Below are 71,203 nucleotides of genomic sequence, written 5' to 3'. Positions count from 1 at the left end.
TAATGTATGTCAGAGAGTGAAGGCAGAGCATCAGAAGCCAGCAGGATTGCTACAGCCATTGCCGATACCCGAATGGAAGTGGGATAAACTAGGCATGGATTTTATCACGGGATTGCCCAGGACTCGTTCAGGCTATGACTCGATATGGGTTGTAGTCGATCATTTGACGAAGGTAGCTCATTTCATCCCAGTGAAGATCACTTACACCAGTGGTAAGTTGGCAAAGATATACATGACTAGGATCGTATGTCTGCATGGAGTTCCGAGGAGCATTGTATCAGATAGAGGAACCCAGTTTACTTCAAAGTTTTGGAATCAGTTGCACGAAACTTTGGGTACCAGGCTAGAGTTCAGTACAGCCTTTCATCCACAGACAGATGGACAAATCGAGAGAGTCAATCAGATTTTGGAAGACATGCTGAGAGCTTGTGCGCTACATTATGGATCCAGTTGGGACGACAATTTGCCGTATGCAGAGTTTTCTTACAACAACAGTTATCAATCCAGTTTGAAGATGGCCCCTTTCGAAGCTTTGTACGGAAGGAGGTGTAGAACACCATTGTTATGGGACGAAGTTGGAGACCGCCAGTTGTTTGGACCAGACTTGATTAAAGAATCTGAACGGAAGGTGAAGTTGATTCGCGATAGACTCAAAGTAGCCCAGACCAGGCAGAAGAGCTATGCGGATTCAAAACGTAAGGAAACAGTTTATGAAGCCGGAGACCGAGTTTATCTTCGAGTATCACCACTTCGAGGAGTGAAGCGTTTTGGAGTTAAGGGAAAGTTAGCGCCACGTTTTGTAGGACCATACAAAGTTTTGGAGCGTATGGGAGAAGTTGCTTACAAGTTGGAATTGCCTGAAGGATTGTCAGGAGTTCATGACATTTTCCACATTTCCCAGTTGAAGAAGTGTCACGCAGAGATGGCTGATATACCGCTGAGAGATACAGTGCCACTAGAGGCGATTCAGTTGGATAGTGATTTAACTTATGAGGACAAACCAGTCAAAATTCTTGAGTATGCCAGCCGAGTCACCCGCAGCAAGGTTATCAAGTTTTGCAAAGTTCAGTGGAGCCACCACACCAAAGATGAAGCCACCTGGGAGCGAGAAGAAGATCTACGGAAGGACCACTCTATCATATTTTCTAGCCAACCCGAATCTCGAGGGCGAGATTCCTCTTAAGGGGGTAGGTTTGTAACATCCCAAATTTTCAATTTGGAATGTTATACACTAGATCATCATTGCATAGCATATTTCATTGCATTTTGGCAAATCCTCGAAATCCTAAGCAGCTCAAGGTCCCTCGGAGAGAGTTGGGGATTTCCCGGTTTTCATATTTGATTTTCATCAAATTATGAAACAAGGATTTTGGTTTTAATTATTTTTCACCCCAAAAAATATTTCATATAAAAGTATATGAGAGGAGAAAATATGACTTCTCCAAAATAATTGAAATATTGGAGGAAAAATATTAAAATCAAATATTCGATTTTATTTGGATTTTATTGCATTTTATTTGCATTAGAAAAATTTGCACGTTTTCAAACATTGCATTTTAGGGCCAAGAAAATGTTCATCGCGTTCTAATTATTTTAATTAGACGGTGAAAATTTGTTTTGGCATTTTTAGATTTTTATTTATTTTTCTAGGATTATTTTACTTCGGCGTAATTTAAAAAAAAAATCGCCCGCGGACCGAACTGGGCCGAAGGCCCAGCCGGCCCACCTGCCGCGCCGCCTCGCCCGAATCGTGGCCGAGCCGGACTCCCACCAGAGTCCGGGATGACGCCGCCGCCGCCGCCCGGGGTCGCCCCCTTCTCCAAGTCGGACGCCCCCCCCCCCCCCGGAACCTATAAGTACCCCGCCCCGCCACCTCGTTCCCCACCCCGAACCCCGCCGCCCGCTCCACCAACCGCCGCCGCCGTCGCCGAACGCTGCCGCCGCGGGAAGCCGCCGCCCACCGCCCGACGCCTCCCGTCGACCCCGCCGCCCGGACCCGCAGCTCCGCCACCCAACGCCGCCTCCCGAACCCCGCCGGAGCCGCCCGACCCCGCCGGATCCCGCCGGACACGGGGTAGCCGTCGCGCAGGTTTTCGCCAGAAAACCGTGCAGTTTTTTTTACAAACCCCGGTTTATTTTTTATAGATCGGTTTGGTTTTTTTTCGGTTTAGTCTTTTTAGCGAGCATTCGCTCGTTTGTTCGTTTTAACGAACGCCTTCATCGTTTAGATACAGTTAACGAACGTTCGTTCGATAAACTGTTCGTCAGTTTTTCTTTTTCTCGGATTTTTCCGCGATTATTCCAGATCGCGATTTCTGATCCGATTTTCGTTCTAGTATAACTTTTCGCTCGTTTATGGGAATCAGGCGATTCAAGCGCCTAGAGTTTCGTCTCGAAATTATGTTTCCGTTTAACCAACTCAAACAAGTTTTTGCTACTGTAAAATTTGACTTAGATCTAGATTAGTAAACGAAGCTTGTTTCTTTCGCCGTTTGACTTTCGTTGCTTCGTTTGATTTGATTCTTTTTGCAAACCGGAGTTCTTAAGTTGAACTTTCTGGTTAGATCTTTTATTTGAGTTTTACATGTGCATTATATGAGTGCTTATTGTATGCTTGTTTGTTTGCGATAGAGTACCCGGAGTGCGCTGCTTGCTACTTCGAATCTCTAGGTTTCACGGATCATCAGCAAGGCAAGTAACACTTTGATCATTCCTCTTTACTACCCAGTTTTATTGCATTAGACCAATCCTCAAACATTGCATGATTAGGATCTGATTAAATTGTGGGTATCGGGAAGTAGATGAGGTAGTACCTATTACCTGTTTTGTTATCAAACCTTTGGGAGTTACTTCTACGTTTGCTCATATTGCTATGCTATGCTAGTAGACGTGGATTGGGTTTGAGAGATCTTTCCATGACAGTTGTGAGATTGTTAATTAATGGTTAAACTTAAGGTGGTAACTTAAACTCACATCTGGGTGGATTGAGGCACCTGGAGAATCCAGTGTTGCCTGTATTTTTGGAAATCCCGTGGTTCCATGTGATTATCCTATGGACCGCCACCCAGGCTCAAAGGGATCATAAGATTATTCATGCTAGAAACTTCCGTGTGCAGCCACAACCTATTATGGGCTCTAGCATAGTTGAGTAGGTTGCATGACCTCTTCCAGTGGTAGGCTAGCAGATGTAGGGGATGTAGGTTGGTACTGTCTACCCGGGGTTAGAGTTAATGTTTCTGAAAGACTGTGTCTCGGTCATCCGTTTCTCAAACACCATGTAGTGCAAGAATCCCAACGGAGGAGATCGAGTCTTGTGGGGAAAAGTGCACAAACCTCTGCAGAGTGTACAAACTAATCATGGTTAGCCATGTCCCCGGTTATGGACATCTTGAGTATCTAGTTCTTGGATTATCATGTGAATCTCATCATCATGTTACTTAATTTAATTTGATTGGGTTAATCACGTTCTTAATTGGGATTGAGATGCTGTCAACCATCTCAATGTTCAACAACCACCATGATAGTTAAATAAAATTTTATTCCTTTGCAGTAGGGAAAATTTGGCTTTTCGCAAAAACTGTAACCATAGAGCTTTACACCAGCCAAATATGCATGTAGTATAGCCTTATTCTGTTCATTACTCTCTATGTGTTATATTGCTAGCATATTCCATGTGCTGGCCCGTTTTCGGGCTGCTACATTTCATGTTGCAGACTTTTCAGACGACGAGTAAGGTGCCTTAGGTCGTGGTCTTATACTCAGTGATGCCGTTGGAGTTGATGGACTCACTTATCTTCCAAGTCTTCCGCTGTTATCGTTTTTAGATGGCCTTAAGCCATATTTATCATACTTAGTTCTCTTTTGAGACACTCGATGTAATAAGTGTGTGATTGCTACTCAGTTATAAATCCTTCGAGTACTGTGCGTGTCAGCATTACTGATCCAGGGATGACACTGGTGCACAGTAGATCAGACTATTTGAGGTCTGGTCGCTACACGTAGGGTCTACACACTTAAGGTTTGATGACGCTAGGGTTATAAGGAAGGTTTGTATGTTATTACCGAATGTTGTTCGGAGTCCCGGATGAGATCCCAGACGTCATGGGGAGTTCCAAAATGGTCCGGAGGTGAAGATTTATATATGGGAAGTCATCATACGGTCGCCGGAAATATTCGGGGGTATACCGGTATTGTACCGGGACCACCGGAGGGGTTCCGGGGGTCCACCGAGAGGGTCCACCTGCCCCGGAGGGCCTTATGGGCTGTAGGTGAAGGGGAACCAGCCCCTAAGTGGGCTGGGCGCCATCCCCCCCAGCCCCTAAGTGGGCAAGCCACCTTTGATCTGCCTGACCGTTTCTTTTGTGTTGCCTAATCACAAACAGTTCATCCGAGTGAACCGTATGATGTACATTGCACACACCTTCATCTGGCTGCCCGTTTCTTTTGTTCCTCCTCATCGCAAACAGTTAATTCAGTTGAACCGTATGTGTTGAGGATATGACCATTAGAGTCACCCGCCAAGGAGGGGTCGGGTTACGTCATAATGATCATCACCTCAAGCCCAGTACCAAGCTTGAGGATGGCGGATCAATAATGGGCTTAAGACCCGGAGGCGGCTTAAGGCCCGTAGTGATAAACCGTCGTTATGGCAATGACTTGTAATGTAAGGCAAGAGTAGTTAAGAGCCCGAGCCGGATGCTGTTATACGCCGGCTCGGGACTCTGAGAGCCGCGGGGCGTCAACCTCTCTATATAAAGGGATGACCCGGCGGCGGTTCAGGGGGAGAGAGAACAGATCGAGAGCCAGGCATAGTGATTAAGCTCCCTGGTCATCGAAACCCTAAGTAATACCACCTCAACTGGACGTAGGCTTTTACCTTCACCGTAAGGGGCCGAACCAGTATAATCCTCGTGTTCCTTGTCCCGCTTAACCCCTTTAAGCTTCGTAGCTGTGATGGCTCCACGACTAAGTCCTTGCACGAGGACATCTGCCGTGACAATTCCACGACAGTTGGCGCCCACCGTGGGGCCAGCGCATGGTGGATTTGAGTTCTTGAAGGGCAGCTTCGAAGGGCTCAAGGGATACGCTGTGGGCCGGATGACCAAGAGTCGTCGCGGCAAGCTCTACATCGATGATGCAAACTAGGGCCCCGACGCCGGCTCAATCGAGTACGGGTACCGGGTCCCCTTCGGCGGAATTCATGTCTTTATTGGCAAGATTGGTGAGCCGGGCCTTGAGTCGGACCTCTCCGCCGATCTCCTCGAGACGGCTCAGCGTGCACGACCCGCCCGGACTCTGCCTGCCTTGAAGCATGCTTTCGTGGGATGCGTTCATGCAGGGCTCTCTGAAAGATCTGGATCTGGCGAGGAGACGGCCGCTTGCTCTGACGGCAAGTCATCCACAGAGGAGACCGACTCGTTATACCAACTTCAAGATGGCAGGCTCAGGGTTGTTCCGATGGCGACAGTATTCCGGACCCCTTTGAGCCGCCGAGCCGGGTTGGAATCTTCATGGCTGGCGCACAACCTGTTCAAAACCCCGCCGCCGGGGCAGGAAGCCCTGTGCCCTCGCCGGCTCAGGTGCTGATGGATCTCACGGACAAGATGACGGCCCTGTTAACCGCTACGGTCGCCCCAGCAGATCAAGCTCAGCATGACGCGGAGGTGGCGTAGTTAAAGTTGGATCTAGCAAAAGCCAAGGAGGATCTGGCGGCGGAAGGAATCAGGATGGCTGCAGAGAGGGCGGCTCTCGATGCCCAGACTCAGCTGATTCAGGCGCAGTCTTTCCGGCTCACGATGGATCAGAACGCGTCCAATGAGGTCATGAGAAGGAGGCATCAAAAGGCCCAATCTCGACTCCCTCCGGTTTACGATCCTCGAAACCTCTTCAACACGCCTGGTGCAGGGCCCAGTAACCCGCCAGAGATCACGGCGCCCGGGGCCAGAGCGTCAATTCAACCCCAAGTAATGGGGCCTCCCCGGGTGAACGCTGCCCCGCCTCAGTACGTGCCAATACCACCGGGTCATTATGCCAACCCGTTGGAAAACGTTGGTCGCCGCGGCGGCGCGACTGGCGGCTCTCCCAATCGATGGCGACTCTCCGATGGCGGTTGAAACCCGCCGGGTCAGAGAACTCCTTCAGACGGCTCTGGCGCAATAGGAGGCATATTCATATAGCCGGGACAGGATTCATTCAACCCCTCGTCCAGGCCGGAGCCCGAGTTATAGCAGACACATGGTCTCAGCGACCGGCTCTAACAATGTCCGACACCGTGACTTGCCTCCAGGCCACGGCCCGGTTCATAATGGGGCCTTTAACGCGGTAGACCAAGACAGAGCACGACAAGAGGCGGAGCAGGCGGCTCAGTTGACGGCTTACCAGCCACTCCCGGCTCATCCGACGGCTTCCATCGACGCGGGTATACCTACGAGGACTGGAGGTGTTCCTTGTCTGGTGCCGGCTCTCCGTAATGAACGTCTGCCCAAGGATTTCAAAGGGCCTAGGAAGGTGCCTAATTACACGGCTGATTTACAACCCAGAGCATGGATCGAGAATTACGAGATGGCTATGGAGTTGCTGGAGGTCAGTGAAGCGGCAATGGCCAAGTACTTCACCATGATGTTAGATGGGACTGCCCGCACTTGGTTGAAAGGACTGCCACCGAACTCTATCGGGTCTTGGGCTGAGCTAAAAGCCCGGTTCATCCAAAACTTCAAAGATACATGTAGGCAATCTATGTCAATTGTGGATTTGACTAACTGTAAGCAGCAGGAGGGTGAGTCTACAACCCATTGGGTTCGCCGGGTCAAAGAGATAATACATTCATCTGATAAGATGGATGCCGGCTCTGCAGTCTTAATGTTAGAGCAGAATTGTCGTTTTGCGCCCCTGAAGATGAAGCTCGGGCGGCTCAAGTGCGATTGCAATGATATGGGTACGCTGATGGCGGCTCTGGTCAAGTACGCCGACTCCGATAGTACCAAGGATCCCGCGTCGGATGATGAAAGGACAGGGAAGGGAAAACGGAACGGCAATGGCAAGGGCCCCCAGCACAACTCGGCGGTCCAAGGAGGTAACAAGCGTAAGGCTGACGGCAGTATGGAATTTGTGGCCAACGCCAATTCACAGGGTAACAACCACCGGCGCAAGGGGAGACCACCTCCCCGAGCCGGCGGGTCAGGCCCGACGCTTGAACAATTGTTGAATGAGCCTTGCCCAAGGCATGGCTCTAGGGAAAAGCCGGCCACTCATCTATGGAAGGACTGCGCAATCATGAAGGCCTTTAAAAATTCCAATGCTTTCAATGGCAACAGTGGCCCGGGCGGCGGCTCAGGCACTGGCGGCTTTCATGGCCCGGGCGGCGGTTCAAATTCCAATTCTCAGAATGTTCAAGGGGGCTTTAATCAGCAGTCCGGCCAGGGTCATCAGCAGCAGCAGAGGGGGGATACCAGACTAATCCAAAGCAGCTCAATGGCGGGCAGTATCATGTGTTTACTACCAGTCTGTGCAAGCGAGAGCAGAAGCTCCATGAAAGGGTTGTGAATGCTGTTGAGCCGGCGGTTCCACGCTATTTAAGATGGTCTGAGCAGCCTATTGTGTGGAGTAGGGAAGATCATCCTCCCCGGGTTGATAATCCGGGTCACCTGGCCTTGGTGGTGGATCCTCAGGTTGGGGGGTATAAATTCACTAAAGTGCTCATGGACGGAGGCATCAGCATCAACATCCTCTATTATGAGACCTTCCGTCGTATGGGCTTAACTGATAAAAACCTCAGCCAGTCCAATACTGTTTTCCATGGCGTGGTGCCCGGCAAGTCGGCATATCCGGTCGGTAAGATCGAGCTGGAAGTGGCCTTTGGAGATGAGTACAACTACAGGGCGGAAAAACTAACCTTTGAGGTGGTTAAGATAAGAAGTCTGTATCATGCTTTATTTGGGCGGCCGGCTTACGCCAAGTTCATGGCACGGCCGTGTTACGTGTATTTGCAGCTCAAGATGCCGGGTCACAATGGGACCATTACGGTTCATGGCAGCCGAAGGATAGCCTTGGAGTGTGAGGAAGGTGACGCGGCTTACGCTGAATCTGTTTGTGCAACAGAGGAGTTGAAGTTTTACAAGGACAAGGTTGACCCGGCAGATATGACGTCTTTGAAAAAGCCAACCACGGAGCATGAGCCGGTAATGAAATTTAAGTCCGCTGATGAGACTAAACTTGTTGATTTTGTTCCAGGTGACTCATCTCAACAGTTCAGCATCAGTGCCAATCTGGATCCGAAATAGGAAGGCGCGCTCATCGAGTTCATCCGTGAGAACAGGGACATTTTTGCATGGAAGCCTTCTGACATGCCGGGTGTACCTAGAGAACTCGCTAAGCACACTCTCAATATTGATCCGAAATTTAAGCCGGTCAGGCAATTCCTCCGGCGGTTTAATGAGGAGAGGTGGAAAGCCATTGGTGAGGAGGTAGCCCGGCTCTTGGCGGCCGGGTTTATTGTTGAAGTTTTTCATCCAGAATGGTTAGCTAACCCGGTGCTCGTGCTCAAGAAGAACGGCACCTGGCGGATGTGTGTGGACTACACGGATTTAAACAAGGCTTGTCCGGCTGATCCTTTTGCTCTCCCCCGTATTGATCAAATTATTGATGCTACGGCGGGTTGTGAGCGCTTAAGTTTTTTGGATGCTTATTCTGGATACCATCAGATTAAAATGGCAGTTAAGGACCAGGAGAAGACGGCGTTCATCACTCCATTTGGAGCCTTCTGTTATGTGTCTATGCCTTTTGGGCTCAAGAGTGCACAGGCGACTTACCAGCGTTGTGTGCAGAATTGTCTTCATAACCAGATTGGGCGCAACGTTCATGCCTATGTGGATGATATCGTGGTTAAATCCAGGGAGAAGGAGACCTTGGTAGATGATCTTAGAGAAACCTTTGATAATCTCCGGGTTTACAAGATGATGCTTAATCCGGCCAAGTGTGTTTTTGGTGTTCCTGCAGGCAAGCTCTTGGGTTTTCTGGTTTCTCACAGAGGCATTCAAGCTAACCCGGAAAAGATCAAAGCAATCACCTCTCTGGCTAAGCCGGCGTGCATAAACGACGTCCAGCGTCTGGCGGGCCGCATCGCTGCTTTGAGCCGGTTTATAAGCCATTTGGGTGAAAAGGCTATGCCACTGTACCAGCTGATGAAGAAAACAGATGACTTTATCTGGAATAATGCTGCTAATGTTGCTTTTGAGGATTTGAAGAGACAGCTGGCTGAGCCCCCAGTCCTTGCTGCTCCTGTTGACAAGGAGCCCTTATTGCTATATGTAGCCGCTAACACACGAGCCGTCAGTGTGGCTATGGTGGTGGAGCGTAAGGAAGCGGGTAAGGAGTATCCGGTTTAGCAGTCGGCTTACTACGTCAGCGAAGTACTCATTGAGTCCAAACAACGGTATCCACATTGGCAGAAGCTTGTTTATGGGGTATTCATGGCAAGCCAGAAGCTTAAGCATTATTTCCAGGGTCACCCTATCACTGTGGTTAGTTCTGCTCCCCTAGGAGATATCATCCAAAACAGAGAAGCCACAGGAAGAGTGGCTAAGTGGGCTATAGAACTTGAGCCTCATGGTCTGAAATACGTGCCACGCACTGCTATCAAATCTCAAGCATTGGTGGATTTCATCAACGATTGGACAGAGCTGCAGGTGCCTGAAGAGAAACCGGATAATACATACTGGACTATTCACTTCGATGGGTCTAGGCAATTGGAGGGCTCGGGGGCTGGAGTTGTATTAACTTCCCCTCGAGGTGACAAGTTTTGCTATGTGCTACGGTTGATGTTTCCCTGTACTAACAATGCTGCTGAGTACGAGGCCTTACTCCATGGTCTTCGGATGGCTAAGGAGATGAGCTTGAGCCGGGTAAGGTGCTTTGGCGACTCAGATTTAGTGGCCCAACAAGTGTCAGGCAAGTGGGATTCCAAAGACCCTCTCATGGCGACTTATCGCCGCGAAGTTGATGCCATTGTTGGACATTTTCAGGGTTACCAAGTAAGAGCACATCGATCGCAGGAAGAACGAAGCGGCTGATGCATTAAGCCGGCTGGGCTCTTAGCAAAAGCCGGTGCCGCCTAATACTTTCTTGGACATCTTGCATAACCCTTCGGTTAAGTTGCCTACAGAGGAAGGCTTGGTTGTTCCTGACCCGGAGGCACAGTTGGTGGCGGCTCTCCACATTACCCCAGATTGGACAGTACCATACTTGGCTTACATGACCCGGGGAGAATTGCCTGAGGATGAAACTTTGGCCAGACAAATAACCCGGCGGTCTAAGTCAATGATAATCATCAATGGCGAGCTGCATCGTCGCAGTGTCACTGGAACTTTCCAGCGTTGTGTTTCCCCTGAGGAAGGTCAAGAAATTTTACGTGAAATTCACGAGGGGGATTGTGGCCATCATGCCGGCTCAAAATCCCTTGTGGCCAAGGCTTTTCGTCATGGTTTTTATTGGCTAACGGCTCATGCTGATGCAGAGGATTTGGTCAGTAAATGTGACGGTTGCCAGAGGTTCTCGCGACGGGCTCATGTGCCGGCTCAATAATTGAGGATGATTCCAATTACTTGGCCATTTGCGGTCTGGGGGCTTGATATGGTTGGGCCTTTTAAAAGATCTAAGGATAAGAAGACCCACCTCCTGGTGGCGGTCGACAAGTTCACAAAGTGGGTTGAAGCAGAGCCAGTTAGTAAGTGTGATGCAGCCACAGCGGTTCAGTTTATGAAAAGGGTGATATTTCGCTTTGGTTTTCCACACAGCATTATAACTGACAATGGTACCAATCTGTCTAAAGGCGTCGTGGAGGAGTTTTGTCAATGAGAGCATATTCGGCTTGATGTTTCATCAGTGGCTCACCCTCAGTCCAATGGTCAAGCTGAGAGAGCCAATCAGGAAATCTTGAAGGGCATCAAGCCCCGGCTTTTGGTCCCTTTGCAATGGACGCCGAGTTGTTGGGTGGAGGAGTTACCCTCCGTGTTATGGAGCATCAATACTACTCCTAACAGGTCTACGGGTTACACGCCTTTCTTCATGGTTTATGGAGCGGAGGCGGTCCTCCCTACCGACATCCGTCATGACTCGCCTCGAGTGGCGGCTTATGTTGAGGCGGATAATGAGCGGACGCGCCAAGATGCTCTTGACTTGTTGGACGAACAGCGTGATGTGGCAGCGGCTCGCTCGGCGATTTACCAACAAGACCTGCGCCGCTATCACAGCCGCCGGGTTAAGTCCAGAGTCTTCCAGGAAGGTGATCTGGTGCTCCAGCTCATCCAAGATCAAACAGATGCACACAAGTTATCCCCGCCTTGGGAAGGGCCCTTTGTGGTCAGCAAGAACTTGCACAACGGGTCATACTACCTTATCGATGTTCGGGAGCACAAAGATTCATGTAAGTCGGAGGAAGAGACCCGTCGGTCGTGGAACATAGCTCAGCTTCGGCCTTATTACACTTGAGCCACCGGCTCTCATAATGTACATATTTCTATAGCCATGTATATATTATGATAAATAATAAAGCGGGACCTCTGTCCTTTTCTCCTCCAAAGGTAAATGTGTTATTTCCATTACAACATTACATGGTCACTTGGAGGTGGATCCGGCTTATGATCATATTCGAATCTGGCCATTAACAATATGATCACTTGGGGGCTTCCTGTTCAAACATGGGTCGTATTCGAACCAAAGAGAACATAGCTGTCGATACCCACTTGATTGGCAAATTGCCGAGCTCATTGGGGAGTTTTTCTTGGTCATATTTGAATCATAGCTCAAACCCCTTTGGGAACCGACGTGGATCGTATTCGAATCAGCGTCGTTAAACAACTCTTAAGGTCATTTGGGGGCTTCCTGTTCAAACATGGGTCGTATTCGAACCTAAGAGAACATAGCTGTCAGTACCCTCTTGATCGGCAACGCCAAAGCCACTGGGGGCTATATGATCGCATTCGAATCTTAGCTTAACCACTTTGGGACGGTTCTCTGGTCGTATTCGAACCAGAAGCCCCTAAGTTTTGATCTTTTGGTTTGCAGCAAATTCTTCTGATCATATCAACAGTGTGCAAGGGCGGTTCTTATTCCGCCGGCTTAACTTTGATTAACAATGTTGATAGCACACAATAAGCATTATCGATGCTGGTGAGCCAGAGTTGAGTTCTCAACCTCATTATTTGGGTTACATAAACCGGAAGTGTACTTGAAGGCTTGCAGGTATGCTATTATGGTTATCGCGAAGATATAATTGAGAACCGGTCTTTTATGACCTTGGTTCATATTCCGGGTTATGTGTAAAGTATATGACTCTCCATGCGGTAAACCGCCTAGAGACTTGTGATGGTTTTTTCTATGCAGGACAATTGAGAAAAGTAAATGATCAAACATAAGCCGGAGAAATATAAAAGAGCAGCTTCAACAGAGTTAAGCGCTGCACACGTGCACGATGGCACGACAAAATTAAGTGTTTGTCCTACTCTATTACAGGACTCCCCAAGTCCAAAAGGTGAGGCATTGTTTTTAAGGTGTAACCATGAGCCGCCTAAGAAGTCAAGGTGCTTGTTGGGTTGAAGCTCCCGGCTCATCCCTTTCCGCTCCTCCGGTTGTTTCCATGACCTAGAAGGTTGTTGATTTCCAGTCAATGCCACTCAAAGCTTCGAATTGAGCCTCATCATCAATTAACCCGGCCGGGTCAACTTCTGGGGCGAAGGTATGCTTACGAGTCGGAGGGATCAGGCTGACTGCTTCATAGCGTGGAGTTGGGATCCTCTGATTCTCCGCGCCATAGCCCGGCTGATACTTGGTAAGATCTATGTCATTCTCAATCAAGGTGGCCACCGGGCGCACGCTCTTCACACAGGCGGCGAAGTTTTTCTGGTCAAAGGGGGTACCGTCTTCCTTCAGGCTGGGGTATCCAAGAGCGATGTCGGCCGGGTCTAGCTCCGGTAGAAATGCCTTGGCCCGGCTCAGAGCAGCTATAGCTCCGGCTCTTGCAGAAGCCCGTCTCAGCTCTTGGAAGCGTTGAGGAAGTACGGCAAGCCGCCTGAGTACGTCTGCCAGGTGAGTGGGAACCTCATTGGACAGAGCCACAACGGCTAAAGCACGCTGTGACCCGGTGTAGAGTTGCTCCACCAAGGTGTAAACAGCCTTCAGCTTGGTCAGCATGTTCTGATTGAGATTGGAGCTTCTGGGGCCTGTATAACAAAGTCAGGTGAGCTGATAGCAATGGAGGGGCTTATGAGACATGAATGATGTAAACTTATTTAAAGCTTACAGAATTACTTACCGAAGATTGCGGAGACCATCTACGATACATGACGTTTTAAGCCGGAGAGTTCGGCGGTTCTTTCAGTAAGAGCAGCCTCCGCTTGTTCGGCCCGGCTGAGCAAGGCAGTCTTCTCATCGGCCCAGGCTTTTCTTTCTGTTTCAAATTTTTTCTTCAGTTTTTCTTGTGCAGAGACACTGAACTCAAATTTGGCATTGGCCTTCTGGGTCTCATTTTCCTGAGTATTCAGGCGGGTCTTCAGATCAGAGATTTCCGATTCAAGTTTCTTGCAGGCAGCCTGTAGAAGTTCCGGGTTACAGTTTGAGTGACTGTCATGCAATATTAAAGTCCCAAGCACTTTACAAGCAAAGACACTTGGCACTTGGGGGCTAATGTAGGCTGAGAAGCTTTATTTATAGTGCCGGTTCATGAAAATAAGTCCCAAGCACTTTGCAGGCAAAGGTGCTTGGCACTTGGGGGCTAATGGGCAAAGTTGCTCAAGTACTTGATTAAAACGTAAGGTAAAAGACCGGTTCACCTAGGCTGTTTAACCCGGCCCTTGAGTGTTACCAGGTAAGCCGGTATTAAGTCTACAACATATTCTATCATAAGTAATAGACTTGGGGGCTAGCATGGTAAGGATGACTATGGAGTAAGCAAGAGAATCATACCTCAGATTTTTGCTGTATCTGCTTCACCATGTCAATTTCCAGGTCCCGGCTGTTGTGCACTTGACCAATATAACCAGCGACAATATCTCCAATGCTCAAGTTAGCATAGTCAGTGATATCCAGTCTGGCCCTGCGGCGCTCCAGCAGTTCTTCCTTAGCAGAGCATCTAGCCAGCACAGTGGGCCTTCCCGGTTCAACAAATTCGGTCCGGGTAATCACCACATCCAGGTCATCGGCCGGTTGAGCTGGGCTGGGAATCTCCGGGTTGTCAGAACCCTCCATGGCTTGTTCTTCAGTTGGAGCGGTGGTTTCTGGAGCTGGTGCAGACGGCGGCTCAGAGGCAGAGGCGTTGGGTTCAGTCAAAACCGGCTCTTCGACCGGGTTACTTTTCTTTGCCCTCTTGCTGAATTTTGCTTGTGCACTGAAAGTCAAAAGGTTAGCGCAAAAACATGAGTAAGATAAGCACAAACTAAGCTGATCATCATTACCCAGGAGCGGTCTTGAAAGCCGGCAAGTTGGATTGCATGGAGTCCCCGGAGGAAGGTGAAGTTTCCTGATAGTTTGAATCAGAAGAATTGAGTGGTTGACGAGTGACGCCCGCCAAAGGATGAAAAGGATATAAGTTGGAGATAACCTCGGTCCGGCGCTTCCTTGATGCTTCAGGTAAGCCGGAGGAGAGGTCTGCTTCCTTGTTGGTCCGGGTTTGCCTCCGGCTCTCATGAATCTGTCACTTCAAAAGAAACTGAGGATCTTTATAAGCTAAAGGATGTGAAAATCTTACTTTCCGGGTTACTCTTCGGACTTTCAGCCTTGGCAAGGGCTCCGAGCCGGAGGAAAGTATAGTTACCTCTTCAATCACCGGGTTACTCGCTCCGGTATCATCCTGCTGATAATCAGTGTTAATAAGGTGGTTAAAAACAGACAAAAAAAACAAAAGAAGAGCCTAAAGAATCAAGGGCTACCTCTGACTCGGAGGTGCCATCCAACTGAAGCAGGTCTGAGGCACTAGGCTTACTCCCCTTCTTGCGGGGAGCGGCTCTCCTGGCGGCTTTTTTAAACTTCCTGGCTTTTTTAGCGGCCTCATGGTCATACCTGACCTTCCAGAACTTCTCATTAGCCTGAAAATACAACAAAGGTTTCTTAAAGTTAAAGATGAAAATTGTTAAAATGGAAAGTAAGGTGCTCAGATCAGTAGCTTACCGCCGGAGCCGGGTTAGCTTTGCAGAAGGGACTTAAGCCTGTCTTCCCGCAATCTGCTAAGCTCTCGTTTAGAAGGGACTTGGTCATGTCATCAACGACGTCCTCAGGTAAGTCGTTGGGGCTGTGCCGAAGAGGATCATCCTTCCGGCCCGTGTAATCACACATTAAGCCGGGGCGGCGGCTTAGAGGAATCACCCGCCAAGCAATCCATACCCGGACCAGATCAACGCCGTTAAGGCCGTTTCCCAGAAGAGCTTTAATCTTGTTGATGGTGGGGATAAGTGGTTGATGCTCAGCTTGAGATAATTTGTCTGGCAGGGGGTGATTTGATTCCAGACGCAAGGCGAAAGCCGGGCAGAGGGTTCTCTCAGCCGGAGAAGTATCCTGGCAGTAGAACCATGTCTGGTTCCAGTCCTTTGGGTGGCTTGGCGGCTCAGCATAAGGAAAGAGGCAATCTCTCCGTCGTTGGATTGAAATTCCGCCAAGTTCCAGGCTAGGCCCGTTGGCACACTCGTTCTGGCGGTTCAGATAAAACAGCTCCCTAAAGAGCAGTAGGCTGGGCTCTTCTCCAAGGTACACTTCACAGAACACTTGGAAGTTACAAATGTTTGACACGGAATTGGGTCCAATGTCTTGAGGTCGCAGATCGAAAAAGTGCAGAACATCTCTGAAGAACTTTGAGCCGGGAGGTGCAAAACCCCGGCTCATGTGATCAGCAAATATAACAACCTCTCCGTCTCTTGGTTGAGGTCTTTCTTCGGACGGGTCAGGGGCACGATAGGACATGACCTCCTTCTTAGGCAGGTAACCCGTCTTCACGAAGTCATCTAAGGTATTATCAGTAACGTTGGATCTCACCCAGTTGCACGTAATGGGTGCCTTGGGAGCCTTGGGCGGCATTGTGAAAGACGGAAGCCTATGACAAAAGAAAACTTCCGGTTCAAATTTAAGCCGGAGGAAGATTTCAGTTCAGCATTCAAGATGGCGGCTTATGAAGGGGCCTAATGATATATGGCTAATTGTGTCGGGTTATCTAAGCCGCTGTGGATATCATAAGCAATTCAAGTTGTTTAAAACTCTATTATGAATGAGCCGGAAATTTCACAAGCATGGCCTCTTTTAAGCCGGCGATATGAGCCGCCATGGTTAACAGATGCAGTTTTTTGTCTAAGTGTTGCACAAACAAGTTTCACAGATTGCAGGGATTATTTTGGATCAAACGGTCGTTTAGAAAGGAAAAATTTCTAGACCTAAAAACTGATACAGAGAAGTTCATAAGCTCTAAATGAGGTCTTGTTGCGGACAAAGGGGATTTACTAGCATAAAAATGAGTGAGAAACTACTACCGCAGGGAGTCTGTACCGTTTTTGGATCAAAGGGAACCTCGGTGGCGGAACTGTGAAGAAATCGCGATGAACTACGAAGAACACAGAGAACTTGCGGGCTCTAATGTGGATCTAAGGTACGGGACGGTGAGGACTTACTGGTGCTGATGAGCAGCGGAGGCGCGCCGCAGAATTCTTGTCAAGACAGGTTGATGCAGCGGCCTTGGTCGGTGAAGACGAGGTGCGCGGCGGCGGCGGCGGAGCTCGGGCTCTGGAGCGTCAGAGGAGGAAGACGATGGAGGGAAAGAGTGACGAAGACCTATGGGTCGGGCCTATTTATAAGGGCCGGCTGGTAAATGGGCGCGGGAAAAGAGGAGGCGGAAGACATGATTATATTGCCGCAGAAACGCCTCGATTTTCGGGATGGTCTTTAAAGATAAGATCCGTTGAGATGTGACAGAATAAAAAATGAATTTAATGGGAGATGACGTCATGGCGGGTTACCAAGAATCCAGAAGATGACGTCACGGCGGGTTATAACCTTTGCACAAGCAGAAGCCGGAAGATTTTGAAGATTTTGAAGATTGACATGAACCGGTTCAAATCAATCTGGGGCCTAATGTTGAGGATATGACCATTAGAGTCACCCGCCCAGGAGGGGACGGGTTACGTCATAATGATCATCACCTCAAGCCCAATACCAAGCTTGAGGATGGCGGATCAATAATGGGCTTAAGACCCGGAGGCGGCTTAAGGCCCGTAGTGATAAACCGTCGTTATAGCAATGACTTGTAATGTAAGGCAAGAGTAGTTAAGAGCCCTAGCCGGATGCTGTTATAAGCTGGCTCGGGACTCTGAGAGCCGCGGGGCGTCAACCTCTCTATATAAAGGGATGACCCGGCGGCGGTTCAGGGGGAGAGAGAACAGATCGAGAGCCAGGCATAGCGATTAAGCTCCCTGGTCATCGAAACCCTAAGTAATACCACCTCAACTGGATGTAGGCTTTTACCTTCACCGTAAGGGGCCGAACCAGTATAATCCTCGTGTTCCTTGTCCCGCTTAACCCCTTTAAGCTTCCTAGCTGCGATGGCTCCACGACTAAGTCCTTGCACGAGGACATCTGCCGTGACATTTCCACGACAGTATGCCCTGCATTGCACACGCAACTAAAAATTGAACCGTGTTTGATGCATCCTCCATCACAAACATTTTGCACCTTTTTTGATGGGTTTTTTACACCACTGTTTGCGATTATGGCATCGCACACAGTTTCGTCGAAGGGTCTCTGATCGTAGTGTCGCATTAGCACCATCCTGCAGTAGTGCTCCCTCTCTGGATCCACCCAAGCCAGTACGGGCGCTCGGGCCGCCTGGACGGCTAGAGCCACACAGGACGCACACCAGCGACAATGGCTTGTCGTATCCTCGTTGTGTGCGCCCCTTGCTGCTTGGCGTTGCCCAGCTGCTCCGTTGGTCAGCAAGTTGAGATGACAACGAGCTACGGTTTTGGTCAGACGAGGTGGTTGTAGAAGACGCAAAGGCAGTGGGTGCTCAACAGGGGGAGCAAGGCCGGCGAACTCCACTGTGCTTGTGAGTTGTGACGGCGCTGCTCCCCATCCTGTATTCATGAAGGGGCAGCCGAGTGGATCTCGAACTACAGAGGGCGGCAAGCATCAGCGATGATGCCTCTTTTTAGCCCTTGAGTCGGGCCCTTGTCCCTTACTGCGTCGAGCTGAAAAGTGAAAACAGGACACCGCAGTCCTCTATCCTCTTTCCACCCAGCCACCTAGGTCATGCATGGCACGCCGGTCTGAAAAGCACGCGTGCCCGGCCCGTGATGGGCCTGGCCCAGCACGTGGCCTGCCAGTGTCACGAGTCTGGGCACGCTTGCTGGTCCGGCACAACATGTTTAAAATTTTCCATATTTTTTATATATTAGTCCCAACATCAGCCCAAGTAGGTCCAACATCACACAGGGCGATGGGTTAAACGTGCCGGTGGGCCGACCCGTTTCCATGTTGTGTCGTGCATGGGCCTAGAGGTTGGGCACGTGGGTTGGCATGACACAGCCCGTGTACTAAACGTGCCCTCGCGGGCCGAGCCAGGCCAGGCATGTCCTGGGCAGGACTGTGACATGGCCCTGCCTAGGGTTTTTTATTGAGGAAATGTCGTCCCAGGTGGACAGGTCTGATCCTCTCTGCATTGTATAGCTCAGTGCCCAAGACAATGGCACTCCTCATTCACTTCCCACGCCAGAATTCCTGAACTCTTTTTTTTTTGAGAAACAACAATTCGTAAACTCATGTGCAATTTACATACGGGCGCACCCCCCCCCCCTGAGTTGGGCCGGCCCATTTGCATTTTTCTTTATCTGTTTAAACTGCAAAAAAAATGTGCATGGGCGATGGATCGAAATCAAGACCTTTATATTCACAGCACAAAACGCTAACCACTAGGGACATCGCACACTTGTGCATGGTGACTTCTTTTCCTCTTTTATTTTTTTTCTAGTTCGTATTACTTTTTGTTTTTTCTTGTTCATTTTTCTATTATTTTTATTTTTATATTTATTTAGTTATGCTAAAATGCACGATCTTAAATGGATGAACTTTTTCTTCAAAATCGACAAACATTTTTCAAAAATCCATGAACTTTTTTCCAAATAGATGAACACTTTTCAATTTTTTAGAACTTAATTAAAAATTTGATGAACTTTTTTTCTAAATCAATGACCTTTTTTCGAAATTGATGAAACTTTTCTAAAATTCGATCAACTTTTTTTAATATCGATGATTTTTTTTATGTTTTTAAACTTTCTTTCAAAATCCATGAATATTTTTTAATTTACGATTTTTTTCAATTTTTCTTCGGTTTTTTTTTGCCTTTTTTTCAAATGTCAACACTTAAACGGTCAATAGCTCCACCTACTTCATGGAATTGTACGTGAAAAAAGTTAGCGCATCTGCATCCGACTGGGCTTCGGAAAAGCAGCCCACTAAACTTCCCCGTAGGCGCCAGATCTGGTAATCGGCACAGAAGGCGCCCGTTAGGCTCCCTCCCCCGTCTTCCATTTCCACGCCACGCCACACCTCACCTGGCCTCGCCGCCGCGCACCCAAAGCCTCGTCGGTGGAGACGGGAGCACCTCAAACGGGCTACCTCGCCGTCACACGCTTCTTGTCTGGTAAGTACGCCACATTCGTCGTAGATCCTCTCTTCTTTCCTTCGTGCTCCCCTCACCGATGTCGATGGATAAAAGAGATGCATAATCAAATTACTAAGTTAGACTCTACGGTAGGAAATGCTTTAAAACTATTAAAGAAAATAGAACCACTTACCGATAGAGTAGAACAAAGTCCCGCTAGAATTGATAAATTGGAGGAAGTTATAAATGTCTTGGGTTCAGCTTTTCTTCCGTAAAAACCAGTGATGAGGTCTCTATAAATAGGAATTTGAAATTTACTTATGAGTTTAAGGTTCTTGCACCAAACAAGGGTGCTTATTCTAGTAAGGAGACGAGAGATTTAAAGATTATAAGTGTTCACCCAACTTTTAGGAAGAGCCCATCTATGACACCAAAATTTTAAACTTTGTGCCTAGGAGTGTTATCTATACTCCTATAAAAATGTGAGTTGGTAATGATAGTGTTCCTAAATTCCAATAAAAAATCACAATTGAAAAAATCTTATCAAAACATGTTCATGATTTTTACAAAAATGTTCACAAATTCGAAAAACACTCATTATTTTAATAAATTTCATGATTTTCAAAAATGTGCATTAATTTGAAAGATGTTTGCAAAACAATAAAGAAAGTTTTAGAAAAAACAAAAACAAATGAAAAAGGAAAAGAATAGAAAAAACAAACATGACAAAATAGAAAGAGAGAAAAAAAGGTTAAAAAAACCTGAAAAGGGAGAACTGGTTCAGGCCTACTTCGGCTAGCCTAATATGAAACGTAGCAAACATAGGCATGCATGTTTGGTCGCTATCAAGCAACCTAAGGGAGCAAGTAATCAACGGTTACTCTTTGGATGGGTGGGTGGGGGTGGGGCGGCTCCCGCAAGGTCCATTTTTATAGTCTGGGAGCGTGCCAAGTGGTGCATCCAACCGCCGCCACATTTCGTGTGTTGGACGTTTTCTGTGGATTTTCAAAAAACAATTATATGCATTTTGTATTTTAGATTTTTTTTCTAGCCTTTGCCTGATTTTCCTAGGTTTTGGACACTCTATGCCCCCCCCCCCCCCCCCCTAAAAAAAGGAAAAATAAATATGCGCCTTAAGAAAAGTGAAAACCGCAACCGTGCTTCTGGGCTCCGGGTTTTTTCTTCCGTTTTTCCCCTTCTTGTGTTCTTTTTTGGATTTTGGTTTTTTACTGTTTTTTTCCAAGTTTTGTTTCCGGTTTCTGATTTTTATTAAAAAAGTTTGTTGAAACCTATTAACACTGGACCTAGTTTTAAAGAACTCCGTGAGAAATCTAACGGTTGAACCGCACGGTCAAGGGATAAAACATTTTAAATAAGTAATAATAAATCTATAAAAAAGAATAGGTTGTAACAAGTGACGTAACAATGCGACATTTGTCAGCATCTGAGAAGTCGAGGAGTGATTTAGGTGAACGGCTGAAAGTGCAGGCTGAAAACTAGACAAAAGCCCAACACAGCAACACTCCTCGTTCACTTCGCCTGTCTTCGAGTTCTACGCCACACCTCACCTCGCCTCGATCCCTCAAAAAAAAAAATATCACCTCGCCTCGACGCCGCCGCCGCCGCCGCCGCGCACCCAAAGACTCGCCGGCGGGGACGGGAGCACCTCAAACGGGCTCCCTCGCCGTCGTTCGCTTCTCATCTGGTAAGTACGCCACATTCGCCGTAGATCCTCTTTTCCTTCCTTGCTGCTCCCCCCACCGATGTCGATGGATCTCCAATCTCTCCTCCTCCACCCCCGTTTGCAGATTGACCGCCTCTTCTCTCCGCGGCGATGGCGGACGGCTCCAGGGACATCAGCAGGCGGCGGAATCCAGCGGACAAGCTCACCGAAGACCTCCTCGTCGAGATCCTGTCGCGCGTGCCGTACAGGTCGCTCTGCCGCTTCAAGTGCGTCTCCAAGCGGTGGCGCGGCATCATCTCCCACCCCGACCACCGCAAGGCGCTGCCGCAGTACCATCTCCAGGACCTCGCTGGCTTCCTCTACTCGAGCCGCGGCCCCAGCACTGGCTATTTCTCAACTGACAATTTCGCCCATGTCTCGGCGGGAGGCCGTGCTCCTATCCGCCCTTCGCTCCCCTTCCTGCCTGACTGTCATCAGTTCCACCTTCTGGACAGCTGCAACGGCCTACTCCTCTGCCGCCGCTTCAAGACCTTTGGTGCGGGGGCATTTTATTACGTGGTGTGCAATCCTGCCACGGAGAAATGGGTCGCCTTGCCCGGCATCTTCAGCAAGATGCAGACAGCTCGCTTGGGGTTCGACCCGGCCGTCTCCTCGCACTTCCATGTGTTCCAGTTCGTGGAGGATGGGGCTGCAGATGCAAATGCCAACGATGATGACGATGGTTACGAGTTCGTCAGAGCGGTTGATATCTACTCCTCCAAAACCGGGGCCTGGAGTCACAAGGACACCGGTTGGGACTTCCTACCTAGGATAGTGAGTGATTCTAGAAGTGTCTTTGTCAATGGTTTTCTGCATTTGCTCGCCGTCGAGTCTGCGGTGGTGGCAGTGGATGTGGAGGGAACTACTTGGAGGGCTATTCCTATGCCGGACGATGAGGACGCCCCCATAATAGATGTTGATGACGGGTTCATTGACCTGTCTCGAGGGCGTTTGTATCTGGCAAATAGTGATCAGCACGATCTTTATAAACTCTCGATCTGGGTTCTCGAGGACTACGGCAGTGAAGTGTGGGTCTTGGAACACAGCGTCAGGTATCTGAATCTATTTGGAGTGAAGAATGTCCGGCTAGGACACGAGTACCATATTGCCGCCCTCCACCCACAACGAAACACAATTTTCCTGGTTTATGGGCATGACAAGGTACTGATGTCTTATGAAATGGATACTGGGAAAGTGCATTTCATCCATGATCTTGGACAGGGTTCAATGGAGCCCTATCTTCCTTATGTTCCCTTGTACTCAGAGGCATTGGCAGATTGGCACTGATAATCTGGCTCGCATTTTGCTGTTCCATTGTTGACCTTTTAGATAATGGCGAATCATAGGGCCCAAGTAATATCAGCAGCTATCTGGTTAATTCTTTCTGATGTTGCGTTGCTTCTCTTCTGTTGCCGAGTGTACTCTCTAACCTCTTTTTGCACTTTATGTGGCCATCTATTCCAGTTAATTTAGTGACACTAGCTATGTGTATGTTGCCAGCAGCAAATCCTGGAACAGCATTTACTGTTTAACTTTGTGGGGGCTGTCATTAATTTGTATCATGATTGAGGTTTGTGATTTCCAGATTGTTGTGTTAGGCTGTTGGCGCATGCCCTCTTTTACAATGATTGTACTATCTATGTTCTATGTTGAGACTTTTTGTGCAATCAAACTATGTAATCTTACGTGCAGTAAAACATGGGTGGGAATACATGTTCTACTCCTCTTGTCAGTGTGGTAAGATCTTTTCTTACCATTGACATACTGGTGAACAATAGGGCATGGGAGTTTATGTTCCTTTGCTCCTGTCTTTTAAAAACAAAAATCCTGTGCTCCTGTCAATGTTAAAATGATCAGCACTAGTGAAGCAAAGTTATTCTTTTCTGAAGTTTAAAGCATCATAAGTTTGATTCCATCAATAAAATTGCTTGATTCCCTCCGTGTCATATTCAGTCCAGTGTTTGACCTAAGCCTGAAACTAAACTTTTGTTGATTTGTTCTAGAAAATTGTCTGATTCACTTCCTGCTGTACTTGGTTGCAATGTCTTTTCGGATGCTTTGAACTGTCGTTTAATGTAACACAGGATGGTAGGTACCATCCTTTTCAGATGCGTCTACAGTATATTCAGATAATTTATTGGGACAATTACAGTAGAACACTCTGAATTTTTAGCCTCCATGCGCCCTGACCTTGTCCGTGCTGGTGCCTCAGGTCCAATGGTTATTAAATAACAGACTTTGCAGATAGGGAGTTCAGGTGTAACTCTAGAATGAATTCTACACGTTAGAAATCCGAGGTACGTCTGGGCAAGCAATCAAAATATGGCTGATCCAATCATCTCCACGACAGGCATTCAGATTGTTCGATCATCTCCTAGATAGGCATTCGGACCGTTCGATCATCTCCATGACGGGGTCGGGTGTTTGGACCGTTTTCCTAATGTCGAGGAAGCTCGGGAACGAGTAAACCACAAGGCTCGAGAAACAAACGCCGAATGATGCAACCTCTCCAAGTGAGGTGACCAGGCCTAGAATCCATCTTAGGGTCAGGCGCTGATGAGCACATTGAACAATATATGCGGCAATGATATTGCTCTCTTGCTACCTGGATGGATCTCTTTACTTCCTGAAAAATGATGGGAGTTTATCCGGAAATATGATGCAACAAAACTAATCCTACTCTCTCAATCCTACATGCGAAGTTGCAAACATGAATACATTACTACTATCTTGTAACCAACCAAACCCTAACACCACACATAGGTACAACCACTTCCTCATAGACAAAACCACCGCCACACAAGAGAGTAACTTATATAAACAAAACCGAAGCTCAAACAAGTTCCTTATATATACTGCTAGTACATGTTTATTGTTCTTCAGCAGAACAGTAAATACAGGCTTCACCTGCAGAAACAGGACCGGAAGCCAACCGGCGGCGGTCCTTCAGGCCTTGTACACGGCGCAGGCCTTCTTGGGGATCCTGGTCCTCGCCCTCTTGGCGTCGACGGCGATGCGGCACGTCACGTGCACCTTGTGCGTCACCCGCACCAGCTTGCCGATGACGTAGCCCCGGGAGACGAGCTCGAAGTCCACCGTCAGCGGCACCGTCACGTCGTTGCCCGACAGCAAGAGCCCGCCCCCCGCGCCGTAGAGAGGCACCTTCTCGCCGTGGATCACCGCCGACACCAGCCGGTGGCTCTTGCTCGGTTGGTAGTACTTGTGAACCTGCATTCGTAGGAGAGATGTTAACATCAGCTTCTTGAACTTACCAGTGATTGTGAGGCAAACCAATACAGCACATATTTTGATGAACCTACTATCCTGCTAATCTTTATACCGAATGCACATCCCTATCAATGCATTCCCCCTTTCTTGACTCAAAATTACCGCCTTTCCTAGTTTAAATCTGCATGACCTTCAATCCGATACTCCGAGAAGGACAAAAAGTGTCCGGCATATTGTAAAATGTTTCAAGGATTCAGTATTTTGAACACAATTTACAAATTCACACCATTCACTTGAGTGGTGAAATGCGGAGGTGAAAAGTAGTGATCCAAACGCTCTTATATTTATTTACAGAGGGGGTATGGTATCGGTTATTCACCACCCATGCTGTTCACATACTCCACATGGTAAGATGTGAAGCACCATTATTCAGAAATGGACAAATGAGTTGCGACGACGAAGAAGAAGCACCGACAACACCTCTAGGCTGTTACCTAGACACCAAAAAGGGGCAGGGGATGCTGATGATAGGCATACCTGTCCAACCCCGATGGCGATCTCCGAATAGAGCAGGCGAACAGGGCCCGAGGAGACATGAATTCCGAACATTGAAGCAGGGTTGTACACCACCATGTTCAGGGAGCAGTTGAGCGTGACCATCTTGGTTGGAACCCCACTGTGGTCTGTGCCCTCTCCGGCATAGAAGTTGTCCATGGCTATGCTCTGCGCAAAAACAGAGTGATGTTGGTTAGTAGAAGTCATCCATGGCTATGCTCTGTGCAAAAACAGAGTAAAACGAAGCTCTAGGTTAGAACAGTTTTTACAGAACCGGCATATTCAGATCTGCAGCAGAAGTTCACCGTACCACTGTGGTACAAAAGTACATTGTACTGTGATTTAACTACTGTAAAACTTTCTTGTAAACAGGGGAAGGTTTGGAAATGTGACTGAGACAGTCGACAAGCTGGGCTGACCGCAGTGCCAGCCGACAACATCTCCATCATAAACAGCACAACGAAGAAAATAAAATTTATCTTGCCTCGTGGTCATTGTTTTATGTTTCTCTCTCTGTATAGTATATTTATTTAGTGGCCTATCACTAGCGTCCAACGAAGTTTGGTTTTTTGAAGAGGGGGTCGGAAAATGCCCAGCGAAGAAGCTGTTTCAGCTGATTTGGCTCTTCTTCAGTCAGCGGTGCTTTGCCTTAGACTAACAGGATTTACATTACTAATGGTAAAAAAAGAACAAATACCCTTTGATTTCAAAACAAGGAACCACAGAGAACAAGCGCCAATTCTAGATAAAACAAGCTCGAATGGATCTACCACGGCGAATTTTGTTTGCCCAATTTCTTTCAATCGCAAACTATGCATCCTTTTTAGTCTTTAGTTTCCTCTTATCCATTCTACCCAGAGTGGCACAAGTGAAATTTGAGCAATGATGTTTGAATTCATATCATATTATCATTTACTACTATTGGATATGATGAAAGCAAAGCAGGAAAAAATTAAGTTCAGAGTGTGGTGAGGAAGTAAAACAAGCAGGGTGGATGCATGAATGGATGTGGATATGGATATGCTACGACCTTGACGACGACGTCGGGCTCGTAGGGGCGGGCGGCGCCCCATACAATGAGGCAGACGACGGTGAAGAGCAGGAGGAAGCTGACGAAGGCGAGCGCGAGCTTGCAGCGGCCGGAGAGGCCGCTGTCGCCGCCGGAGAGGCCCTCGTAGGAGCCCTCCTCCTCGATGACGCTGCACTCGGGCCACCCCTTGGCGTTCACCGCCTTGAGGTCGCCGCCGCCCTTGCGCCCGCTGCCGCCGCGGAGGATGCCGGAGAAGCGGCTGACGGAGGAGGCCCGGGAGTGGCGGCCGTAGGACGGGTGCGAGGGGGACTCGTTGGGGCTGTTGTAGACCGGCGTCGCCTGCATCGACGAGGACTTGTACCCGCCGGCGCCCCCGCCGTCGTGCGCCGAGTCCCGCGACGGGCTCTGCACGTAGTAGGCGCCGCCGCCGGCCCCCGCACCACGCTTCGGCGACCGCGGCGGCGACGACGCCGCCAGGCTCGTGATGTCCGAGTCCGACTTGCCGTGCATCATCTCCGCCGCCGCCCTCCGAAGTCCGGAATCCTGCCACGAGACACCGGCGAGCGCCCGCGATCAAGAAAACCGAAGGAACGAAAATGGAAAGAAACGAGAAGCAGAGCGGTTTTGCGGCAGGGTTTTGGGAAAGGACTTCGGTCCGGCCGGATCGTACCTGCGGCGGGAGAAGGCAGAGGAGAGCTCCGAGCGGCGGCAGCAGGGGAGTGAAGGTGGTGGTGGTGGGGCGGCGGAGGAGGCAGAGCGGGGGTGGGGGTGGGGGTGGGGTGGAGTGGAGCAGTGGCAGGGGAGGGAGCACTAAAAGAGGGGGACGGGAGCGGTAACGCGCCGGAAAGGGCCGGGCCAACCTCCGCGCGCGGGATCCTCTGCGGCGTGGCGGCGGTGTGCGGTGGCGCGTGCGGGGAGCAGGTGATGGATGGATCCGGTAGGTAGGTGGTGGTGCGATTTGCTTTCACGGCGGGCGCCGTGGGGTGAATGGTTTATTGGAGTGTCGGCAGCGCAGAGAATGTATGTCTCCTCCCGCGCCGGGACCGAGGCCGCGCGTGCGTCTCACCCAGCCAGCCTCCGGTCACACTACGCCCCTTCCTTTTTTTTGCGAGGCCCTTTCCACAGACTCTCCTTTAAAAAAATGTTACCGTGCACGCGTCCATCTTAAGTCGTGTGCATCGATCGGTGCAGAGGATGGGGCTCGGTGACGCAAAAGAGCTAGCGGCCATGCGTCCATCTTAAGCTGTGTGCATCGATGGTGCAGAGGTTGGTGCTCGGCGACGCAAAAGCGCTAGTGTGCACACATCCATCTTAAGTTGTGTCTGTATGCATCAATCAGTCTAGATGTTGGTGCTCGGTGACACAAAGGAGCTACCGTGCACGCGTCCATTTTAAAGTCGTGTGCGTCGATCGGTGCAGAGGTTGGGGCTCGGCGACGCAAATGAGCTAGCGTGCACACATCCATCCTAAGTCGATCGGTGCAGATGTTGTGGCTGACGACGCCCACCGCATAGGGTTCGTGGCGCTTGCGTCGATGAGTCTCGCATGTATGGGGTGGGATCTCTATCCCCGGATAACTCTCTCGTGCTCTCGGCGTCGTCTTTCGAGAAATTTCCACGTCGATCCAGGTTATCTCTTAGTTGGCGTTTTGGCTCGACGTTCGCTGTGCCAAGCGTACACGTAAGGGTTTTTCACACTGTCGGTGGAAGAAAAATATATTGGGCGATAGTTGAAACTTACTTGGTTTACTATAGAGAGTGAAATGGCAACTATTATGAATGGAGTTTCGGTTTGTGCGTAGAAAACATTTCATTTAGTGGTATGCGCTTTCTGACTCCATGAGTAAGAATTTCAATGGGCATATCCCATTCAATTCAGGAATCCTTATACATCTCTGCTAGTCGATTATTCACTTTATGATTCTAGTTTCTCTTTGATACACAATCCTCTTCGACAAGAAGGATTTTCTTGTGTGTTTCAAGGTTGACTAAGCTTCTAGTGAATGGTGACACCGTTATGTGAGGTCATTTTGCTAGACGGGTTGATGAATATGGCTCGATGTAGATTACTGGGATAGCCTTCCACGTTTCATGTTCCTCTCCCGAATGGTAACTATTTCTCAAACTTCGAGATCTCGAACCGGTTTGCTCCAAAGACTTTATCTCTCGTGCTCTCCGCATCATGGTTAGAGACATTTCCACACCATCCAAGTTATCCTTAGTTGGCATTTGGCTCCATATTCGCAATGCCATGCGTACACGTTAAGGTTTTGCACTGTCGGTGCAAACCCTATATTGGACGGTAGTGGCAACTTATTTGGTTTACTATGGAATGCAATTATAGTCATTATGGGCGGAGTTCGGTTTGCGTTGAGAAAACATTTCCTCTAATGATATGCACTTCCGTCTCCATTTGAACGATTCCAATGGGCATATCTCATTCAATCAGGGAACCCTTTTGGCTCTCTGCTAGTCGATCGTTTACTTTATGATTCAAGTCTCTCTTTGATACGCAATCCTCTTCGACAAGACGGTTTTCTTGTGTTTTCAAGGCTGATTGAGCTTCTGGTGAATAATTAAAAAAATGTGAGGTCACTTTGATGGACAGATTGATGAATATGGCTCGATGTAGACTCATGGGATAGCCTTCCACATTTCATGTTCCTCTAGTGATAACTATTTTCTAACTTCAGGATCTTGAACCAGTTTGCTTCAAAGACTTTATCCCTCATTCTCTTTGCGCCATGTTTTGAGTCATTTCCACATCTCGAGTTTATCTCTTAGTTGGCACTTGGCTCAACGTTCACAATGCCATATGTATACATTAAGGTTTTGCACTATCGGTGCAAACCCTATATTGGACAGTAGTGGAAACTTATTTGGTTTACTATAGAATGCAATGGTAGTCATTATGAGTGGAGCTTAGGTTGCCTTGAGAAATCATTTCCTCTAGTAATGTGCACTTCCGCCTCCATTTGTACAATTCAAATGGGCATATCTCAGTCAAGCAGGGAAATTTTGGCTCTCTACTAGTCGATCACTTACTTTATGATTCATGTCTCCCTTCGATACACAATCCTATTCGACAAGAAGGATTTTCTTGTGTTTTCAAGGCTGATTAAGCTTCTGGTGAACAGTGAAAAAAATGTGAGGTCAATTTTCTTGATGGATTGATGAATCGTGTGCCTCTCCAAAGTGGTAACTATTTTCTATCTTCATGATCTTGAACCGGTCTGCTCCAAAGACTTTATCTCTCATGCTCTTTACGTCATGTTTTGAGTTATTCCCACGTCATTTAGGTTATCTCTTAGTTGGCGTTCAACTCAAGGCTCGCAATGCCATGTGTAGATGTAAAGGTTTTGTGTTGTCGGTGTAAACCCTATATTGGACGGTAGTTGAAACTTATCTGGTTAACTATAGATTGCCATGACAGTCATTATGCATGGAGTTCAGTTTGCATTGAGAAAACATTTCCTCTAGTGATATGTACTTTTGACTCCATTTGTACAGATTCCAATGGGCATATCTCATTCTATTCCGGAATTTATTGGGCTCTCTACTAGTCAGTCATTTACTTTGCAGTTCAAGTTCTCTTTGATACACAATTCTCTACCTAGAACAATTTTCTTGTGTGAATAGCGACACATCACATGAGGTCAAATGGCTTGACGGATTGATGAGTATGGCTTGATGTAGACTGGTATGATAGCCTTCCACGTTTCACGCTCCTCGCTTGAGTGGTAACTCTTTTTCTAACTTCGCGTTCTTGAACTAGTTTGCTCCAAAGACTTTATCATTTTGCCTCGAAGCAAAAGACAATATTAAAAATATTGTGATGGATCACATATTGGGGAACATGGATATGAAACGAATTATGTATGTCACCTCATGGAGCTTCAGCTCCAAATCTACATACACAAGGATGATAAGAATATATTCTCATGGAGCTTCAACTCCAAATCTACATACACAAGGATGATAAAAACACTCCAAATCTACATACACAAGGATGGTAAAAAAATATTCTCATGAATTCGTACCAAACTAAAATTCTTCTATAATCTACAACATGTGTTTGCCGTTTTGGTTCCTATGTGTATAATTTTTGTGGTATGACTTACGCAATTCAATATTTAAAAGTAGGCATAGTAATGTAACATATATTCCAGAAGTAATGAATAGTTGTAAGTAAAAACCATCTAATCCACATAATGTTACAACATATGAACAATACATATGGAATATGTGGTGTGTGGATCATTAGATGATTTTCACATGGACCGTGTGGGATTCCAATCCCTGTATAGCTCTCACTATCATGTGCTCATCTTTCATGCAATTTTCCAAACCATCCAGGTTATCATTTAGATGGCGTTTGGTTCAAGATTCGCAATGCAATACGTGAATGGAACATGTTTATAACGTCATGTTAAACTGAATATTGCACAACAATTCAAACTATTTTTTCTCGCATGCTCATCTTCCATGCCATTTTCATGTCATTTAGGTTATCACTTATATGAATTTTGGTTCAAGATTATTCACAATGCAAGGACGTGAACGCAACACCTTCACACCGTTGGTTTAAATCGAATATTGCACTATAGTTGAAACTTTATTTTGGTTAGTATGTAATTTGAAGTTTATTGATATCAGAGGAGTTTGGTTTGCATCGGCAAAACATTTTCCATAATACTATGTGCTTCCACCAGGTGGGCATTTCTCAAGGATTCGAATGGGTATGCCACATTCGATTCGGGAAACTTGCTAGCATTCTGCCAGTCAAGCTATGGTTGATCAGTCCATTTTCGATCAAAATCTTGAATCAACCTGTGATTGGATGGTTGGTAATTGGCATCTCCAGCCCTCCAGAGTTCAAGTCCTAGACTTGACACATGTGCTCGTATTTTCCTGGATTTATTCTAGGCCTTACAACGATGTGCGTTCAGCGGGAGCAGACGTTCTCGTCGACTACAAAGGCGTCTATGGTGGCTTTTCGTCAATCTCAAGATGATGTGCCGGCTCAGTCTTGAAGGAAATATGCCCTAGAGGCAATAATAAAGTTGTTATTTATATTTGGGCCAATTCCAGTTCTGCCCCTAACTCGAACCCACTACTCAGTTTTGCCCCTAATTTTCAGGTATGCTCAGTTTTGCCCCTCCGCCGTTAGTGTCACTTATAGAAATGCCCTTTTGCACCGTTACCGTCCGATCAAAGTACTTTGACTATCCAGAAAAAAATAGCAGAAAAAATCAAAAAAATATGAAATTTGGTGGGATCGAAGATAGTCATGTCCGCAAGGCGCGTGCACATTTTTGTGTTGGTTGGACACTCCGGGAGCTCGAGGCAAAGGAAAACAAAAATAATTTATGCCTATGAACAGTAAATTCAAAAAAATAGCAAAAAAGTTCAAAAAAAATTTGAATTTATTTGGCGTCAAAGAGGCTTGAGTGCACAAGGCGCTTGCAAGTTTTGGTGATCAAATGACGTACGAGGCGCTCTAGAGAAAAAAAACAAAATAGTGCATTTTTTCAAAGTTTTTTTGAGCTAAAATTTGTTTTTTCTCCACGAGCTCCTACGATGTCCAAACACAACAAAAACGTGCACACATCTTGCGCACCTGAATATCTTCAGTCCCACGAAATTTCATAATTTTTTGATTTTTTTCTATTTTTTGAATTTACTGTTCGCATGCGTACAAAATTTATGTTTTCCTTTGCCACGAGCTCCCGGAGTGTCCGAACGGCATGAAAATGTGCACGCGCCTTGCGGACATGACTATCTTCAATCCCACCAAATTTCATATTGTTTTGATATTTTTTGCTATTTTTTCAGGACGGTCAAAGACCTTTGACCAGACGGTAACGACAGAGAAGGGCATTTCTATAAGTGAAACTAACGGCGGAGGGGCAAAACTGAGCATACCTAAAAATTAGGGGCAAAACTGAGTAGTGGGTTCGAGTTAAGGGCATAGATGTAAATGTCCCTTTATATTTCCTTATATCATGATAAATGTTCATTATTCATGCTAGAGTTGTATTAAATGGAAACTTAATACATGTGTGAATACATAGACAAACAGAGTGTCACTAGTATGCCTCTACTTTGACTAGCTCGTTAATCAAAGATGGTTAAGTTTCCTAGCCATGGACAATGTGTTGTCATTTGATGAACGAGATCACATCATTAGAGAATGATGTGATTGACTTGACCCATCCGTTAGCTTAGCACCATGATCGTTTAGTTTATTGCTATTGCTTTCTTCATGACTTATACATGTTCCTATGACTATGAGATTATGCAACACCCGAATACCGGAGGAACACTTAATGTGCTATCAAACGTCACAACGTAACTGGGTGATTATAAAGATGCTCCACAGGTGTCTCTGATGGTGTTTGTTGGGTTGGCATAGATCGAGATTAGGATTTGTCACTCCGTGTTTCAAAAGAGGTATCTCTAGGCCCTCTCGGTAATGCACATCACTATAAGCCTTGCAAGCAATGTGACTAATGAGTTAGTTGCGATATGATGCATTACGGAACAAGTAAAGAGACTTGCCGGTAACGAGATTGAACTAGGTATTGAGATACCGATGATCGAATCTCAGGCAAGTAACATACCGATGACAAAGGGAACAACGTATGTTGATATGCGATTTGACCGATAAAGATCTTCGTAGAATATGTAGGAACCAATATGAGCATCCAGGTTCCGCTATTGGTTATTGATCGGAAGTGAGTCTCGGTCATGTCTACATAGTTCTCGAACCCGTAGGGTCCGCACGCTTAACGTTCGATGACAATCGGTATTATGAGTTTATGTGTTTTGATATACCGAAGGTAGTTCGGAGTCCCGGATGTGATCACGGACATGACGAGGAGTCTCAAAATGGTCAAGACATAAAGATTGATATATTGGACGACTATATTCGTACACCGGAGAAGTTTCGGATAAAACCGGAGTGCCGGAGGGTTACCGGAACCCCCCGGGGGAACTAATGGGCCACATGGGCCTTAGTGGAGAGAGAGAGAGAGGGCGGCTAGGGCAGGCCGCGCGCCCCCTCCCCCTTGGGTCTGAATTGGACTAGGGAAGGGGGGCGGCCCCCCTTTCCTTCTCCCTCTCTCCCTCTCCTTCCTTCCCCCTCTCTTCCCTTGTTGGAAACCTACTAGGAATAGGATTCCTAGTAGGAATCCTACTTGGGGCGCGCCCTATGAGGGCCGGCCGGCCTCCCCCTTGCTCCTTTATATACGGGGGCAGGGGGCACCATAGAACACACAAGTTGACAGTTGTCTTAGCCGTGTGCGGTGCCCCCCTCCACAGATATCCACCTCGGTCATATCGTTGTAGTGCTTAGGCAAAGCCCTACGTCGGTAACTTCATCATCACCGTCATCACGCCGTCGTGCTGACGAAACTCTCCCTCGACCTCAGCTGGATCTAGAGTTCGTGGGACGTCACCGAGTTGAACGTGTGCAGATCGCGGAGGCGCCATACCTTCGGTGCTAGGATCGGTCGAATCGTGAAGACGTATGACTACATCAACCGCGTTGTCATAACGCTTCCGCTTTTGGTCTACGAGGGTACGTAGACAACACTCTTCCCTCTAGTTGCTATGCATCACCTAGATAGATCTTGCGTGATCGTAGGAATTTTTTTGAAACTACTGCGTTCCCCAACAGTGGCATCCGAGCCAGGTCTATGCGTAGATGTTATATGCACGAGTAGAATACAAAGAGTTGTGGGCGATAATAGTCATACTGCTTACCAGCATGTCATACTTTGATTCGGCGGTATTGTTGGATGAAGCGGCCCAGACCGACATTACGCGTACGCTTACGCGAGACTGGTTCTACCGACGTGCTTCGCACACAGGTGGCTAGTGGGTGTCTGTTCCTTCAACTTTAGTTGAATCGAGTGTGGCTACGCCCGATCCTTGTTGAAGTTTAAAATAGCACACTTGACGAAAAATCGTTGTGGTTTTTGATGCGTAGGTAAGAACGGTTCTTGCTAAGCCCGTAGCAGCCACGTAAAACTTGCAACAACAAAGTAGAGGACGTCTAACTTGTTTTTGCAGGGCATGTTGTGATGTGATATGGTCAAGACATGATGCTGTATTTTATTGTATGAGATGATCATGTTTTGTAACAGAGTTATCGGCAACTGACAGGAGCCATATGGTTGTCGCTTTATTGTATGAAATGCAATCGCCATGTAATTGCTTTACTTTATCACTAAGCGGTAGCGATAGTTGTGATAGCAATAGTTGGCGAGACGACAACGATGCTTCGATGGAGATCAAGGTGTCAAGCCGGTGACGATGGTGATCATGACGGTGCTTTGGAGATGGAGATCAAAGGCACAAGATGATGATGGCCATATCATATCACTTATATTGATTGCATGTGATGTTTATCCTTTATGCATCTTATTTTGCTTAGTTCGGAGGTAGCATTATAAGATGATCTCTCACTAAATTTTAAGGTATAAGTGTTCTCCCTGAGTATGCACCGTTGCGACAGTTCGTCGTGCCAAGACACCACGTGATGATCGGGTGTGATAATTAAGCTCTACGTTCACATACAACGGGTGCAAGCCAGTTTTGCACACGCAAAATACTCGGGTTAAACTTGACGAGCCTAGCATATGCAGATATGGCCTCGGAACATTGAGACTGAAAGGTCGAGCGTGAATCGTATAGTAGATATGATCAACATAGTGATGTTCACCATTGAAAACTACTCCATCTCACGTGATGATCGGACATGGTTTAGTTGATTTGGATCACGTGATCACTTAGATGATTAGAGGGATGTCTATCTAAGTGGGAGTTCTTAAGTAATATGATTAATTGAACTTTAATTTATCATGAACTTAGTACCTGATAGTATTTTGCATGTCTATGTTGTTGTAGATAAATGGCCCGTGCTACTGTTCCGTTGAATTTTAATGCGTTCCTAGAGAAAGCTAAGTTGAAAGATGATGGTAGCAACTACACGAACTAGGTCCGTAACTTGAGGATTATCCTCAGTGCTGCACAGAAGAATTATGTCCTGGAAGCACCGCTAGGTGCTAGGCCTGCTGCAGATGCTACTGATGACGTTAAGAACGTCTGGCAGAGCAAAGCTGATGACTACTTGATAGTTCAGTGTGCCATGCTTTACGGCTTAGAACCGGGACTTCAACGACGTTTTGAACGTCATGGAGCATATGAGATGTTCCAGGAGTTGAAGTTAATATTTCAAGCAAATGCCCGGATTGAGAGATATGAAGTCTCCAATAAGTTCTATAGCTGCAAAATGGAGGAGAATAGTTCTGTTAGTGAACATATACTCAGAATGTCTGGGTACCACAACCACTTGACTCAACTGGGAGTTGATCTTCCTGATGATAGTGTCATTGACAGAGTTCTTCAATCACTGCCACCAAGCTACAAAAGCTTCATGATGAACTATAATATGCAAGGGATGGATAAGACAATTCCGAGCTCTTCGCGATGCTAAAAGTTGCGGAGGTAGAAATCAAGAAGGAGCATCAAGTGTTGATGGTCAACAAGACCACCGGTTTCAAGAAGAAGGGCAAAGGGAAGAAGGGAAACTTCAAGAAGAACGGCAAGCAAGTTGCTGCTCAAGTGAAGAAGCCCAAGTTTGGACCTAAGCCTGAGACTGAGTGCTTCTACTACAAAGGGACTTGTCACTGGAAGCGGAACTGCCCCAAGTATTTGGCGGATAAGAAGGATGGCAAAGTGAAAGGTATATTTGATATACATGTTATTGATGCGTACTTAACTAATGCTCGCAGTAGCACCTGGGTATTTGATACTGTTTCTGTTGCTCATATTTGCAACTCGAAACAGGGGCTACGGATTAAGCGAAGATTGGCTAAGGACGAGGTGACGATGCGCGTGGGAAATGGTTCCAAAGTCGATGTGATCGCGGTCGGCACGCTACCTCTACATCTACCTTCGGGATTAGTTTTAGACCTAAATAATTGTTATTTGGTGCCAGCGTTGAGCATGAACATTATATCTAGATCTTGTTTTATGCGAGAGGGTTATTCATTTAAATCAGAGAATAATGGTTGTTCTATTTATATGAGTAATATCTTTTATGGTCATGCACCCCAGATGAGTAGTCTATTTTTGTTGAATCTCGAAAGTAGTGATACACATATTCATAGTATTGAAGCCAAAAGATATAAGTTTAATAATGATAGTGCAACTTATTTGTGGCACTGCCATTTTGGTCATATTGATGTAAAGCGCATGAAGAAACTCCATGCCGATGGGCTTTTGGAATCACTGGATTATGAATCACTTGATACTTGCGAACCATGCCTCATGGGCAAGATGACTAAGACTCCGTTCTCCGAAACTATGGAGCGAGCAACAGACTTGTTGAAAATAATACATACCGATGTATGCGGTCCGATGAGTGTTGATGCTCGCGGCGGGTATCGTTATTTTCTAACCTTCACAGATGATTTGAGCAGATATGGGTATATCTACTTGATGAAACATAAGTCTGAAACATTTGAAAAGTTCAAAGAATTTCAGAGTGAAGTGGAAAATCATCGTAACAAGAAAATAAAGTTTCTATGATCTGATCGTGGAGGAGAATATTTGAGTTACGAGTTTAGTCTTCATTTGAAACAATGTGGAATAGTTTCGCAACTCACGCCACCTGAAACACCACAGCGTAATGGTGTGTCCGAACGTCATAACCGCACTTTATTAGATATGGTGTGATCTATGATGTCTTTTACTGATTTACCGCTATCGTCTTGGGGTTATGCTTTAGAGACGGCTGCATTCACGTTAAATAGAGCACCATCTAAATCCGCTGAGACGACACCTTATGAACTGTGGTTTGGCAAGAAACTCAAGTTGTCGTTTCTGAAAGTTTGGGGCTACGATGCTTATATGAAAAAGCTTCAACCTGATAAGCTCGAACCCAAATCGAAGAAATGTGTCTTCATAGGATACCCAAAAGAGACTGTTGGGTACACCTTCTATCACAGATCCGAAGGCAAGATATTCGTTGCCAAGAATGGATCCTTCCTAGAGAAGGAGTTTCTCTCGAAAGAAGTGAGTGGGAGGAAAGTAGAACTTGATGAGGTAATTGTACCTTCTCCCGAATTGGAAAGTAGTTCATCACAGAAATTAGTTCCAATGATTCCTACACCAATTAGTGAGGAAGCTAATGATAGTGATCATGAAACTTCAGATCAAGTTACTACTGAACTTCGTAGGTCAACCAGAGTAAGATCCGCACCAGAGTGGTACGGTAATCCTGTTCTAGACGTCAAGTTACTAGACCATAACGAACCTACGAACTATGAGGAAGCGATGATGAGGCCAGATTCCGCAAAATGGCTTGAGGCCATGAAATCTGAGATGTGATCCATGTATGAGAACAAAGTGTGGACTTTGGTTGATTTGCCCGATGATCGGCAAGCCATCGAGAATAAATGGATCTTCAACAAGAAGACTGACGCTGACGGTAATGTTACTGTCTACAAAGCTCGACTTGTTGCTAAAGGTTTTCGACAAGTTCAAGGAGTTGACTACGATGAGACTTTCTCACCGGTAGCGATGCTTAAGTCTGTCCGAATCATGTTAGCAATTGCCGTATTTTATGATTATGAAATTTGGCAAACGGATGTCACAACTGCATTCCTGAATGGATTTCTGGAAGAAGAGTTGTATATGATGCAACCAGAAGGTTTTGTCAATCCAAAGGATGCTAACAAAGTGTGCAAGCTCCAGTGATCCATTTATGGACTGGTGCAAGCCTCTCGGAGTTGGAATAAACATTTTGATATTGTGATCAAAGCATATGGTTTTATACAAACTTTTGGAGAAGCCTGTATTTACAAGAAAGTGAGTGGGAGCTCTGTAGCATTTCTAATATTATATGTGGATGACATATTGTTGATTGGAAATGATATAGAATTTCTGGATAGCATAAAAGGATACTTGAATAAAAGTTTTCAATGAAAGACCTCGGTGAAGCTGCTTATATATTGGGCATCAAAATCTATAGAGATAGATCAAAATGCTTAATTGGACTTTCACAAAGCACATACCTTCATAAGATTTTGAAGAAGTTCAAAATGGACCAGTCAAAGAAAGGGTTCTTGCCTATATTACAAGGTGTGAAGTTGAGTGAGACTCAATGCCCGACCACTGCAGAAGATAGCGAGAAAATGAAAGTCATTCCCTATGCTTCAGCCATAGGTTCTATCATGTATGCAATGCTATGTACCAGACCTGATGTGTGCCTTGCTATAAGTATAGTAGGGAGGTACCAAAGTAATCCGGGAGTGGATCACTGGACAGCGGTCAAGAACATCCTGAAATACCTGAAAAGGACTAAGGATATGTTTCTCATTTATGGAGGTGACAAAGAGCTCGTCGTAAAAGGTTACGTCGATGCAAGCTTTGACACTGATCCGGATGACTCTAAGTCGCAAACCGGATACGTGTTTATATTGAACGGTGGAGCTGTCAGTTGGTGCAGTTCTAAGCAGAGCGTCGTGGTGGGATCTACGTGTGAAGCGGAATACATAGCTGCTTCAGAAGCAGCAAATGAAGGAGTCTGGATGAAGGAGTTCATATCCGATCTAGGTTTCATACCTAGTGCATCAGGTCCAATGAAAATCTTTTGTGACAATACTGGAGCAATTGCCTTGGAGAAGGAATCCAGATTTCACAAGATAACCAAGCACATCAAGAGACGCTTCAATTCCATCCGTCATCAAGTGTCGGAAGGAGACATAGAGATTTGCAAGATAGATACGGATCTGAATATTGCAGACCCGTTGACTAAGCCTCTCTCACGAGCAAAACATGATCAGCACCAAGACTCCATGGGTGTTAGAATCATTACAATGTAATCTAGATTATTGACTCTAGTGCAAGTGGGAGACTGAAGGAAATATGCCCTAGAGGTAGTCCTGGCCATCTCAGGCCCGGCCCTGTCGGCCCACCCAGGCCCGGCCCTAAAATCCAGGGCCTAGGCCCGATGGGCTTGCCCATGCGCCGGGCTTGGGCCTGAGTTTTGAGCCCACCAGCAGGGCCTGGACGGGCTTGGGCTTTGGCATATTGGCATTTTAAGGAAGAGGCCCGGCCCACGGCCCTAAGCCCTAAGGGCTTTTCAGGGCTTTTTACCAGATGGGCCGGGCTTGGGCTTGAAAAGTAGGCCCGATGGTAGGGCCTGGGAGGGCCTGGGCCTCAGTTTTCTGCCGTGGGCTTTTCCAGGCCCGGCCCAAGCCCGGCCCGACCCGGCCCATGGCCAGATATACCTAGAGGCAATAATAAAGTTTTTATTTATATTTCCTTATATCATGATAAATGTTTATTATTCATGCTAGAATCGTATTAACCGGAAACTTAATACATGTGTGAATACATAGACAAACAGAGTGTCACTAGTATGCCTCTACTTTGACTAGCTCGTTAATCAAAGATGGTTAAGTTTCGTAGCCATAGACATGTGTTGTCATTTCATGAACGGGATCACATCATTAGAGAATGATGTGATTGACTTGACCAATCCGTTAGCTTAGCACTATGATCGTTTAGTTTATTGCTATTGCTTTCTTCATGACTTATACATGTTCCTATGACTATGAGATTATGCAAGTCCCAAATACCGGAGGAACACTTAGTGTGCTATCAAACGTCACAACGTAACTGGGTGATTATAAAGATGCTCCACAGGTGTCTCCGATGGTGTTTGTTGGGTTGGCATAGATCGAGATTAGGATTTGTCACTCCGTGTTTCGGAGAGGTATCTCTGGGCCCTCTCGGTAATGCACATCACTATAAGCCTTGCAAGCAATGTGACTAATGAGTTAGTTGACGAGTAAAGAGACTTGCCGGTAACAAGATTGAACTAGGTATTGAGATACCAACGATCGAATCTCGGGCAAGTAACATATCGATGACAAAGGGAACAACGTATGTTGTTATGTGGTTTGACCGATAAAGATCTTCGTAGAATATGTAGGAACCAATATGAGCATCCAGGTTCCGCTATTGGTTTTTGACCGGAAGTGAGTCTCGGTCATGTATACATAGTTCTTGAACTCATAGGGTCCGCACGCTTAACGTTCGATGACGATCGGTATTATGAGTTTATGTGTTTTGATGTACCGAAAGTAGTTCGGAGCCCTGGATGTGATCACGGACATGACGAGGAGTCTCGAAATGGTCGAGACATAAAGATTGATATATTGGACGACTATATTCGGACACCGGAGAAGTTTCGGATAAAACCGGAGTGCCGGAGGGTTACTGGAACCCCCCGGGGGAACTAATGGGCCACATGGGCCTTAGTGGAGAGAGAGAGAGAGAGGGCGGCTAGGGCAGGCCGCGCGCCCCCTCCCCCTTGGGTCCGAATTGGACTAGGGAAGGGGGGGGCCTTTCCTTCTCCCTCTGTCCCTCTCCTTCCTTCCCCCTCTCTTCCCTTGTTGGAAACCTACTAGGAATAGGATTCCTAGTAGGAATCCTACTTGGGGCGCGCCCTATGAGGGCCGGCCGGCCTCCCCCTTGCTCCTTTATATACGGGGGCAGGGGGGCACCCTAGAACACACAAGTTGACAGTTGTCTTAGCCGTGTGCGGTGCCCCCTCCACAGATATCCACCTCGGTCATATCGTTGTAGTGCTTAGGCGAAGCCCTGCGTCGGTAACTTCATCATCACCGTCGTCACGCCGTCGTGCTGACGAAACTCTCCCTCGACCTCAGCTGGATCTAGAGTTCGTGGGACGTCACCGAGCTGAACATGTGCAGATCGCGGAGGTGCCGTACCTTCGGTGTTAGGATCGGTCGGATCGTGAAGATGTACGACTACATCAACCGCGTTGTCATAACGCTTCCGCTTTCGGTCTACGAGGGTACGTAGACAACACTCTCCCCTCTTGTTTCTATGCATCACCTAGATAGATCTTGCGTGATCGTAGGAATTTTTCTGAAATTATTGCGTTCCCCAACAAGTCTCTCGAAGGTGCTCATAGGGGTAGGGTGTGAGTGTGTGCATTTATAGGGTGAGTGCATGTACGTATGTATGAACGTCTGCATCTGTATGTTTTCAACAACAATCATGCTTGATACATAGTTTCTTGTACAAAGAGGGGTTCTCTTGAATTTTTAGGGTTGATGAAGGTGTCTGGTGAAACATGGAAGCATTATATTGTGTGAGACCAAATCACCTAACAGATTGACGAATATGGCACAATAGACTAGTCCACATACACTATACAGTCTTGAACCAATGGGGCAGCCTTCTGCATATGTCATGTTCCTCCCTTGCTTGGTAAGTCTTTTCCATCCTTAGACACTTTACCTCGAAATATAAAGAAACAAAAGATATCTTCCCGTGGTTGGTACCAAACTTAAATTACCTTGTGAATCCACAACAAGTTTCCGTTTTTTGTTAGTTTGTCGAAAACGCGGGCTGAGCATAGTCTTGAAAAACAGAGGCGTGGTAGATGCATGCAATCCACTATTCTGTAAGTTGTTGATATCCTAGAACTAGAAGTGACAATACATAAACACTCTAAACAAAGCTATCTCATTCGCGTAATGCCCACCCATATCCAAACAGCGTGGGGCGATGTCCTAAGATAGTGCAAGTAGGCACAACAATCTAAATGTAATAATGTGGTGTTCATAGCCCTATATATATCCTAGAGCTAGAAGGAACATATAAGTCTAAAAGGAAAGCTTTCTAATTCTTATAATAATGTTACAAAAACATGAACAATAAGTAAGTAGGTGCAGTGCACACATCGATCGACAAGTGAAACTTTCGAAAGAAATCCAATCACCAATGCATGGGGAGATTGGGACTGACAGAGACCCCCCCAAAAACCGTCCGGTCCCTTTCGCGAAGCCGACACGTTGGTTGGACAAAACCGGAACAAATAAACCGCGAGTGGTCGTTGCCTTGCCTGCACGAGATTCATTTCATGTCTGAGAACTCCGTCGTCGTAGTACTCTGCTCTGTGTGAAGTGTCTACGTTAACCGCTTTGATTTGCGTACCGATGAGATGAGCATGAGCATGAGCAAGCGATCGGACTGCTAAGTAATCAGTCCGCTGAGTAGAAGCGACTGAGACGTGCGAGTGAGTGGGAGAGCGATGCTCGGAGGCTTTTCCTCCGCACCGGTGAGAAAAATCCAGCGTTTGGATTGGATACGCTTTTGGGTAAAGCTTTTGCCATTGTGTGCCGTGTGTCGGTGATGGCTATCTAGGCTAAGTACTTTGGCATTAGTTTAACTTGCCTTTGCCACCTTGTTTTAGTAGCATCGCCATCATGGATTTGTTGTGCCGGACCGAGTCCGAGTATATCTCTTATTTGTGAAATTTCTCATTCATCGGTGGCACGTCGTGTGCAGAACCCGTCTAATGTACAGCTCATCGATATAACGTTTTCGGTGTTATTTAGCCCAAATCCGTATTATAGTATCAACTAATTAATTGATTGTGACATACTCCCTCCTTTCCTAAATATGAGTCCTTTTAGAGATTTAACAGAATAGAACATACGGGTGTATATAGACGTATTTTAGAATATAGATTCCCTCATGTTGCTTCGTATGTAGTTTATATTGAAATCTCTACAAAAACTTATATCTAGAAACAGAAGGAGTACATATGAGTGGTGAGGTGAGCTAAACCAACGGAAATGTCGGTGTGTATTATGTAGGAGTATCATGTTGTGCAACCCATTATCAAGCATGCGTGGTTGATCAAATTAGCTGGGGCGGGATGGGACAAGAAGGGAATTAGCGTGGCGAGTTATGCATGGACAGCACAGCACGGAGGATAACCAACTAACTATCATCTTGTGTACACGCAGAGGAGAATGAATAATTAAGGGTGGCCGGAAAATGACCTCGCAACAGACCATGTAGATACCAAGCCGTCCGTTTCGCCGTGGACGTTCGCGGCGTCAGAGCGACGCGCCGCCCACTGCCCGGACGACGAATGCGCCGGAGCATGACGCGCCAACACACTGCTCCTTCGTCGGCCGTCCTGATTTAGTTCTTGTTTTCATTCTAGACTAGTTATATAATCTGGTATAATCTGGTATGTACAGTAATATAATCTGGTTATTTAATCTGATTGAATTAAATACTAGTTATATAATCTGGTATGTACAGTAATTTGTGGTTGAGAAGCGTTCCCACTATGTGCTCGAAACAGCGTGGGCCCGTTCTCGGAGCTTTGATGCCTTCCGCGCACCAAGAACTTTGAACAAAACGGTGCGCAAAAGAGAAAGATTTGGCCCTGGTTCTAATCCCCGTGCTCACCTGTTAAATGCATATAATTGTAGAAAAGTATTGTTTCTATCCTCAGTCTTGCCCCCTGTCCCAGCGGTGCGACTAGCGTCGTAGAGGGCGCGTGGAGATGTCTCTCCAATGGATCTCACACGATACGGTCGGTGGTTGTCTTTGGTGGATTTGCTCAGATTCGGTCTTCGTTCGCCAACGTTGATGTGTTTTCACGTTAGATTCTTTCGATCTATACTTCTCTTCAACGACAGTGATTGCTTTTTTAGTGTACTGGTTTTATGGGGCCTTAGCACGACGACTTCTTGACTGTCAATTACAACAAGTTTCGCCCGGCTCCAGCGAGGGAGGTGTGATGACAGCGGCATTGCCTTCGACTTGCTTCAGTATTTGTAGTCGTTGCTAGATGGTCTATGGATGTAATATGTAATATTTTTTGTCTCGCTGTGTCATGATCAATGGAATAGAACGAAAATTTTACGCAAACCTCAGTCTTGGCCATTCTAGTGTAGTAGTGTGTGGTTAGGAGACGCGCCACCTCGTGAACACGTATGCATTGCGTATCATGAGGGCCAGTGTCGTCTATACAGTACGTGCTCGCTCTTTTTCGACAATAAAATATGCAAGAAAACGACCACGTCTACGTGCTTTCCCACCATAATAAAATAAAACAATACGGCAAGTACGAAAGTCCTGGAGACGCCGGCGACGGCGTGCCGGCTCGCGACTCCGCCGGAGAGTACGTACGGGATAAATGCCGATTCCGACGCATCACGCAGTTCACGCGTTGGCCCGGCCGGCCATACCGACCAGTAGGAGTATACTGTATACTGTATAGCGTCTGTCTGCCTACCGGCCGGGTCCATGTCGCCTCATGTATGTTTGTATCAGTGGACCATCTGCCATTGTTGCCGTTGACATGTCGCCCACAACAGTCTCGTCGTTTCGTTCGTTCATTCATGCATGCAAGCCGACGGGGCGCCACGTGAGCATGTGGACAATTTGCCCCCATGCGGACCGTATATCCGGCAAATACGGTTCGGTAAACACACAGTTCCCACAAATACGGTGCCAGGAAGCAAGGTAAATTCAGGATAGAACTGCGGTTACCGACACGTATGTTTTGTCCGCGGAGAAGCATAGGCGCACATTTCTGTTCCACATCTCACTAGCATAGAGATTAGGTAGTAGTACCACTGGTAATGATGATGAGGCTAGGCTAACTGATTCCGGTCTCGGTCAGCAGGAATGCAATCCATAGCGAGTTCAATTTATTGAGGACATGCACTTCATGAGGCATGCATGGTACTCGTACAAGGTGAGCCGCCATGGTGACCGTCGAGAACAACTAGAGAAAGCGGTCGAACCAGTCGCTCGCTTCCTTCACCATGCTCGCGGTCATCCTGTGCCCGACTCCCGGCTCCGCGATGAACTGAACATGCAGCAGCAGATAAAAGATGCCGTTAGCGATCCCAAAAGCCGCACTTTGTTTTTCTGGATAATACCTTGCTCTTATCCTAGATCTACACAATCATGCACCTGTCGCGACACTTATCAACGGAATAAAGCTGAAAGGCAAAAATTTAAAAAGGAAAAGTTGCAATGCAACCTATGCTACAGAGAAAGCATCAATCAATCAACCAAGCCAAGATACCTCATCGAGGGATAATGATTACGGGTTACCGCATTGGTGAAGAATTTGAGCATTCGATCCCCCCACCAGTTCTGGTATGTGGCGCCTGAGCGCCGCAGCCCCACGTGGTTTCAGCATTTAGGACATGGGAAGAGGTGGTCCTCCCCTCGGAGTGAAAACGATTATTGGATTGAAAGCCCAGGTCTGGCTTGGTTTCTAAAACAGACGGTGGACCAGGCGCATGTGTAGCTGGCGGTCAGTGCCATCTCCCCATCGCTTACCAGCAGTAATCGGTTGGTTTTCTGCGCATTATTTCCAAGAATACGCTGGCCGGCCGGCTTGAATACAAAACGGAGGAGGAAGAGTCCGAGGAGGCTCGGCTGGACAAGCCACCGACATCGTCTCTCCAATCTCCATGTAGCGCAGAGAAATAGATGATTTTGCGTGTGCACGGCCATTTCCAGGTGGAAGTTTTTTGAAGTCCATTACGTTCTTGGATATAGTTGGTTTGCGAGCAGATCAAATCTGTTACAAGCCCAAAACTGTAATAGGTTGTACTATATCTTAATTTTTTTCATGGTCGCATAGTACATAATGTGCATTTTGGGTAAGTATTGTGTGGGTGAGATTTAAATAATACTCCCTCCGTCCGGAAATAAGTGACGTTGTTTTAGTGCAAAAACTAAAACAGCGTCACTTATTTCCGGACGGAGGGACTACTAGATTGCAATTTTATAAAAGTTTACTTATTTTACCAGTCGCACGCATGCAAAATATAATGAATATATAGTTAATTACTGGGTAGTAGTTTAATATACTTTTTTACTATAGTTACAACAAAAAGGAGACCTATGATACAGTGGATGTCATTGTTGTTTATTAATAAATGTGCATCCCCAATTTTGAAAGCTGAAGTTGCCGCGATGTATAAAGTGATAACATATGTTAACAAAGACGGTCCCGGTTTAGTTTATCTCATTTTTAGCATGCATCCAAAACCAAGAGTTTCTATTAATTAATGCTAAAAATGAGAGAAGTTCATCCGCGACCATCTTTGTTAAAACATATTATCACTTTGTACATCCCAACAAATTCCAAATTTTGGCTTTCAAAATTGGGGATGCGTATTAAAAATAAACAACAATGGAATCTACTACTCCCTCCGTTCCAAAATAGATGACCCAACTTTGTACTAAACATCTATTTTGGAACGGAGGGAGTATATCCTAGGTCTCACTTTTGTTCGAGCTATAGTAAAGAATATTAAACAACTACCCACTGATTAAGCCTATTCATTATGTTTTGCATGTGTGCTACTTACTAAATGGTAAAATAAGTGAATTTATAAAATTACAACCTAATACTGTTTAATTCTCACTGACGTGGTAAATGCGTAGTATGTACTAAGTATTTATGGTAAGGATAAGATATGAAATCAAGAACATGAGATTCTTATTACTGAGATTGCTTCAACCACTTTACTTTCTTCAGCGGGATAACTGGCACTAAACAATGCCCTCCTTCAGATGACAACGATTACCATATATCCCTCAGTGAACTAATATAAGAGTGTTTAGATCACTAAAGTAGTGATCTAAACACTCTTATATTAGTTTACAGAGGGAGTATCAAAGAGGAAAGAATCATCCAATTTAAGTGCACTGACGTTTGCCTTTTTCTTCTATTGGTATATACAACAAATACAGATTTCAGTGAGACACACACCTTTCTGAGGCCATGGAACAGTGAAGTTCCGGCACCCAGGCTTAGAAACAGGTTGACGTTTGCAATGAGAGAACTGAAAAATGGGAGTGAGGGAGGATCAGAGGTGGAGTCAGCAGTTGTGGCGCTGGATGCGTGCGGGTCAAAGGAGTCCGGGCGGCGAGTTGCAGGAGGAGACTAGGCGGCCAGTTGCAGCATGAGTACGGGTGACGATGTTGGAAGCTAAGGCGCAGACGTGGTGAGATCAGAGGAGAAACTAATCATATTTCTTATCCAAGTACTGGAGGCGCAGCGAGTTGCGGTAGGAGACCAGGTTGCGGGATTGCAGTGAGTCCAGGCGGTGGCCTTGGGCGTGGAGCTCGCGCGACAGCGCTCAAAGAGGAGGTCACACGGGGGAACAGATTGGAAGGTGAGGGCACCGTGGACTCGTTCTTGCGTGGGCTTTGCTTTGGGCACTTGCACTTGGGAGTTATGAAGCCCCTACCTAATTAGGATTACTAATATGACCTCATAGAACCACACCTCATGGTGGAAAGTAAACATATTGCATGTCAAAAGAACTAGACAACTTTTATTTGAATGGCATTTTTAATCCAGATGGCACCCATTTCTGTATCTCGTACCCTTTTTTGCCCAAGTTAGATAATTACATCGTTAGCTAGCTCTAAGCCTAAATCAGATCTAAATTTCCCAGAGAAAGTTTGTATTTAAACTTGTACCAAACCCATTGAAAAGCATAATTCCTATGTTTTATCTTATTATTTTACATTGTAGGATTGAAGTCTCGCCTTTTTCCAGGTTTGTATAAATGTTTGTTATCTTAGTAGTTAGCACTGCCCAGATTGATCCATAGCTTTAAATTAGAAGAACAACTTGATTTTTCTCTCTCCAGGAGAGAATACCTTTAAATGACAAATTTACAAACATATTGATGTACAAAAATGAATACAAATTTACAAACATATTGATGCAAGATTATTAGTACTAACAATTATTATTTTTCCAGCAGGTTTAGCCATATAACCTGACAAAAATGAATACAAGTTTGAGAAGTAAAACTTCCGTCCGGAATTAACTGTCGCTTAAATGAGTGCATCTAGAGTTCTAGACAAGTTTCAGTGTGTAGATACACTCATTTCAGCGACAGTTAATTCTGGATGGAGGGAGTATTAAACCAAGCTCATTAAAATATTTAAAGAAAATCTCGTCTTCATAGGTTTTAACTAGTGAGAGTTCATGTGTGGCCTCAAAAGGACGGTGAAAAGATAGTATCGGAGGGAGTAGATTGAATGTTACCTTGAACTTATCCGCAGAACCAGCTTCTGCATAAGCCTCAGTAGCTTTGGAGGCAGGTTCTTGTAGACCAAGGACTGGGCAACGAGGGTCGTCAGCACCTGCATGGTAATCGATAAATGAAGCTCCAGCAGCAAGAAAAATGCTCAATTAACATTAATTTTTAAACGAAGGGTTAACAACAGTTCTGGCTCAACCATAAAACAAAAATATATACTGAAGACTGGAAGCCAAGCCCTGACAAGTGCTCATTGAACTCATAAAAGAGAAGTGAGACTTTTGAATATGTTGGGTGATGCAACAACTATTGGACGAAGCAGAAGCACTCAATAAGAAATATGATTGGTTTTACCATTTAGGAGGAGGAGCGGACGTGGTGCAATCAGAGGAACTGAGTAGGGAGCATCAAACTGTGAAGCCATACCAGGTGCTATCTTGTCCCAAACCTGGTAAAAATATGTCAATACACGATCATGAAACATTTCTAATGGAACAATCAGAAATAAATGTCAAATAAATCAGATAGTCACCTTTTTCACAACCTCTGCATCTATTTCACTCTTCCCTGAATCAATTCTTGCTTCTACAGGAAAGACAAAACGGCATAGATACTTACATGTAAATGTTCTGAACTGATACAGTATATTTCAGTTGTGATCTATATTTTTCAATGGTGTGTGCCCAACTTAAAGAGGATGCATGGTATCTAACCTTCAAATAAAGGCTTAATGCTATCAACTCTAGCTTGCCACTTGTCATTATCTATTGCCCATTGAAATCCCTGTAGCCACCACAAAGAGCATTGCTTTACTTACATGGGACAAATCACAAAACTATGTGCACCCATATCGACAAATTACTGTTGTGTGTACCTGAACACCAATTATTGGAACAACAACACTGTACCGTGTATCCACAAAAGCAGCAAACCATGCATGCATTCCTGTAATCAGCTCCAAATAAAAGAGATAAATTTTCTAAAAGTGAAGTCTATGTATTAATTCAGTATCATGATGCAATCATGATCTATAATACCTCCGAGTGATTCACCAGTAATCCCTATCCTAGAGGGATCGACATCCTCCCTTGCACTAAGATAATCTCCAAGCTTTATCAAGTCCCACACCTGCACATGTTCCTCACTGAGTATCGCAAAAAAACAGGCCTAACATGTTTTGAAGTATGATATACCAGGTCATACAGTAGAAGACAATCATAAGGAGAGAACCAGACAAGGAGAATAAATCCAGAATTCAACTGAAGTGCCAACCCAGATAGTGTAGTTATGGCACCAGTACAGCTGGACTAACACCAACAACAGTGGCTTACCCATCAGGTTAGTTAAAGAGTAGACCACTAGCCACCAGGCATGGCACTGGGCCAGCCCAACTAAAGGCATGTGCTATACATATCCGGTTTGACATTTATTGGTACAGAACCATCCATTTATTAAAAAAAATGTATTTGGTGGGCAAATTGAACAACACTGTTGACAGAACTTAGAACAATCAAAACATCAATTGTAACAGGTGGAAATAACATTTGGTACCGTGTCAAAAATAAAAGGCATAGTGTCTCCATTCCTCCAAGCTGAATTCAGTGCCTGTGTTTAAACCATGAAAGTAGGGATGATCAGATCAACCGTGGATACTACAATTGTCGAACGTTTCATGAAATCAGTGGCACATAAATGGAAGTAAGTAGATTACCTCTATGTAAGTAGTCTTGCTGCTGGCCCTTTCACCGTGATAACGAGAATCAATGGCGACAGCAATATAACCCCTGGAGGCATATGCCTGCAAATGTGCAAGCAACTTTTAATAAGAACAATAACTAGCGTTAAACATTGATGCGCATCGCATAGGGGCATGCTGGTATGGTTGAAATGAGTACCTCAAGCAGTGGGCGCAACCACTCCTTGCATTTGTAAGAGCTGTGCAGTATTACAACAACGGGCTTTCTTTCAGGAGCAGTGTCATTAAGTTTCAGTAGAAGTACAGGTAGGCGTCCCTGTTCACCTGACTGTTGGGAGAGAAAAAGTGTAACAAATTCTGCTGTTTAGGGAACAAGAGGCACAATAAAGCCAAGCCAGTGCGCGTTAACTGTAGACTCAACTGGAGCTGGATCTCGGAACCACATTTATTACACCAACAACTATCAGGCTCTCCACAAGTGGGTGGTTCAGACAGAGGGTCTGAGCGGAAACATGGCAGCAATGTGCTAATAAGTGAAGCACATGTACTGAGATGCAATATCAATCTGCCTATGGCGAGCACTGGGATGCAACAGACACGCCTAGACAAAATGCACACTACTGTTGGGTTGCTCCTCTACTATCTTTGGGGCAGCTCAAATGTAGTAGTTGGCTTTCATTGATCTCAAGTTAAACTGCGAAGATGCAGGCAGACGGTGTGCAGTGCAATATTCAGAAACAAGCAACGCGCACTGTATCCCCTTGACACCTGATAGCGTGCGACGAATCAATCGATTCATCGATCGTAGAAATGTATGGGCCTAAAAAGTACCTCGGTCATCAGGTAGAAATTTTCTTCGACCAGCTTCTCCTGGAAGTTGTCCACCTCCTTCCTCGGGCACGACTCCATGGCCTGGGAAAAAATTCAGACACGGGAGAGTCAACACTATGGCCTCGATCTGGAAGGCGGAATGTGTTTGCTCAGATCGATGGAGGATCCTCCCGGCAAAAAACAAAAAATAAAAACAAAAATCGATGGAGGATCCTGACCTCTCTGAGTCCCAGAGGCCCGTTGCCTTGGTACAGCGGCTCCTTCACCGGACTCCCTTGCTCCACGGCCATAGGCACTGCCACGAGCAGATTCAGAGCAAAGCCATTGATGAACTGGCTGCAAACTCACGGGCGCGCAAGCGGGAGAGAGAAAGGGCCGGCTGACCTTGGCGTTCGCGGCGGCGGCTGAGCAGCACCTCGAGATACTCCGACCTCAGGTCTCCGGCGGCGGCGGCGGCGGCCATTGGGGCTCCGGTGGCGTCGGGGCGGCGGCAGGCGATTGGACCGCGCGTGGTGGACTTGGAAGCGGAAGTGGAACCAGAGGAGTGGCAGGCGGGCCCCACCACCCCCACGAGGCGTCTCTTCGAGTGGCCGCCCGTCACGTGCGGCACGCGGCCGGCGGCGGAGGAGCACGCGTGGCTGGTGCGCGGCGGGGCCCACATGGCAGCCGCGGCGAGGGTCAGCGCCAGCGCCATGGCCCGCCTCAGCATCTGCGACCGAGGAAGAGGCGGCCGATAAGGTTCGCTCGCCGGCACGCGGCACACATCGTGGGGGAGGGTGGTCCTGCGACTGCGAGTGCTCTGCCGGAATGGAACCCCTCCCTCCGTCGCGGTCGAACCCGCGGGTCGGAAAATTCCAGGCCACTACTGGACGAAAAGTTTCCAGGGTATTATATTCTACGTAGATAGATTTTTTTTTTCGATAAAACCTACGTAGATAGATGGATAGAAAAAAAGTCGCGGGCATACAAATTGTGAAAGCAACTTACATTTACAAGTTGCTTTGATTCAGAGATTAATTTTGGTTACTACCGTTCAAGTCTGGGATGTTTCGAATGGGTGAAGTATATTTTCTATCTTCTGTTCTTTTTTTCTCTGACTGGTTTGATATCTATTTATCTTCGGAGTATATACAGCAAAAGAAATAGTTACATGGAAAAGAAAAATAAACATTCCCGCAAAAATATAAACATACCAGTAATTGATTCACCGTGTGATTGCCTCTTTAAATCCACAATGGCTGACATAGCACCTCATCAGATAATAAGTTTTCAGAGAGAGTCTCTAAAATGATAGGCCAGTGCTGCTTCCTTCACATTTAGGTGAAAACCCAAAGGGCATGTTTGGTTGTTTGTATCGATTTTGCCTGCATTGCATGTGTTTCTCTGATGGGTCTGATTGAGGTAAAACAGCCTAAAAACCAACATCTGCACATAGTTTGGTTGCCCGTATCCAGGCTGGTTGCATGAGTGAACTAATAGCATTTGGTTGGCTGCATTACAGTAGGCGCACAAATCACACGCTGTTTAGTTGCAAATTGCATAAGGTGTTGTCACCACTTCTCAACGGTGGTGACCTTACCACACATGGTCTAAACATAGTTTCTGTCCTAGCTAGGAAACAAACCGCAGTTCATCCTAACTACTAACAAATGGGAGTACAATTTTTTAAGAACCATATGACCGAATAAGGGAAAGTTCATCGATGTTGACTATGTGGAAGTCCATCCTCTTCCTCTTCCTCTTCTTCTTCAGTTGCCATTGTTTCTTCTTCTTATTCTCCTCATCCGCTTCTTATTCTTCTCTTCTGCTGCTGCTCTTGCTTTTCTTTTTCTTCTTCAGATCCTTGTCTGACCTTTGTTATCCCACATTCCCTGTACCCACTCCATCCTTTTGTTCTTCCAGGCTTCATAGTGGAATGCCTCCACACCAAGGCGGAGCTAACAACATCGTCAGGCATCACATCTTCCTCCTCCGGCACTAGTTCATCACAACCCCATTACATGATTCAGTTATGCATAATGCAACAAGTAAGAACAAGCTTAACCTGGGTGAGGAAATTGTGAAACGGCTTCTGATCCAGGATCTTAATCATGTTCGCCAGAGCTCCAAATGCCCTCTCAACAGTAAATCTAAGGATGGAGTGTCTGAGATTAAACAGTTACTGTGGAGTCATAGGATAGTTCCTACTAGTAAATTCGTGATGGTACCTGGTTTTTCTGAAGGGTGGAAGAACACCTGGCTGACATGCATGCATAGCCAACATCTCTTAGGTAGAACTTGTCATCGGGGATGTTGATGCCATCAGAATGACTCATGCTGTCACTGAGAATGTTAGCATCAGGTGACGACCGACCTAACACATGTGTGTGTGGGGGGGGGGGAGGGGGGGGGGGTTCCATGTTGCTTACCGGCTTCGAAGATGACGACGAAGGGGGAGGCATGGCTGAGTCAAGGACGACTAGACGTTGGCCAAGAGGAAGGAGAGAAGCAGCTACTGGTACCGGACAGTGCTCCTACACAATCCATACCTTGCAAGGCAGGAGCTCAATACTCTCGCACCCAAAATCACACATATTGTGAACTTTAATGAATTGTGAGTTCGTAACTTGTAAGAGATATATTACTTTACATTTATAAGGAAAAAGTGAGCAGCAATAATTGGGAGTGCAGCCAAATCACAAAGTACTAGTTTTGATCAACACCATAAAAAAAGATAGCTAGTCATGGCATTGCTACAGTGCATGTGTTTATGTCCTCTGAAACTACCTACTCAAGCGAGATGAGAAGGTAGAAATATCAAATTTAACAGGCATACAGATCATGGATGAAAGGTTGAGAACAAGGAAAATAGGTAAGTTTTTCTCAAATCAGCAGGTAAGTTGGCCATCAAGTCTGTACATAATACAAACCGACAGCAACAATCACTACACATACCCTTTATTATTTTTCAAGTGAACAATCTCCCTGACTCCAGTCTCCAGCACTACCAGAATAACTGGCCATGCCGACGGCCGAACCTATGCCGACGGCCCCCGTCGGCATAGATTGTCCTATCCCGACGGCCCAGCCCAAGTCGTCGGCATACAAAAGCCGTCGGCGTATATCCATCTATGCCGACGGCATTCGTCGGCAAAGCTCAGCCGTCGGCGTCGCAAGAAATATGCCTATGGCGGCCGGCGGCATAGATAAGCCCGTCGGCATAGAACGTGGGCCCGGCTACCCGGGCGGAAACGGCCTTTTGACGGCGTCAGTCTATGCCGACGGGCTAACGGCGGCCGTCGGCATAGCCCCCACGTCATCGATCCGCGTCGCCCGCCACGTCATCGATCCGCGTCGCTCGCCGGTCCGTGGGGTGGCAAATCTATGCCGACGGCCAGGCCGTCGGCATAGGCCTGGCCCATGGATGTTGCCACGTCATCGATCCCCGCCCTTTGCCACGTCATCGATCCGTGGCCGTGTGCGCAGGTATGCCGACGGCCTCTATTTTTTTATTTATATTATTTACTTTTTCCTGTTTTTTTTCACAACATAAATGTGCCTTATCTAACAAAAAAACATACCCCGATGGTATATCGATTGCCCCCCTCACGGACGTTGCTGCCGCCGTGCCCCACAGCGACGCCGGTGAGGGGGGCACACCCCGGAGCTGCGTGCCGGGTGCCTGCGCCAGCCACCACGCTTCCACAACCGTAGGAGGGCCCGAAGCAACACCTAGCGGCATTGCTACCCCCCCAGGTACACCGTCCCATCTAACCGGGCCCTCATACATGCGGGGCGGTGTGGTGCCATGTCTGAAGAGGCGGGACGGGGGCCCTGGGGGGATAGCAATACCACCGGAGCGTCGCACCGGGCCCTCATACATGCGGGGTGGTGTGCTGCCATGTCCAAAGAGGCGGCGCGCATCTCCGGGGTGTGCCCCCCCTCACGGACGGCGGCGCCGCCGGCACCTGGAGGGGGGAAACGGACGCGTCGGGTCTACACGGAGGGGATCTTGCTGTGGGTCTGGCCCGGATGTTGCTCCAAAGTGTTCCTATGGGCTGACCTAACACAACCGGGTGGAGAGTTCCACTGGTCAAAGCCCGTCCGTGTAAAGTCAAAGGGCTAGATCTCGTGGTCTAACGCTACATGGTTAGGCGGGACGGGGGCCCTGGGGGGATAGCAATGCCACCGGAGCGTCGCACTGGGCCCTCATATATACATGCAGGGTGGTGTGGTGCCATGTCCGAAGAGGCGACACGCGTCTCCGGGGTGTTCCCCCCTCACGGACGGCGGCGCCGCCGGCACCTGGAGGGGGGAAACGGACGCGTAGGGTCTACACGGAGGGGATCTTGCTGTGGGACTGGCCCGGATGTTGCTCCAAAGTGTTCCTATGGGCTGACCTAACACAACCGGGTGGAGAGTTCCACTGGTCAAAGCCCGTCCGTGTAAAGTCAAAGGGCTAGATCTCGTGGTCTAACGCTACATGGTTAGGCGAGACGGGGCCCCTGGTGGGTAGCAATGCCACCGGAGCGTCGCACCGGGCCCTCATATATACATGCAGGGTGGTCTGGTGCCATGTCCGAAGAGGCGACACGCGTCTCCGGGGTGTTCCCCCCTCACGGACGGCGGCGCCGCCGGCACCTGGAGGGGGGAAACGGACGCGTAGGGTCTACACGGAGGGGATCTTTCTGTGGGTATGGCCCGGATGTTGCTCCAAAGTGTTCCTATCGGCTGACCTAATACAACCGGGGGGAGAATTCCACTGGTCAAAGCCCGTCCGTGTAAAGTCAAAGGGCTAGATCTCGTGGTCTAACGCTACAGGGTTAGGCGGGATGGGGGCCCTAGGGGGTAGCAATGCTACCGGAGCGTCGCACCGGGCCCTCATACATGCGGGGTGGTGTGGTGGCATGTCCGAAGAGGCGGCACGCGTCTCCGGGGTGTGGCCCCCCTCACGGACGGCGCCGCCGCCGGCACCTGGAGGGGTGAAACAGACGCGTCGGGTCTACACGGAGGGGATCTTGCTGTGGGTTTGGCCCGGATGTTGCTCCAAAGTGTTCCTTGTTGGAAATATGCCCTAGAGGCAGTAATAAATGGTTATTATTATATTTCTTTGTTCATGGTAATTGTCTATTATTCATGCTATAATTGTATTGTCCGGAAATCGTAATACATGTGTGAATACATAGACCACAATGTGTCCCTAGTAAGCCTCTAGTTGACTAGCTCGTTGATCAACAGATAGTCATGGTTTCCTGACTATGGACATTGGATGTCATTGATAACGGGATCACATCATTAGGAGAATGATGTGATGGACAAGACCCAATCCTAAGCATAGCATAAAAGATCGTGTAGTTTCGTTTGCTAGAGCTTTTCCAATGTCAAGTATCTTTTCCTTAGACCATGAGATCGTGCAACTCCCGGATACCGTAGGAGTGCTTTGGGTGTGCCAAACGTCACAACGTAACTGGGTGACTATAAAGGTGCACTACGGGTATCTCCGAAAGTGTCTGTTGGGTTGGCACGGATCGAGACTGGGATTTGTCACTCCGTGTGACGGAGAGGTATCTCTGGGCCCACTCGGTAATGCATCATCATAATGAGCTCAATGTGACTAAGGCGTTAGTCACGGGATCATGCATTGCGGTACGAGTAAAGAGACTTGCCGGTAACGAGATTGAACAAGGTATTGGGATACCGACGATCGAATCTCGAGCAAGTAACATACCGATTGACAAAGGGAATTGCATACGGATTGATTGAATCCTCGACACCGTGGTTCATCCGATGAGATCATCGTGGAACATGTGGGAGCCAACATGGGTATCCAGATCCCGCTGTTGGTTATTGACCGGAGAGGCGTCTCGGTCATGTCTGCATGTCTCCCGAACCCGTAGGGTCTACACACTTAAGGTTCGGTGACGCTAGGGTTGTAGAGATATATGTATGCGGAAACCCGAAAGTTGTTCGGAGTCCCGGATGAGATCCCTGACGTCACGAGAGGTTCCGGAATGGTCCGGAGGTGAAGAATTATATATAGGAAGTCAAGTTTCGGCCACCGGGAAAGTTTCGGGGGTTACCGGTATTGTACCGGGACCACCGGAAGGGTCTCGGGGGTCCACCGGGTGGGGCCACCTATCCCGGAGGGCCCCGTGGGCTGAAAGTGGAAGGGAACCAGCCCTTAGTGGGCTGGGGCGCCCCCCTTGGGCCCCCCCCATGCGCCTAGGGTTGGGAACCCTAGGGGGGGAGCTTCCCCCTTGCCTTGGGGGGCAAGGCACCCCTTCCCCCCTTTGGCCGGCGCCCCCCCTTGGAGATCTCATCTCCCTGGGCCGGCGCCCCCCCAGGGGGCCTATATAAAGGTTGGGGGGGAGGGAGGGCAGCAACACAGAGCCTTGGGCACCTCCCTCCTCCCCTGCAACACCTCTCTCTCTCTCTCTCTCTCGCAGAAGCTCGACGAAGCCCTACCGGAGACCAGCTACATCCACCACCACGCCGTCGTGCTGCTGGATCTCCATCAACCTCTCCTTCCCCCTTGCTGGATCAAGAAGGAGGAGACGTCGCTGCTCCGTACGTGTGTTGAACGCGGAGGTGCCGTCCGTTCGGCACTCGGTCATCGGTGATTTGGATCACGGCGAGTACGACTCCGTCATCCACGTTCATTGGAACGCTTCCGCTCGCGATCTAAAAGGGTATGTAGATGCACTCCTTTCCCCTCGTTGCTAGTAGACTCCATAGATGCATCTTGGTGAGCGTAGGAAAATTTTAAATTATGCTACGATTCCCAACAGTGGCATCATGAGCCAGGCCTATGCGTAGTTACTATGCACGAGTAGAACACAAAGAAGTTGTGGGCGTTGATGTTGCCAATTCTTCTTGCCGCTACTAGTCGTTTCTTGTTTCGGCGGCATTGTAGGATGAAGCGGCCCGGACCGACCTTACACGTACGCTTACGTGAGACAGGTTCCACCGACTGACATGCACTAGTTGCATAAGGTGGCTAGCGGGTGTCTGTCTCTCCTACTTTAGTCGGAACGGATTCGATGAAAAGGGTCCTTATGAAGGGTAAATAGAAATTGGCAAATCACGTTGTGGTCATACGTAGGTAAGAAAACGTTCTTGCTAGAAACCTACAAACCACGTAAAAACTTGCAACAACAATTAGAGGATGTCTAACTTGTTTTTGCAGCAAGTGCTATGTGATGTGATATGGCCAGAAGATGTGATGAATGATATATGTGATGTATGAGATTGATCATATTCTTGTAATAGGAATCACGACTTGCATGTCGATGAGTATGACAACCGGCAGGAGCCATAGGAGTTGTCTTTATTATTTTGCATGACCTGCGTGTCATTGAATAACGCCATGTAAATTACTTTACTTTGTTGCTAAACGCGTTAGCCATAGAAGTAGAAGTAATCGTTGGCGTGACGACTTCATGAAGACACAATGATGGAGATCATGATGATGGAGATCATGGTGTCATGCCGGTGACGAAGATGATCATGGTGCCCCGAAGATGGAGATCAAAGGAGCATGATGATATTGGCCATATCATGTCACTATTTGATTGCATGTGATGTTTATCATGTTTTTGCATCTTATTTGCTTAGAACGACGGTAGTAAGTAAGATGATCCCTTATAATAATTTCAAGAAAGTGTTCACCCTAACTGTGCACCGTTGCGAAGGTTCGTTGTTTCGAAGCACCACGTGATGATCGGGTGTGATAGATTCTAACGTTCGAATACAACGGGTGTTGACGAGCCTAGCATGTACAGACATGGCCTCGGAACACATGCAATACACTTAGGTTGACTTGACGAGCCTAGCATGTACAGACATGGCCTCGGAACACGGAGGACCGAAAGGTCGAGCATGAGTCGTATAGAAGATACGATCAACATGGAGATGTTCACCGATCTTGACTAGTCCGTCTCACGTGATGATCGGACACGGCCTAGTTGAATTCGGATCATGTTTCACTTAGATGACTAGAGGGATGTCTATCTGAGTGGGAGTTCATTAAAAATTTGATTAGATGAACTTAATTATCATGAACTTAGTCTAAAATCTTTACACTATGTCTTGTAGATCAAATGGCCAACGTTGTCCTCAATTTCAACGCGTTCCTAGAGAAAACCAAGCTGAAGGATGATGGCAGCAACTATACGGACTGGGTCCGGAACATGAGGATCATCCTCATAGTAGCCAAGAAAGATTATGTCTTAGAAGCACCGCTAGGTGAAGCACCAATCCCAGAGAACCAAGACGTTATGAACGCTTGGCAATCACGTGCTGATGATTACTCCCTCGTTCAGTGCGGCATGCTTTACAGCTTAGAACCGGGTCTCCAAAAGCGTTTTGAGAAACATGGAGCATACGAGATGTTCGACGAGCTGAAACTGGTTTTTCAAGCTCATGCCCGGGTCGAGAGATATAATGTCTCCGACAAGTTCTTCAGCTGTAAAATGGAGGAGAACAGTTCTGTTAGTGAGCACATACTCAGAATGTCTGGGTTGCATAACCGCTTGTCTCACCTGGGAGTTAATCTCCCGGATGACGCGGTCATTGACAGAATCCTCCAGTCGCTTCCACCAAGCTACAAGAGCTTTGTGATGAACTACAATATGCAGGGGATGGAAAAGACCATTCCCGAGGTATATTCAATGCTGAAATCAGCGGAAGGGGAGATCAGAAAAGAACATCAAGTGTTGATGGTGAATAAAACCACTAAGTTCAAGAAGGGCAAGGGTAAGAAGAACTTCAAGAAGGACGGCAAGGGAGTTGCCGCGCCCGGTAAACCAGTTACTGGGAAGAAGTCAAAGCATGGACCCAAGCCCGAGACTGAGTGCTTTTATTGCAAGGGAAGTGGTCACTGGAAGCGGAACTGCCCCAAATACTTAGCGGACAAGAAGGCTGGCAACGCCAAAGGTATATGTGATATACATGTAATTGATGTGTACCTTACCAGTACTCGTAGTAGCTCCTGGGTATTTGATACCGGTGCGGTTGCTCATATTTGTAACTCAAAACAGGAACTACGGAATAAACGGAGACTGGCAAAGGATGAGGTGACGATGCGCGTCGGGAATGGTTCCAAGGTCGATGTGATCGCCGTCGGCACGCTACCTCTGCATCTACCTACGGGATTAGTTTTAAACCTCAATAATTGTTATTTAGTGCCAGCTTTGAGCATGAACATTGTATCTGGATCTCGTTTAATTCGAGATGGCTACTCATTTAAATCCGAGAATAATGATTGTTCTGTTTATTTGAGAAATATGTTTTATGGTCATGCCCCGCTGGTCAATGGTTTATTTTTGATGAATCTCGAACGTGATGTTACACATGTTCATAGTGTGAATACCAAAAGATATAAAGTTGATAACGATAGTCCCACATACTTGTGGCACTGCCGCCTTGGTCACATTGGTGTCAAGCGCATGAAGAAGCTCCATGTAGATGGACTTTTGGAGTCTCTTGATTACGAATCATTTGACACGTGCGAACCATGCCTCATGGGTAAGATGACCAAGACTCCGTTCTCCGGAACAATGGAGCGAGCAACCAACTTATTGGAAATCATACATACCGATGTGTGCGGTCCAATGAGTGTTGAGGCTCGCGGAGGATATCGTTATGTTCTCACTCTCACTGATGATTTAAGTAGATATGGGTATGTCTACCTAATGAAACACAAGTCTGAAACCTTTGAAAAGTTCAAGGAATTTCAGAGTGAAGTTGAGAATCAACGTGACAGAAAAATAAAATTCTTACGATCAGATCGTGGTGGAGAATATTTAAGTCACGAGTTTGGTGCACACTTAAGGAAATGTGGAATAGTTTCACAACTCACGCCGCTTGGAACACCTCAGAGAAATGGTGTGTCCGAACGTCGTAATCGCACTCTATTGGATATGGTGCAATCTATGATGTCTCTTACCGATTTACCGCTCTCATTTTGGGGTTATGCTTTAGAGACTGCCGCATTCACTTTAAATAGGGCACCGTCTAAATCCGTTGAGACGACACCGTATGAATTATGGTTTGGGAAGAAACCTAAGCTGTCGTTTCTAAAAGTTTGGGGATGCGATGCTTATGTCAAGAAACTTCAACCTGAAAAGCTCGAACCCAAGTCGGAAAAATGCGTCTTCATAGGATACCCTAAGGAAACTATTGGGTATACCTTCTACCTCAGATCCGAGGGCAAGATCTTCGTTGCCAAGAACGGGTCCTTTCGAGAGAAGGAGTTTCTCTCGAAAGAATTGAGTGGGAGGAAAGTGGAACTTGATGAGGTGATAGTCACCCCTTCCGAACCGGAAAGTAGCGCAGCGCGGGAAAATGTTCTTGTGGTGCCTACACCGACTGGGGAGGAAGTTAATGATGATGATCATGAAGCTTCGGATCAAGTTACTGAACTTCGTAGGTCCACAAGGACACGTTCCGCACCAGAGTGGTACGGCAACCATGTCCTGGAAATCATGTTGTTAGACAACGGTGAACCTTCGAACTATGAAGAAGCGATGGCGGGCCTGGATTCCGACAAATGGCTAGAAGCTATGAAATCCGAGATAGAATCCATGTATGAAAACAAAGTATGGACTTTGACTGACTTGCCCGATGAGCGGCGAGCCATAGAAAACAAATGGATCTTTAAGAAGAAGACGGACGCAGACGGTAATGTGACCATCTACAAAGCTCGACTTGTCGCTAAGGGTTATCGACAAGTTCAAGGGGTTGACTACGATGAGACTTTCTCACCCGTAGCGAAGCTGAAGTCCGTCCGAATCATGTTAGCAATTGCCGCATACTATGATTCTGAGATATGGCAGATGGACGTCAAAACGGCATTCCTTAATGGCTTCCTTAAGGAAGAGTTGTATATGATGCAGCCGGAAGGTTTTGTCGATCCTAAGAATGCTAACAAAGTATGCAAGCTCCAGCGCTCAATCTATGGGCTGGTGCAAGCATCTCGGAGTTGGAACATTCGCTTTGATGAGATGATCAAAGCGTTTGGGTTTACACAGACTTATGGAGAAGCCTGTGTTTACAAGAAAGTGAGTGGGAGCTCTGTAGCATTTCTCATATTGTATGTGGATGACATACTATTGATGGGAAATGATATAGAATTCTTGGAAAGTATAAAGGCCTATTTGAATAAGTGTTTTTCAATGAAGGACCTTGGAGAAGCTGCTTATATATTAGGCATCAAGATCTATAGAGATAGATCAAGACGCCTCATTGGTCTTTCACAGAGTACATACCTTGACAAGATATTGAAGAAGTTCAGTATGGATCAGTCCAAGAAGGGGTTCTTGCCTGTATTGCAAGGTGTGCAATTGAGCACGACTCAATGCCCGACCACGGCAGAAGATATAGAAGAGATGAGTGTCATCCCCTATGCCTCGGCCATAGGGTCTATTATGTATGCCATGCTGTGTACCAGACCTGATGTAAACCTTGCCGTAAGTTTGGTAGGAAGGTACCAAAGTAATCCCGGCAAGGAACACTGGACAGCGGTCAAGAATATCCTGAAGTACCTGAAGAGGACTAAGGATATGTTTCTCGTTTATGGAGGTGACGAAGAGCTCGTCGTAAAGGGTTACGTCGACGCTAGCTTCGACACAGATCTGGATGACTCGAAGTCACAGACCGGATACGTGTATATATTGAATGGAGGAGCAGTAAGCTGGTGCAGTTGCAAGCAAAGCGTCGTGGCGGGATCTACATGTGAAGCGGAGTACATGGCAGCCTCGGAGGCAGCACAGGAAGCAGTCTGGATGAAGGAGTTCATTACCGACCTAGGGGTGATTCCCAATGCGTCGGGCCCGATGACTCTCTTCTGTGACAACACTGGAGCCATTGCCCTTGCGAAGGAGCCCAGGTTTCACAGGAAGACCAGGCATATCAAGCGTCGCTTCAACTCCATTCGTGAAAGTGTTCAAAATGGAGACATAGATATTTGTAAAGTACATACGGACCTGAATGTAGCAGATCCGTTGACTAAACCTCTCCCAAGGGCAAAACATGATCAACACCAGGACGCAATGGGTGTTCGATTCATCACAATGTAACTAGATTATTGACTCTAGTGCAAGTGGGAGACTGTTGGAAATATGCCCTAGAGGCAGTAATAAATGGTTATTATTATATTTCTTTGTTCATGGTAATTGTCTATTATTCATGCTATAATTGTATTGTCCGGAAATCGTAATACATGTGTGAATACATAGACCACAACGTGTCCCTAGTAAGCCTCTAGTTGACTAGCTCGTTGATCAACAGATAGTCATGGTTTCCTGACTATGGACATTGGATGTCATTGATAACGGGATCACATCATTAGGAGAATGATGTGATGGACAAGACCCAATCCTAAGCATAGCATAAAAGATCGTGTAGTTTCGTTTTCTAGAGCTTTTCCAATGTCAAGTATCTTTTCCTTAGACCATGAGATCGTGCAACTCCCGGATACCGTAGGAGTGCTTTGGGTGTGCCAAACGTCACAACGTAACTGGGTGACTATAAAGGTGCACTACGGGTATCTCCGAAAGTGTCTGTTGGGTTGGCACGGATCGAGACTGGGATTTGTCACTCCGTGTGACGGAGAGGTATCTCTGGGCCCACTCGGTAATGCATCATCATAATGAGCTCAATGTGACTAAGGCGTTAGTCACGGGATCATGCATTGCGGTACGAGTAAAGAGACTTGCCGGTAACGAGATTGAACAAGGTATTGGGATACCGACGATCGAATCTCGGGCAAGTAACATACCGATTGACAAAGGGAATTGCATACGGATTGATTGAATCTCGGGCAAGTAACAAGATCATCGTGGAACATGTGGGAGCCAACATGGGTATCCAGATCCCGCTGTTGGTTATTGACCGGAGAGGCGTCTCGGTCATGTCTGCATGTCTCCCGAACCCGTAGGGTCTACACACTTAAGGTTCGGTGACGCTAGGGTTGTAGAGATATATGTATGCGGAAACCCGAAAGTTGTTCGGAGTCCCGGATGAGATCCCGGACGTCACGAGAGGTTCCGGAATGGTCCGGAGGTGAAGAATTATATATAGGAAGTCAAGTTTCGGCCACAGGGAAAGTTTCGGGGGTTACCGGTATTGTACCGGGACCACCGGAAGGGTCTCGGGGGTCCACCGGGTGGGGCCACCTATCCCGGAGGGCCCCGTGGGCTGAAAGTGGAAGGGAACCAGCCCTTAGTGGGCTGGGGCGCCCACCTTGGGCCTCCCCCATGCGCCTAGGGTTGGGAACCCTGGGGGGGGGGGAGCTTCCCCCTTGCCTTGGGGGGCAAGGCACCCCTTCCCCCCTTTGGCCGGCGCCCCCCCTTGGAGATCTCATCTCCCTGGGCCGGCGCCCCCCCAGGGGGCCTATATAAAGGGGGGGGAGGGAGGGCAGCAACACACAGCCTTGGGCACCTCCCTCCTCCCCTGCAACACCTCTCTCTCTCTCGCAGAAGCTCGACGAAGCCCTGCCGGAGACCCGCTACATCCACCACCACGCCGTCGTGCTGCTGGATCTCCATCAACCTCTCCTTCCCCCTTGCTGGATCAAGAAGGAGGAGACGTCGCTGCACCGTACGTGTGTTGAACGCGGAGGTGCCGTCCGTTCGGCACTCGGTCATCGGTGATTTGGATCACGGCGAGTACGACTCCGTCATCCACGTTCATTGGAACGCTTCCGCTCGCGATCTACAAGGGTATGTAGATGCACTCCTTTCCCCTCGTTGCTAGTAGACTCCATAGATGCATCTTGGTGAGCCTAGAAAAATTTTAAATTATGCTACCATTCCCAACATTCCTATGGGCTGACCTAACACAACCGGGGGGAGAGTTCCAAGCCCGTCCGTGTAAAGTCAAAGGGCTAGATCTCGTGGTCTAACGCTACAGGGTTAGGCGGGACGGGTGCCCTGGGGGTAGCAATGCCACCGGAGCGTCGCACCGGGCCCTCATACATGTGGAGTGGTGTGGTGCCATGTCCGGAGAGGCGGCACGCGTCTCCGGGGTGTGGCCCCCCTCACGGACGGCGCCGCCGCCGGCACCTGGAGGGGTGAAACAGACGCGTTGGGTCTACACGGAGGCGATCTTGCTGTGGGTTTGGCCCGGATGTTGCTCCAAAGTGTTCCTATGGGCTGACCTAACACAACCGGGGGGAGAGTTCCAAGCCCGTCCGTGTAAAGTCAAAGGGCTAGATCTCGTGGTCTAACGCTACAGGGTTAGGCGGGACGGGGGCCCTGGGGGGTAGCAATGCTACCGGAGCGTCGCACCGGGCCCTCATACATGCGGGGTGGTGTGGTGGCATGTCCGAAGAGGCGGCACGCGTCTCCGGGGTGTGGCCCCCCTCACGGAGGGCGCCGCCGCCAGCACCTGGAGGGGTGAAACAGACGCGTCGGGTCTACACGGAGGGGATCTTGCTGTGGGTTTGGCCCGAATGTTGCTCCAAAATGTTCCTATGGGCTGACCTAACACAACCGGGGGGAGAGTTCCCAGCCCGTCCATGTAAAGTCAAAGGGCTAGATCTCGTGGTCTAACGCTACAGGGTTAGGCGGGACGGGTGCCCTGGGGGTAGCAATGCCACCGGAGCGTCGCACCGGGCCCTCATACATGTGGGGTGGTGTGGTGGCATGTCCGGAGAGGCGGCACGCGTCTCCGGGGTGTGGCCCCCCTCACGGACGGCGCCGCCGCCGGCACCTGGAGGGGTGAAACAGACGCGTCGGGTCTACACGGAGGGGATCTTGCTGTGGGTTTGGCCCGGATGTTGCTCCAAAGTGTTCCTATGGGCTGATCTAACACAACCGGGGGGAGAGTTCCAAGCCCGTCCGTGTAAAGTCAAAGGGCTAGATCTCGTGGTCTAATGCTACAGGGTTAGGCGGGACGGGGGCCCTGGGGGGTAGCAATGCTACCGGAGCGTCGCACCGGGCCCTCATACATGCGGGGTGGTGTGGTGGCATGTCCGAAGAGGCGGCACGCGTCTCCGGGGTGTGGCCCCCCTCACGGACGGCGCCGCCGCCGGCACCTGGAGGGGTGAGACAGACGCGTCGGGTCTACACGGAGGGGATCTTGCTGTGGGTTTGGCCCGGATGTTGCTCCAAAGTGTTCCTATGGGCTGACCTAACACAACCGGGGGAGAGTTCCAAGGCCGTCCGTGTAAAGTCAAAGGGCTAGATCTCGTGGTCTAACGCTACAGGGTTAGGCGGGACGGGTGCCCTGGGGGTAGCAATGCCACCGGAGCGTCGCACCGGGCCCTCATACATTTGGGGTGGTGTGGTGGCATGTCCGGAGAGGCGGCACCTGTCTCCGGGGTGTGGCCCCCCTCACGGACGGGGCCGCCGCCGGCACCTGGAGGGGTGAAACAGACGCGTCGGGTCTACACGGAGGGGATCTTGCTGTGGGTTTGGCCCGGATGTTGCTCCAAAGTGTTCCTATGGGCCGACCTAACACAACCGGGGGGAGAGTTCCAAGCCCGTCCGTGTAAAGTCAAAGGGCTAGATCTCGTGGTCTAACGCTACAGGGTTAGGCGGGACAGGTGCCCTGGGGGTAGCAATGCCACCGGAGCGTCGCACCGGGCCCTCATACATGCGGGGTGGTGTGGTGGCATGTCCGGAGAGGCGGCACGCGTCTCCGGGGTGTGGCCCCCCTCACGGACGGCGCCGCTGCCGGCACCTGGAGGGGTGAAACAGACGCGTCGGGTCTACACGGAGGCGATCTTGCTGTGGGTTTGGCCGGATGTTGCTCCAAAGTGTTCCTATGGGCTGACCTAACACAACCGGGGGGAGAGTTCCAAGCCCGTCCGTGTAAAGTCAAAGGGCTAGATCTCGTGGTCTAACGCTACAGGGTTAGGCGGGACGGGTGCCCTGGGGGTAGCAATGCCACTGGAGCGTCGCACCGGGCCCTCATACATGTGGGGTGGTGTGGTGGCATGTCCGAAGAGGCGGCACGCGTCTCCGGGGTGTGGCCTCCCTCACGGACGGCGCCGCCGCCGGCACCTGGAGGGGTGAAACAGACTCGTCGGGTCTACACGGAGGGGATCTTGCTGTGGGTTTGGCCCGGATGTTGCTCCAAAGTGTTCCTATGGGCTGACCTAACACAACCAGGGGGATAGTTCCACTGGTCAAAGCCTGTCTGTGTAAAGTCAAAGGGCTAGATCTCGTGGTCTAACGCTACAGGGTTAGGCGGGACGGGGCCCTGGGGGGTAGCAATGCCACCGGAGCGTCGCACCGGGCCCTCATACATGCCGGGTGGTGGCATGTACGAAGAGGCGGCACGCGTCTCCGGGCTGTGGCCCCCCTCACGGACGGCATTGCTACCCCCCCGCCGGGTCTAGCCCTTTGACTTTCGCCGGACGTGGCATGTCCATCTATGCCGACGGCTAAGCTCAAGTGGCATTTCTACCCCCACGGCCCCCGTACCGCCTAACCCCCAGGGTCCCGGTGTCACAGGCGTCGCACCGGGTACCGGGTCCCATACAGACGGTAAACTAAGAATCTAAAAATGTAATAATTGAATTGATTAAAAACTCCGGTATTCATCATTGAAAATGTACTATCACTGTGAACCTTTTAGTGCTCGGGCACCGGGCCGGCTGCGCGGGCACTGAAAAGTTCACAGTAATTGTCCATTTTCTTCATATAAGTCATGAATACCGGAGCTTATAACGTATGGATTAGTGAACTATTTAAACAGGTCAAATTGCTTTTCCCTCGGCGAGGTGGGACTATTTTTTTAAAAAAGTAGTTGCCATCTATGCCGACGGCATAGCCGTCGGCATAGGTGCCACGTGGCATCGTCAGCTATGCCGACGGCTTAGCCGTCGGCATACTTGGCCTTATCCGTTCACGAGCTCGCCACATCCACCCATTGCCCCCGCCCCAACCCTCATCGATCCCGCGCCGCTGCCCTCGACCCGCGCCGCCGTCCACCCGCCCCGGCCTCCCAACCCCACCTCGACCCGCAACGCCGCCAGCGGCCCGACCTCGCACCCCGGCCGGCCGCACCGTTCGCCCGCCCCTACCGCCGCCCTCCCCACCCCGACATCTGCCACCGCCGCCTCCATACACCCGCACTGCCGCCTCCACACCCGCGCCATTGCCTCCGCCACCCGCCATCACCCCGGCCTCCTCCCGACCCCACCGCCGCCCCGTCCTCCCCCCGATTGCGCGACGGCCGCCCCGACCACAACGGGTCGCGGCTCCGGCTGGCCCGCATCCCTCCCAGACCAGCGCTGCTGCTAGCGGCGGCGGAGGCCCTCCTCTGCTTCTCCGGCCAGCCCCGCCCCGCCCCGGCCCTCCCGTGCCTCTTCCTCCAGCCCTCCACCACCGGCCCCTGCTGCCTCGCCCGTCGGTGAGCTACCTTTTTCTTCTTCTTTTTTTGCATTATTTTGGTACTGTTGGATGGATGAATGGATGCATGGTTGGATGTTGGATGTTGTTAGGTTGATAGATGGATGAATGTTGTATGTGTATTAGATGGATAGATGTTGTGATGTTGTTACATTGATAGATGGATGAATGTTGTGATGTAGGTGAAATTCGAGACCGAAAATGCATTATCATAGTTAAAAAAGCAACTTGAGTCACTTAGTTAAAAAAGCTATGTGAGATGTGTTGGAAATATGCCCTAGAGGCAATAATAAAATGGTTATTATTATATTTCCTTGTTCATGATAATTGTCTATTATTCATGCTATAATTGTGTTATCCGGAAATCGTAATACATGTGTGAATACATAGACCACAACATGTCCCTAGTGAGCCTCTAGTTGACTAGCTCGTTGATCAACGGATAGTCATGGTTTCCTGACTATGGACATGGATGTCATTGATAACGGGATCACATCATTAGGAGAATGATGTGATGGACAAGACCCAATCCTAAGCATAGCACAAAGATGGTGTAGTTCATTTGCTAGAGCTTTTTTCAATGTCAAGTATCATTTCCTTAGACCATGAGATCGTGCAACTCCCGGATGCCGTAGGAGTGCTTTGGGTGTGCCAAACGCCACAACGTAACTGGGTGACTATAAAGGTGCACTACGGGTATCTCCGAAAGTGTCTGTTGGGTTGGCACGGATCGAGACTGGGATTTGTCACTCCGTATGACGGAGAGGTATCTCTGGGCCCACTCGGTAATGCATCATCATAATGAGCTCAATGTGACTAAGGAGTTAGCCACGGGATCATGCATTACGGTACGAGTAAAGTGACTTGCCGGTAACGAGATTGAACAAGGTATTGGGATACCGACGATCGAATCTCGGGCAAGTAATGTACCGATTGACAAAGGGAATTGTATACGGGATTGATTGAATCCTCGACATCGTGGTTCATCCGATGAGATCATCATGGAACATGTGGGAGCCAACATGGGTATCCAGATCCCGCTGTTGGTTATTGATCGGAGAGGCGTCTCGGTCATGTCTGCATGTCTCCCGAACCCGTAGGGTCTACACACTTAAGGTTCGGTGACGCTAGGGTTGTAGAGATATTAGTATGCGGAAACCCGAAAGTTGTTCGGAGTCCCGGATGAGATCTCGGACATCACGAGGAGTTACGGAATGGTCCGGAGGTGAAGAATTATATATAGGAAGTCCAGTTTCGGCCACCGGGAAAGTTTCGGGGGTTATCGGTATTGTACCGGGACCACCGGAAGGGTCCCGGGGGTCCACCGGGTGGGGCCACCTATCCCGGAGGGCTCCATGGGCTGAAGTGGGAGGGGAACCAGCCCCTGGTGGGCTGGTGCGCCCCCCATGGGCCTCCCCCTGCGCCTAGGGTTGGAAACCCTGGGGGTGGGGGGCGCCCCACCTGACTTGGGGGGGAAGTCCCCCCCTCTTGGCCGCCGCCCCCCTATAGATGCGATCCCAGGGGCCGGCGCCCCCCAGGGGGCCTATATAAAGAGGGGGGAGGGAGGGCTGCTGGACCCCTAGCCCCTGGCGCCTCCCTCTCCCTCCCGTGACACCTCTCTCTCCCGCTTGCGCTTGGCGAAGCCCTGCCCCGCTACTTCCACCACCACGCCGTCGTGCTGCTGGATCTCCATCAACCTCTCCTTTCCCCTTGATGGATCAAGAAGGAGGAGACGTCGCTGCTCCGTACGTGTGTTGAACGCGGAGGTGCCATCCGTTCGGCACTCGGTCATCGGTGATTTGGATCACGACGAGTACGACTCCATCAACCCCGTTCACTTGAACGCTTCGGCTCGCGATCTACAAGGGTATGTAGATGCACTCCTTTCCCCACATTGCTAGTAAACTCCATAGATGGATCTTGGTGATGCGTAGAAAATTTTAAAATTCTGCAACGATCCCCAACAGTGGCATCATGAGCCAGGCCTATGCGTAGTTACTATTCACGAGTAGAACACAAAGCAGTTGTGGGCGTAGATGTTGTCAATTTTTCTTGCCACTACTAGTCTTATCTTGTTTCGGCGGTATTGTGGGATGAAGCGGCCCGGACCGACCTTACACGTACGCTTACGTGAGACAGGTTCCACCGACTGACATGCAGTAGTTGCATAAGGTGGCTAGCGGGTGTCTGTCTCTCCCACTTTAGTCGGAACGGATTCGATGAAAAGGGTCCTTATGAAGGGTAAATAGAAATTGGCATATCACGTTGTGGTTTTACGTAGGTAAGGAACGTTCTTGCTAGAAACCTATAGAAGCCACGTAAAAACTTGCAACAACAATTAGAGGACGTCTAACTTGTTTTTGCAGCATGTGCCTTGTGATGTGATATGGCCAGAAGATGTGATGAATGATATATGTGATGTATGAGATTGATCAGATTCTTGTAATAGGAATCACGACTTGCATCTCGATGAGTATGACAACCGGCAGGAGCCATAGGAGTTGTCTTTATTTTTTGTATGACCTGCGTGTCATTGAATAACGCCATATAAATTACTTTACTTTATTGCTAAACGCGTTAGCCATAGAAGTAGAAGTAATCATTGGCGTGACAACTTCATGAAGACACAATGATGGAGATCATGATGATGGAGATCTTGGTGTCATGCCGGTGACGAAGATGATCATGGTGTTGGGGAACGTAGTAATTTCAAAAAATGTCCTACGCACACGCAAGATCATGGTGATGCATAGCAACGAGAGGGGAGAGTGTTGTCCACGTACCCTCGTAGACCGACAGCGGAAGCGTTATCACAACGCGGTTGATGTAGTCGTACGTCTTCACGATCCGACCGATCAAGTACCGAACGTACGGCACCTCCGAGTTCTACACACGTTCAGCTCGATGACGTCCCTCGAACTCCGATCCAGCCGAGTGTTGAGGGAGAGTTTCTTCCGCACGACGGCGTGGTGACGATGATGATGTTCCACCGACGGAGGGCTTCGCCTAAGCTCCGGAACGGTATTATCGAGGTGTAATATGGTGGAGGGGGGCACCGCACACGGCTAAGAGATCTCAAGGATCAATTGTTGTGTCTCTGGGGTGCCCCCCTGCCTCCGTATATAAAGGATCAAGGGGGAGGCAGCCGGCCAAGGGGAGAGGCGCGCCATAGGGGGGAGTCCTACTCCCACCGGGAGTAGGACTCCTCCTTTCCTTGTGGGAGTAGGAGAAGGG

General features: G+C 48.0%; 3 protein-coding genes across 4 annotated transcripts; 1 reads left to right on the top strand and 2 right to left on the bottom strand.

Annotated features, from left to right (window-relative positions):
• Nucleotides 1-21,147: 21,147 nt before the first annotated feature.
• On the top strand, nucleotides 21,148-22,931 carry LOC109739241 (F-box protein At5g07610). The gene is made up of 2 exons (XM_020298330.4): nucleotides 21,148-21,329; nucleotides 21,433-22,931. The coding sequence occupies exon 2, from the start codon at nucleotides 21,459-21,461 to the stop codon at nucleotides 22,632-22,634; it is 1,176 nt and encodes a 391-aa protein (XP_020153919.1). The 5' UTR covers nucleotides 21,148-21,329; nucleotides 21,433-21,458; the 3' UTR covers nucleotides 22,635-22,931.
• A 1,018-nt stretch (nucleotides 22,932-23,949) lies between these two features.
• LOC109739090 (uncharacterized) lies at nucleotides 23,950-26,974 on the bottom strand. The gene is made up of 4 exons (XM_020298173.4): nucleotides 26,831-26,974; nucleotides 26,161-26,703; nucleotides 25,113-25,298; nucleotides 23,950-24,575 (listed from the first exon to the last, which is right to left on the bottom strand). Exons 2-4 carry the CDS (start codon nucleotides 26,671-26,673, stop codon nucleotides 24,294-24,296), a joined length of 981 nt encoding a protein of 326 aa, XP_020153762.1. The 5' UTR covers nucleotides 26,674-26,703; nucleotides 26,831-26,974; the 3' UTR covers nucleotides 23,950-24,293.
• A 17,633-nt stretch (nucleotides 26,975-44,607) lies between these two features.
• On the bottom strand, nucleotides 44,608-51,446 carry LOC109739100 (uncharacterized). Of its 2 annotated transcripts, none has more exons than XM_020298185.4 (13): nucleotides 51,015-51,446; nucleotides 50,849-50,925; nucleotides 50,631-50,711; nucleotides 49,999-50,127; nucleotides 49,815-49,901; nucleotides 49,655-49,708; nucleotides 49,141-49,231; nucleotides 48,978-49,048; nucleotides 48,817-48,886; nucleotides 48,636-48,688; nucleotides 48,458-48,551; nucleotides 48,109-48,206; nucleotides 44,608-44,889 (listed from the first exon to the last, which is right to left on the bottom strand). In XM_020298185.4, exons 1-13 carry the CDS (start codon nucleotides 51,337-51,339, stop codon nucleotides 44,806-44,808), a joined length of 1,314 nt encoding a protein of 437 aa, XP_020153774.1. In that variant the 5' UTR covers nucleotides 51,340-51,446; the 3' UTR covers nucleotides 44,608-44,805. The 2 variants fall into 2 exon arrangements, with proteins under 2 accessions (XP_020153774.1, XP_020153779.1); XM_020298190.4 differs by lacking the exon at nucleotides 44,608-44,889 and adding an exon at nucleotides 47,792-47,836.
• Nucleotides 51,447-71,203: the final 19,757 nt, after the last annotated feature.

The sequence above is a fragment of the Aegilops tauschii genome, chromosome 7, assembly GCF_002575655.3.
Source record: "Aegilops tauschii subsp. strangulata cultivar AL8/78 chromosome 7, Aet v6.0, whole genome shotgun sequence".
Taxonomy (NCBI): Eukaryota; Viridiplantae; Streptophyta; class Magnoliopsida; order Poales; family Poaceae; genus Aegilops; species Aegilops tauschii.
This window is presented reverse-complemented; position numbering and strand designations above follow the sequence as displayed.

What these genes read in the sequence shown, in the direction of transcription:
- LOC109739241 (XM_020298330.4), top strand. Translation starts at nt 21,459, where the DNA reads ATGGCGGACGGCTCCAGGGACATCAGCAGGCGGCGGAATCCAGCGGAC.
- LOC109739090 (XM_020298173.4), bottom strand. Translation starts at nt 26,673, where the DNA reads ATGATGCACGGCAAGTCGGACTCGGACATCACGAGCCTGGCGGCGTCG. An exon ending in AGCCCGACGTCGTCGTCAAG is followed by an intron (nt 25,299 to 26,160) that starts GTCGTAGCATAT and finishes GTTTTTGCGCAG; the next exon opens with AGCATAGCCATGGACAACTT. An exon ending in TCGCCATCGGGGTTGGACAG is followed by an intron (nt 24,576 to 25,112) that starts GTATGCCTATCA and finishes CTACGAATGCAG; the next exon opens with GTTCACAAGTACTACCAACC.
- LOC109739100 (XM_020298185.4), bottom strand. Translation starts at nt 51,339, where the DNA reads ATGCTGAGGCGGGCCATGGCGCTGGCGCTGACCCTCGCCGCGGCTGCC. An exon ending in CCGCCGCCGCGAACGCCAAG is followed by an intron (nt 50,926 to 51,014) that starts GTCAGCCGGCCC and finishes TGCTCGTGGCAG; the next exon opens with TGCCTATGGCCGTGGAGCAA. An exon ending in GCAAGACTACTTACATAGAG is followed by an intron (nt 49,709 to 49,814) that starts GTAATCTACTTA and finishes GTTTAAACACAG; the next exon opens with GCACTGAATTCAGCTTGGAG.